The following is a 70,963-nucleotide window of genomic DNA, read 5'->3' as shown; positions in this document are numbered from 1 at the left end:
CAACTCCACAAGAGCTCTATATGCTATCACAATGAAACGAATGCGCGAGATCGATGTCTTGGTGCTTAGGAATGTTGTAGGAATGCTTGGTGTGCTCCTCCATGCGCCTAGGGGTCCCTTTTATAGCCCCAAGGCAGCTAGGAGCCGTTGAGAGCAATTCTGGAAGGCTGATCTTGCCTTCTGTCATCGGGCGCACCGGACAGTCCGGTGCACACCGGACACTGTCCGGTGCCCGATTTCTTTCCTTAAATGGCGCAGCCGACCGTTGCAGATCTGGGAGCCGTTGGCGCACCGGACAGTCCGGTGCACACCGGACAGTCCGGTGCCCCCTTCCGACCGTTGGCTCGGCCACGTGTCGCGCACGGATTCCGCGGCCGACCGTTGGCTCACCGGACAGTCCGGTGCACACCGGACAGTCCGGTGAATTTTAGCCGTACGCCGTCGGCGAATTCCCGAGAGCGACCACTTCGCTCGAGGCAGCCTGGCGCACCGGACACTGTCCGGTGCACCACCGGACAGTCTGGTGCTCCAGACCGAACAGCCTTTTGGCTGTACACAGCCAACTTTTCTCTGACTTGATTTCTCCTGTTTCAAGCACTTAGACACAATACATTAGTCTTCAAAACAATGTACTAAGGCTTAGAAACATACCTTTACTCTTGATTTGCACTTTGTCCATCCATGGGTATAGATTCACATTTAAGCACCTGTGTTGGCACTCAATCACCAAAATACTTAGAAATGGCCCAAGGGCACATTTCCCTTTCAATCTCCCCCTTTTTGGTGATTTATGCCAACACAACATAAAGCAACTAGAACAAGTGCAATATCACTTCAAATAAAAACTCAAATTTATTTTGATTCAATTTGGCATATATGGATCATTCCTTTGCCACCACTTGGTTTGTTTTTGCAAATCAACCTCAAAATCCTATCTCTAGTCAAATCCACTTGTAGAGACATCGAGAGAGGTTTTCCAAAGAAAATTGATTCAAGATTCCAAAATCTCCCCCTTTTTCCCATGATCAACACTTCTCCCCGCAAGAGGCCAACTTTTGACACAAGAGACAATGCAAGAGTTTTGACAAACCAAAAGCTTTATCCTACTGTTTTCAAAAGTCTCTCAAGTGGTAGCTGATCCATTTATTGCTTTGGCCTTTATTTTCTCCCCCTTTGGCATCAAGCACCAAAACGGGATCAATCTTGGCCCTTTAACCCCATTGCCTCACCAAAATCTTCAATTAAGAGCAAATAGGCAATGAGAGTCTAAAGATGAACTTGGAATAAGTTACCCTCTTATCGGAGTGCAGTGGAAGTCTTTCATGGTCCAAGTCCACCTTTTTTCCCTTTCAATCCATCTTCGAGACTAAATCATCAAACTCAAGCACATGGTTAGTCTTCAAAGGGTCAAGTTGTAACATATCTCCCCCTAAACATGTGCATCACTTTGCAACGGACTTGTGAGGTCAGGGAGTTTTTGTACAACTTGAGCACCATAATAAGCAACAAAATGCAAGAAGGAACATGATCAAAAGCATAAACACATGTATGCTACATTTCAATCCAAGTTCCGCGAATCTAAGATATTGAGCTCACTACGCAGCCTGAAAAAGGTCTTCTCATCTAGAGGCTTGGTAAAGATATCGGCTAGCTGGTTCTCGGTGCTAACATGAAACACTTCGATATCCCCCTTTTGCTGGTGGTCTCTCAAAAAGTGATGCCGGATGTCTATGTGCTTTGTGCGGCTGTGCTCAACAGGATTCTCCGCCATGCGGATAGCACTCTCATTATCACATAGGAGTGGGACTTTGCTCAGATTGTAGCCAAAGTCCCGGAGGGTTTGCCTCATCCAAAGTAGTTGTGCGCAACACTGTCCTGCGGCAACATACTCGGCCTCAGCGGTGGATAGGGCAACGGAGGTTTGTTTCTTAGAGTTCCACGACACCAGGGACCTTCCTAAGAATTGGCACGTCCCTGATGTACTCTTCCTGTCGACCTTACATCCAGCATAGTCGGAGTCTGAGTATCCAACCAAGTCAAAGGTAGACCCCTTTGGATACCAGAGCCCGAAGCAAGGCGTAGCAACCAAATATCTAAGAATTCGCTTCACCGCCACTAAGTGACACTCCTTAGGATCGGATTGAAATCTAGCACACATGCATACGCTAAGCATAATATCCGGTCTACTAGCACATAAATAAAGTAGAGACCCTATCATTGACCGGTATGCTTTTTGATCAACGGACTTACCTCCTTTGTTGAGGTCGGTGTGTCCGTCGGTCCCCATCGGAGTCTTTGCGGGCTTGGCGTCCTTCATCCCAAACCGCTTTAGCAGATCTTGCGTGTACTTCGTTTGGGAGATGAAAGTGCTGTCCTTGAGTTGCTTCACTTGGAACCCAAGGAAGTAGTTCAACTCGCCCATCATTGACATCTCGAATTTCTGCGTCATCACCCTGCTAAACTCTTCACAAGACTTTTGGTTAGTAGAACCAAATATTATGTCATCGACATAAATTTGGCACACAAACAAATCACCATCACATGTCTTTGTAAAAAGAGTTGGATCGGCTTTCCCAACCTTGAAAGCATTAACAATTAGAAAGTCTCTAAGGCATTCATACCATGCTCTTGGGGCTTGCTTAAGTCCATAGAGCGCCTTAGAGAGCTTACACACATGGTCAGGATACCGTTCATCCTCGAAACCAGGGGGTTGCTCCACGTACACCTCCTCCTTGATTGGCCCGTTGAGGAAAGCGCTCTTCACATCCATTTGGTACAACCTGAAAGAATGGTGAGCGGCATATGCTAGCAAGATCCGAATTGATTCTAGCCTAGCCACAGGAGCAAAAGTCTCCTCGAAATCCAAACCTGCGACTTGGGCATAACCTTTTGCCACAAGTCGAGCTTTGTTCCTCGTCACCACCCCGTGCTCGTCCTGTTTGTTGCGGAACACCCACTTGGTTCCCACAACATTTTGCTTCGGACGAGGCACCAGTGTCCAAACTTCATTGCGCTTGAAGTTGTTGAGCTCCTCCTGCATGGCCAACACCCAGTCCGGATCTACCAAGGCCTCCTCTACCCTGATAGGCTCAATAGAAGAGACAAAGGAGTAATGCTCACAAAAATTAACTAGTCGAGATCGAGTAGTTACTCCCTTGCTAATGTCACCCAGAATTTGGTCGACGGGATGATCCCTTTGGATCATCGCTCGAACTTGGGTTGGAGGTGCCGGTTGTGCTTCTTCCTCCATCACATGATCATCTTGTGCTCCCCCTTGATCACACGCCTCCTTTTGATGAACCTGTTCATCGTCTTGAGGTGGGGAAAGCACCGTTGTTGAGGAAGAAGGTTGATCTCGTACATCTTGTTCCTGTGGCCGCACTTCTCCAATTGCCATGGTTCGAATAGCGGCTGTCGGAACATCTTCTTCATCTACATCATCACAATCAACAACTTGCTCTCTTGAAGAGCCATTAGTCTCATCAAATACAACGTCGCTAGAGACTTCAACCAAACCCAATGATTTGTTGAAGACTCTATACGCCTTTGTATTTGAGTCATAACCTAACAAAAACCCTTCTACAGCTTTGGGAGCAAACTTAGAATTTCTACCCTTCTTTACTAGAATGTAGCACTTGCTCCCAAATACACGAAAGTAAGATACATTGGGTTTGTTACCGGTTAGTAGCTCATACGAAGTCTTCTTGAGGAGGCGATGAAGGTAGACCCTGTTGATGGCGTGGCAAGCTGTGTTTACGGCTTCCGACCAGAAACACTCGGGGGTATTGAATTCTCCAAGCATCGTCCTCGCCATATCGATTAGCGTCCTGTTCTTCCTCTCTACCACACCATTTTGCTGTGGTGTGTAGGGAGCGGAGAACTCATGCTTGATCCCTTCCTCCTCAAGGAACTCATCCACTTGAAGGTTCTTGAACTCGGACCCGTTGTCGCTCCTTATCTTCTTCACCTTGAGCTCAAACTCATTTTGAGCTCTCCTGAGGAAGCGCTTGAGGGTCCCTTGGGTTTCAGACTTATCCTGCAAAAAGAACACCCAAGTGAAGCGGGAAAAGTCATCAACAATAACTAGACCATACTTACTCCCTCCTATGCTCAGATAGGCGACGGGTCCGAAGAGGTCCATATGCAGCAGCTCCAGGGGTCTTGAAGTGGTCATCACATTCTTGCTGTGATACGCTCCTCCCACTTGTTTACCTGCTTGACAAGCTGCACAAGGTCTATCTTTTTTGAATTGCACGTTAGTCAAACCTATCACGTGTTCTCCCTTTAGAAGCTTGTGAAGGTTCTTCATCCCCACATGTGCTAAGCGGCGATGCCACAGCCAGCCCATGCTAGTCTTAGCTATTAAGCATGCATCTAGACCGGCCTCTTCTTTTGCAAAATCAACTAAATAAAGTTTGTCGTCTAATACACCCTTAAAAGCTAGTGAACCATCACTTCTTCTAAAGACAGACACATCTACATTTGTAAATAGACAGTTATACCCCATGTTGCATAATTGACTAACAGATAGCAGATTATATCCAAGAGACTCTACTAAAAACACATTGGATATGGAGTGCTCATTAGAAATTGCAATTTTACCTAACCCTTTTATCTTGCCTTGATTCCCATCACCGAAAATAATTGAATCTTGGGAATCCTTATTCTTGACGTAGGAGGTGAACATCTTCTTCTCCCCCGTCATATGGTTTGTGCATCCGCTGTCGATAATCCAGCTTGAACCCCCGGATGCATAAACCTGCAAGGCAAATTTAGGCTTGGGACTTAGGTACCCAACTCTTGTTGGGTCCTACAAGGTTAGTCACAATTGTCTTAGGGACCCAAATGCAAGTTTTATCACCCTTGCATTTTGCCCCTAATTTCCTAGCAATCACCTTTCTATCCTTTCTACAAATTGCAAAGGAAGCATTCAAAGCATGATATATTGTAGAAGGTTCATTTACTTTCCTAGGAACATTAACAACATTTCTCCTAGGCATATTATGAACAGCATTTCTCCTACCAACATTTCTATCATGCACACAAGAAGAGCTAGAAGCAAACATGGCATGAGAATCAAAGGCATTATATGCATTACAACTCCTATAAGCATTTCTAGGTTGTCTTCTATCATAGTACATAAAGGCATGGTTCTTTTGCACATTACTAGCCATAGGGGCCTTCCCTTTCTCCTTGGCGGAGATGGAAGCCTTATGGCTTGTCAAGTTCTTGGCTTCCCTTTTGTAGCCAAGTCCATCCTTAATTGAGGGGTGTCTACCGATCGTGTAGGCATCCCTTGCAAATTTTAGTTTATCAAATTCATTCTTGCTAGTCTTAAGTTGGGCATTAAGACTAGCCAATTCCTCAGTTAATTTGGAAATTGAAACTAAATGATCACTACAAGCATCTACATCGAAATCTTTACACCTAGTGCAAATCTCAACATGTTCTACACAAGAATTAGATTTACTAGCTACTTCTAGTTTAGCATTTAAGTCATCATTAACACTCTTTAAGGTAGCAATGGTTTCATGACAAGAAGATAATTCACTAGAAAGCACTTCATTTCTTTTAATTTCTAGAGCAAGAGAATTTTGTGCACTAACAAATTTATCATGCTCCTCATATAAAAGATCCTCTTGTTTTTCTAGTAATCTATTCTTATCATTCAAAGCATCAATCAACTCATTAATTTTATCTATCTTAGATCTATCTAAGCCCTTGAACAAGCATGAATAATCTATGTCATCATCATCACTAGACTCATTATCACTAGAAGAAGCATAAGTGGAGTCTTGAGTACTCACCTTCTTCTCCCTTGCCATAAGGCATGTGTGATGCTCATTGGGGAAGAGGGATGACTTGTTGAAGGCAGTGGCGGCGAGTCCTTCATTGTCGGAGTCGGAGGAGGAGCAATCCGAATCCCACTCCTTGCCTAGATGTGCCTCGCCCTTTGCCTTCTTGTATGCCTTCTTCTTCTCCCTCTTGCTCCCTTGTTCCTGGTCACTTTCATTATCGGGACAATTAGCAATAAAATGACCAAGCTTACCGCATTTGAAGCATGAGCGCTTCTCCTTTGTCTTGGTCTTGCTTGGCTGTCCCTTGCGACCTTTAAGCGCCGTCTTGAAGCGCTTAATGATGAGGGCCATCTCCTCATTATTTAGCCCGACCGCCTCAACTTGCGCCACCTTGCTTGGTAGCGCCTCCTTGCTCCTTGTTGCCTTGAGAGCAATGGGTTGAGGCTCATGGATTGGACCATTCAATGCGTCGTCCACGTATCTCGCCTCCTTGATCATCATTCTCCCGCTTACAAACTTCCCTAGAACTTCTTCGGGCGACATCTTGGTGTACCTAGGATTTTCACGAATATTGTTCACCAAATGAGGATCAAGAACGGTAAATGACCTTAGCATTAGGCGGACGACGTCGTGGTCCGTCCATCGCGTGCTTCCGTAGCTCCTTATTTTGTTGATAAGAGTCTTGAGCCGGTTGTATGTTTGAGTTGGCTCCTCGCCCCTTATCATTGCGAATCGTCCAAGCTCGCCCTCCACCAACTCCATCTTGGTGAGCAAGGTGACATCATTCCCCTCGTGAGAGATTTTGAGGGTGTCCCATATCTGCTTGGCGTTGTCCAAGCCGCTCACCTTATTGTACTCGTCCCTGCACAAAGAGGCTAGCAACACAGTAGTAGCTTGTGCATTTTTATGAATTTGTTCATTAATAAACATGGGACTATCCGTACTATCAAAGTGCATTCCACTTTCTACAATCTCCCATATGCTAGGATGGAGAGAGAACAAGTGACTACGCATTTTGTGACTCCAAAATCCGTAGTCCTCTCCATCAAAATGAGGAGGTTTACCAAGTGGAATAGATAATAAATGAGCATTAGTACTTTGAGGAATACGAGAGTAATCAAAAGAAAAGTTCGAATTGACCGGTTTCTTTCTCTCGTATTCGTTGTGGTCGTCGTCCTTTTGGGAGGAAGTAGACTCATCGCTGTCATAGTAGACGATCTCCTTGATGCGTCTTGTTTTCTTTTTCTTCCCATCTTTGCGTCTGTGGCCCGAGCCCGAGTCGTTGGACTTGTCATCCCTTGGCTCGTTGACGAAGGACTCCTTCTCCTTGTCGTTGATCACGATTCCCTTCCCCTTAGGATCCATCTCTTCGGGCGATTAGTCCCTTCTTGAAGAGAACGGCTCCGATACCAATTGAGAGCACCTAGAGGGGGGGTGAATAGGTGATCCTGTAAAAACTTAAACTTATAGCCACAAAAACTTGTTAAGTGTTAGCACAATGATTGCCAAGTGGCTAGAAAGGAGTCTCAACAAAACACAATACCACAAGAGATCAATCACAGAGATGACACAGTGGTTTATCCCGTGGTTCGGCCAAGACCAACGCTTGCCTACTCCACGTTGTGGCGTCCCAACGGACGAGGGTTGCAATCAACCCCTCTCAAGCGGTTCAAAGACCCACTTGAATACCACGGTGTTTTGCTTGCTTTTTCTCAATCCCGTTTGCGAGGAATCTCCACAACTTGGAGCCTCTCGCCCTTACAATTGAAGTTCACAAAGAAACACAGAGCAAGGGGGAATGAGCAACGCACACAAGACTTCAAAAGATCAGAGCAACAACATGCACACAAGTCGCAACAAGAGCTCGCAACACAACTCAAAGAGTTCACAACTCCACAAGAGCTCTATATGCTATCACAATGAAACGAATGCGCGAGATCGATGTCTTGGTGCTTAGGAATGTTGTAGGAATGCTTGGTGTGCTCCTCCATGCGCCTAGGGGTCCCTTTTATAGCCCCAAGGCAGCTAGGAGCCGTTGAGAGCAATTCTGGAAGGCTGATCTTGCCTTTTGTCATCGGGCGCACCGGACAGTCCGGTGCACACCGGACACTGTCCGGTGCCCGATTTCTTTCCTTAAATGGCGCAGCCGACCGTTGCAGATCTGGGAGCCGTTGGCGCACCGGACAGTCCGGTGCACACCGGACAGTCCGGTGCCCCCTTCCGACCGTTGGCTCGGCCACGTGTCGCGCACGGATTCCGCGGCCGACCGTTGGCCCGGCCGACCGTTGGCTCACCGGACAGTCCGGTGCACACCGGACAGTCCGGTGAATTTTAGCCGTACGCCGTCGGCGAATTCCCGAGAGCGACCACTTTGCTCGAGGCAGCCTGGCGCACCGGACACTGTCCGGTGCACCACCGGACAGTCCGGTGCTCCAGACCGAACAGCCTTTTGGCTGTACACAGCCAACTTTTCTCTGACTTGATTTCTCCTGTTTCAAGCATTTAGACACAATACATTAGTCTTCAAAACAATGTACTAAGGCTTAGAAACATACCTTTACTCTTGATTTGCACTTTGTCCATCCATGGGTATAGATTCACATTTAAGCACCTGTGTTGGCACTCAATCACCAAAATACTTAGAAATGGCCCAAGGGCACATTTCCCTTTCACTAGGTGATGATGGCCTTTGTGAAATGTGAATTCTACAAATTGGTGGCCCAATGGCCTTCTTGAATGAATTCTACAAAAAAGGGAAGCATCTGGTCCCTTCCCCGGAAACGTTCCAGTCAAATGACGATCGAGTAAAACCGCTGGAATCATCTATCGTCCCTTGTTGGATGAGGTCCCAGTCAGAGCAAATAAAATGGTTTTCGTTGCTCATTTGGTTGCCCATCCTTCTAACTCCCAATGTCAACGGAGTCGTACTGTGTTGTGGCCACGAGAGTGCCAGGACGGCACATGGCAATTGACAAACGGCAGTGGCCGGCTGGCCGCCAACCGAATCAGGCTCGTGCGCAAGCCTGCTTTGCATTCAGATTCCAGTCAGCTGCGAGCCGACTTGAACCCAGAACGCGAGCATCTCACAAGAATCATCCTTTGTTGTGATACCAGCGATGACCTCAGCACTGTCTGCTGCATCTCGTGGATATAATCAAGCATCGCCTAGGAATAGCTTCACACACAACAAAGTTCAATCCGAAACCAAATCATAAATAGGCGGCAGTCCAAGCATTATTCACAGAGCGTAAGGAAAATGGCAACTGACCACAGAACATTGTTGAATGATAACATCTCTACAAATCCACCAGTGCAAACAAAGACTAGACCATACATGTAGGCAAAAACGAAATACTTGTCGCAGCACAAGCCAGTTGCTACACCATTGTCAGTTTGTCACTAAACTTGGAACGACAAAGAAACTTAAGCAGACATTGTAGCCACTAACTCCATATTACCTTGCAGTGGCCTCGAACTAACGGTTGCCTTTGTAGCACCTAACAGAAACCAAAATAATAATAATATCAGTAAGTGGTTGCAAACACGAGAAAGAACTTTTCAAATAAAGGGGGTGGGATAAACGACCCCCATATAAATTATAACTGTGTAGCAAATTTGCAACAACAAAAAAAACACTAAAAAACCAACAACATATTCTCATTTACTATAAAATGAAACCATATAAACTTTTAGTATCAATTTATTATAATTCTAATTTCTAAACACGGAGCAAGAGAAATCTGCCCCCAGCTAAAGATTATCCTGGTTATCTGCCAATTCCAACCAGGACAAAAAAAAATTAACACAAAAGAACAAAACTATGCCAGTTCCATGATCAGGACAGGGAAGGCGGCTAAATGGCAAAACAGGTTTATGTTTCCAGTTGGCACTTGGCAGAATATTTGAACAAACCAGCAAGTTTAAATGGCAAGCCAATAGGTTAGAAGTTATACTTCAACTGATCAAAAATACAAGTCCATTAACGACAAGGTCTACAATGTGATCCTTTTGACTACCAATATCCATTATAAATTTAAAATATATTTTTCCTTACATAGAAAGGAGTTGTATGTTATGGTGGTGCGGGGGTGGTGGAGGTGGTGGTCTGGTACTCTGGTCCGATGGCGGTGGCGCGGTCGTGGCGATGGATAGTGACGTCGTGACGGTATTGGTTCACTCACTGCGCGTAGCACACTAGCACTGCGATATTGGGATCCGCTGGGTTGCTGGGGGCACGGGCGCACGACACCGAACTTCGCATGCCATTGTCCATTGGCCATTCCATCGGGTTCACGATGACTAGAGCGAATCACAAAATGACTAGAGATTCTCAAAATTTTAGATGGCTCGATCTGAATTTGCAAGACTGGAGACGACATATAAGGCTAGACTCTAGAGACATTTCTAATTTACAAGCGTGAAAAGACCACATCAAATGATACTCCCTCCTTCCAAAACTCCTCCCAAAATAGTATTTGTTTTATAGTGTTAATGAATGAAAGAGTGTTAATGAATCCATACAATATTTCATGTATGTGTATTATATGTGTCTAGATTCATTGTTATCCATTTCAATATGGACAAAAAAACTAAAACAAACTATATAATAAGACAGAGTGAGTATTGACGACAGACGCTATTTGTTGGGTTCTGATCCGCCGAACCACGTGATCAGTATGTTGACGACGTTATTGGTGTAGCACTCTATCTGATCCGCCGAACCACGTGATCCGCCGAACCATTGAGGCTCGTCAATTTATGTAAATTTATGTTTCGTTGCAATGCACGAGCACATACCTATAAGATATTAAGATCGAAGATAATATATATATTGTTTGTCTTCATGTATTACCTAACACTGTCTAGATGTACATAAATTACCATGATATTATATGTTCCCGTTGCAACGCACGGGCAGTCACCTAGTAAGATACTATAGAAGTCATAGTTATAGTCAGATTAAAGCCACGGTAAGCTGTAGCAAACAAGCTGCAAAGCCATATTTGAGGACATATATGGATCTTTTTTAGCTTTGTTTTTGAATAGGAAACAAAGTTCAAAGGGTGGCGCAGATTCTTCCACACAATGCACATATAGATCAATTTGAAGAACTATATTCTCAACTCTAGATTGTTGCAATCTAAAAATAAAGTTATATAGTCATATAGAGGTAGGTCAAACCTCCTCTCATACATAACTAAAGATTGTGTACACCCATATAGCACTCATATGCATGTTCTTGGAGGCCAACCAGGGTATAGAGATGGCAACGGGGATCCGATCCCCGATTCCTACGGAGAATTCTTCTAGAGAGATGGAGATGGGGAAGTTTCTCTCCCTATAGAGATGTAAACGGGAAATTATTTTCACGACGGGTAAACGGGGACGGGCATTCCCCATCCCATTTCCCGACCAAGATTTCCTCATTCTATCCCTAACCAGGGCCCAAGATGGAACCAACATGTATTCTTGGTAAGCTCAAGACTATCCTAGAATATGGTCTAAAAATACATTACTCTTCAACGTTTAGGCAAAAAAAAACAAATTTACACAACTAATAACCCAATTTGATGAACTAAATACATTATAAGACATTTTGGTTATTTTTTATGTACTGAATTAACAGATATTATATATATGTGGTATTGAATTATATATTACATGTTAAAAAAATTCCTCCATTACCCTAGATTTAAATCTTAGATCCGCCACTGGCTAGGGCAACTACTAAATTTAGCAAAGGTTATAAGCATAAGGGCCATGCATGTGGTTTATATTTCTCTAATATGTTGTTTTGGTTATAATTTGACAAGGTAAAATGCTAAACCCTAAATTAACAAACCCTAAAAGCTAAAATTGAATAGAAAGAGAGATTCAGTATACAAACCCTAAAGGGAGGGTATCCCTTTCAATCCACCTCTAAACCAACAAACCATCATCAGACTTTGTTTAGGTACTCTAGTATTAACCCCAATCCATATGTGTTGAGGTGGATTATGGTGTAAACTAGTTTAAGTTACACCACAATCCACCTCAATACAAATGAATTGAGATTAATACTAGAGTACCCAAACTAGATCTCACGAGGATTGGAGAATGGATGTATACAAAATAGCCCTAAAGGAGGGTATCACTAGTGTACGTAATGCCAAACTAGACCATCCAGCTTTGCCGTCTGCCGCTATGATGCCACATGGTTAATTACGCCGACTATACAAAAGAGATAAGATGATAAGAGCATTAGATTAGATGGAACGCACTGGGAAAAATGCATGCCGTACGTGTTAATTTCTGTGGCTGGCCTGCATTTATTTACTTCTTTTTTGGAAAAGGGATACTTAGTACCATCTTTTGTACGAAAAAGAACAAAAAGACAAACCGAGTGCAGTATGAATTAGAAATCACTGGGCTAGTTACAATCACATCAATCTTTGCGTGTATGTCGCTGTAATGCCTGCAACAGTTGGACAGTTGGACACTTTAGCAATTAGCACGCCACATACATCAGTCCGACCAAGCTGTTGATGCATGCAATAATGTACTCTACGTTTCCCTACGTTTTTCCATGTAGAATTAAATAAATTGATTCTCATAAATATATTAGTTCTTTTTAAAAAAAATCTTTATATTTCAAATGGCCTTAAGGTCGTGTTTGGTTTTGTTAGATGATAATATATAGTTAGCTACTCTTTTAAAAAAAATACTAGTCGGTTGCTCATGCGTTACGACGGTTACAACAATACTCATGTAAACTATCCACCAAAAAATTTCAAGATTTTTATTGATTGTCTCCGCTCTTCATATAGTATTTTTTGATTTGGCTAACTGATGTTATTGTTTACTCCATTCAATATGTCTTGGTACAACACGACTAATGAAGTGAGCGTTAGAAGAAAGTTCACAACGACTGACTGAACGAACATAGATTATAAAATGACATAATTTCACCATACATAGGCCAAATAAGAGAAAGTTTGTGAGCTCAAGTTTCTAAAATAAGTCACATGAACTCAAACTTATAAAAAGATGGATCAAAATATGGAGTTATTGCTAAAGTCAGGCATCAATAAAAACTGGATGCGCTCCATATAAATTATGCTACTTCGTAGCAATTACTAACGTTTAAAACCAACAAATAACCTTTCATTTTACTGTTAATGTGACAAATCATTGTTGCTCCATCCAATTCAGTAACCTCAAACACCATTGAGTCCATTGCGCCATGTGGTCTCAGAAACGACCTAATGCTTGCAAGAGCCAAGAACGTCGTGCCATGCTTGGGCTGTAGCCTCGGCCTATAGTGCTGGCCCGGCCCGACACGATTATATTTTTTTATTTTACAAAAAAACGTATATACATATATATAATTTATATTCAACATAAAAAACATCTGATCATGATGTTCTATTGGTTAGACAGCTTCACCCAGTGTCTCCCGCCATTCTTCCATCAAGGCATGGGTTCGAATCCCACCTCCTGCACTGAGTGGTTATTTGTAAAAAAATGACGCGGGACGGCCGTTGAAACTGGTGCTTTAAATATAGTATAGATAAGATATTTTGACTTATTAGATATATAGCTTTCACTATGGATATGATTTATATATGTGTCTAGATTTATCATCAAACATTTAAATGTATATAATAAAAATCAAAATCAAGAACTAAAACGACTACTATTTTGTGATCCAAATCGTGAGTAGTTTGTATTTTTATATATAAAGTAAATAGGCTCTTTTTTTTTACTCCATATGTAATAACCACATGTGTCTCTATCGCTTTCTGAATTGTAATATAGCCAAGTTGACTGAGCTAAAGCTGGCAGGCGTGCGATTAAAAAGCCTAATTGACCTCCACGATAAGAACAAGAACAACACGGAAGTTCCTGTCAAATAATCTCAAACAGCTAGCAGTATACCTGCAATGTTGGTGGGGAAGAGGGCATTATTATTACAATCATACATGATCATCAGATGCATCGAACAGTGCCAGTCGGTCGGGTACTACTGGGGGTTTGTTTATGATTGATCGCGAGCACCTGAATAATGACCTAACTCAAGAGCCTTTTCGCTTCCTACACCGCGCCACCGCTAATGGAGTCCGACATGTTTGCAGCACAACAGCAAAGATGAATCGAGTGCCTTCTCCATCGCGCAATTAACAACTCAAAGAATCAGCACTACTAGCTCAGCAGTAGGCGACTCCCAACCATGGAAATAAACAAATCAATGGTGGTGGCAGCTAGCCGGAGGTGGGAGAGACGACGACCGAGATCGATCGAATCCAGCCACCACCCACCGTAACCACGGAAAGCAGTAGAGGAGCGCGCGGCAGAGCACGCCGTACAGGATGTTTCCTGGCGGCGCGTGCGTGCATGCACTAATGAGTTTATCCTAAACAATCCGTAGCATTGGGTGCTTCAGTTAGAGAACAGCGACGAGTCTTTGGTCGAGAGCGAACGGCGGCCGCCGCCGCGCCGGGCGAGGTCCTCCCTGAGCAGTGTGATCTCGTGGCAGACGTCCGCCATGGTGGGCCGCAGCGCCGGCGAGTGCTGCGTGCACACGAGCCCGAGCTCGATCAGCTCGACCACGGCCACTTCGGCCGCCGCCGCCTCGAGCGCCCGCTCCCGCCACGGCGCGTGCGCGAGGACGGCGGCGACGTCGTGCGGGTAGTGCCGCCTCACCCAGTCGTGCAGCGTCAGCCCCTCGTGGAAGATCACGTCCGTTGGCCTCTTCCCTGTGATGAGCTCCAGAAGCATCACGCCGAAGCTGTACACGTCGCCCTGCGTCGAAGGATGCCTTCCTAATCCATACTCTGATTTAAAACAAAATAATTAGCAATGCATGATGTCAAAGTTGAAACTAATTAATTAATAAGCATGCTTGGGCCCAGTGTCATCGTATGCATGCATACACGTAACACGTAGTCTGGGCGAACGTGCGTACCAGGTGCGATGTACCCAACAGAGCCCTGCAACAGTCCGGTGATGGAGTTGCACGGGGCGGACTCGTCGCTGGTGCTGATGGCTTCTTCGCCGACGGCGACGAGCCGCGCGATGCCGAAGTCCGATATCACGGCGCGCATCTCCTCGTCGAGGAGGACGTTGCTTGGCTTGAGGTCGCAGTGCACGACCCGGACCGGCGCGTAGTGGTGCAGGTACGCCATCCCCTCGGCGACGTCGTTCACGATGCCCATGATCTGGCCAAAGTCCAGGCCGGCATTGTCCCCCTGCGGCCGCGGGTAGAGGAGGCCGTCGAGGCTGCCTCTCGGCATCAGCGGCAGCACGAGCGCGTTGAAGCTGGCCGTGCTGCAGGTGGTGATCACCCTGACGAGGTTCTTATGGCGTGTCCGCTTCAGCACCTCGCACTCCCTCTTGAAGCTGCCTGAGACCTCGCCGCCACCCTTCGGGTCCAGCACCTTCACGGCCACGCGCGCGCCGTCGCGGAGCGTCCCCTCGTAGACGCGCCCGAAGCGGCCGGCGCCGATCAGGCCCTCCTGGACGAAGCCACCGGTCGCCTCACAGAGCTCCCGGTGTGATATCCTTGGGTGTTCCCTCTCCGCCTGGTCCTCGACGTCGACGAGGCGGCGCCCCGATCGCTTCGCCCTCGCGGCCACCATGGACCGGCACCCGACCGCGCAAAGCATGAAGGACACGGCGGCGACGATGCCAGCGACGGCGGGTACCATCGGACGCCGGCGACGCGCACGCCGCAGCGGCTCGCACGTGGCGATGCCGGGAACGTAACCGCAAAGGCCGGGGTTGCCTCGGAACGCCTCCGCCGAGAGGTTCGCAAGCACGCCGGCGCGTGGCACCACTCCGGAGAAGTTGTTGTACGAGAAGTTGGCGTCCCGGAGCGACGTGGACACCAGCAGCGACGCGGGCAGGGGTCCGGACAGGGCGTTGCGCGAAACGTCGAGCACCTGCAGGAACGGCAGCGCCGCCACGGACGGCGGGAGCGCGCCGCGCAGCGTGTTGCCCGAGAGGTTGAGGTACTCGAGCGCGACGCAGCTGCCGAGCTGCGACGGGATCGTGCCGGCGAGCCTGTTCGCGGACAGATCGAGCGCCAGGATCATGTCCATCTTGCTGAGCTCGAGAGGGAGAGGCCCCTCGAGGCGGTTGTTCGACAGGTTCAGGTAGAGCTTGAGGCTGCTCAGGGCAGCGACGTACGCCGGGATCGGGCCTTGCAAGCCATTGTAGGAGAGGTCTAGGATCTCCAGGTTCAGGCAATCTCCGAGGCTGGGGGGGATGGCGCCGGAGAGCTGGTTGTGGTGCAGCATTAGCCGCCTGAGCTGCGTCAGGTTGGAGAGCGTGTCCGGGATCGCTCCAGCGAGGCGGTTGCCGGAGAAATCGACGAGGCCGAGGTGCGGTATCTCGCCGATGGATCTCGGGATCTCGCCGGAGAGGAGATTGTTCGACAGGTACAGCCGCTCGAGCAGGCGCATCTGCGACATCTCCGGCGGGATGGAGCCGTTGAGGAGGTTGTTAGAGAGGTTGAGGTACGTGAGGTTGACGAGGCCGGAGATGTTGCGCGGGATGGAGCCCGAGATAGCGTTGTCCTCGAGGTGGAGCTGCCGGAGTCCATGCGGGAGCCCACCGTCGAACGGCGGCAGCCGCCCGCCGAGGCCGTTCCCGGCGAGCTCGAGCTCCTGCAGGCGAGTGCAGTTGCTCAGGGAGCGGAAGAAGGGGTCGAGGTCGGTGTTGCCACCGTGGCTGGAGAGGTTGTTGTACGAGAGGTAGAGGTACTGGAGCCGCGGCAGCCTGCCGAACACCTGCGACGGCAGCTCCCCGGCCAGGTAGTTGGACTCCAAGTCGATCCACTCGAGCATGGAGGAGTTGGCCAGCGCCTGCGGGATCGCGCCGGACAGCTCGTTGGACCAGAGCAGGAGGTACCGGAGGCTGGGGAGGCGGCAGCCGGCGGCGTAGGGAATGCCGCCGGCGAGGGAGTTGTTGGCGAGGTCCAGGTACTGCAGCGCGGAGCAGTTGCAGAAGAGCGCGCCCGGGATGCCGCCGGAGAGACGGTTCCCGCTGAGGTCGAGGAAGTAGAGCTTGTCGAGTAGACCGAGCCCGGCGGGGACCGCGCCCTCGAGCAGGTTGTTCGCTAGGCTGAGCTGCGTCAGCGCCGACAGCGCGCCGACCTCCGGCGGGATCGCGCCGGCGAACGAGTTGCTGGAAAGATCGAGCACCGCGACGGAAGACAGCCGGCCCAGCGCCGGCGACACCGCTCCGCCGAGCTGCTTCCCGCTCAGCACCAGCTGCGTGACGCGCCGGCTCCGGCCACCGCCGCCGCACGTGACGCCCGTCCAGTTGCAGAACCCCGGTGAGCGGCCCCAGTCCGCGAGCACGCCGCCTGGGTCCGCCGACACGTCGGAGAGGAACGCGAGGAGCGCCGCCCGGTCGTCGGCGTCGGCCAATGCGTGCGGTCGTGCGGCGACAGCGATCGGCACGAGACCGACGACGTGAAAGGTGGTGATGATGATGATGATTGGGATGAGCAGTTTGGCCATGGTGGCGTGGCGGCCGAAAGCGCAGTGGTGGCGACGGGGCGGGTGTGGTGGTGGTGACCATATTGATAGCAACGTCTGCTACAATGCCGTGGGTTTTATGGTGAACAGGGGCCGATCAGGTGTAGTACGTACGTACGTAGCTGGAGCCTGGAGAAGATACGAGGAAGGGAAAGAAAGGCGGGAAGAAGGTGGCTGCCTAACTGCAGTAGTTGAAACTTGGAAGGCAGCGGATTATTAGCTAGCCCTTGGCGGCTTTGGCGCCAAATGGTTGACTTGGGTTTCGGTGATTCACCATCTCATCTGAGGTAGCTCGATCACCTGGAGATTTCACAGTCGTCCTACCATAGTTTTTTTTTTTGGGTATGAATAAAACCACCCTAATCAAGTCGGCGTCAGTGTCCTTTTCTTACCATGAAGGCGTTCAAGCGTACACACGCAATCATACATAAACTAGAAGTTGCACTAGTGTTAATAAAGCTAGCTAGCTAGTGTGCGCGTGCCATTATTTGGGTGACGATCGAGTCGGATTTGGGTGGGATCAAGCCCTAACACGCACGCGCGTGCCATTAGAAGCACTGGTTAGATTAATTAAACTATGATTCATTTGCATGGTAGCTGCGTCCACGAAACAAAGTCGGCCGGGTACCAGCATGCGGTACGTTTCCATCATCTCCTGTTATCGTGCTTTGCTACGTCATGTGGGCGAGTTACGTTGGTGCGTGTCGTGTTGTCGTGTCGTGTATGTGTGTGTAAAAGCTTTGCCGTGTGACGCGGCGACCCGTTGACACTGCACCTACCATCAAAGAGCAGCCGCCCACGGATGATTAATTGGTGGTCGGCCGGCCGGCCGGGGACCGCCGCCGGTCGGTCGGTGCGGTTGGGGAGAGGCCTCCGATGACGATGGCCGATGGGTGACCCGGACGGGCCGGGGCATGCAACCAAGCTCCACCCTGTACGTATTTACGTGTATACGTTCTGTCGTCGTCGTCCAGGAAATGGCCAACAACACACACACGCCAACAGTACACAGATCGTCAAAGAAGAACAGTCACACAGTACGTGATAATAACAACGTACTGCAGGTTTAGCTAGAGTACACAGATGCAACATGGTAACACAATATAATTTGCAAGTCAACACATACACTATGCTAGTTCTTAGAGTAGCTAGGTGTCCCCACAGTGCCGCGTTCGACGGCTAATAATGTCATCGGAGGGAGTGGTGATGAGTCGTCGATCGAGAGCCTGAACGATAGGCCAGAAAACGACCGATGAGAAATTACCTGAGTGGAAGGTGAAAAACTGTCATGGATACGTGGAGACCGATCCAAGTCCTTTTTCCCGCCTCAATTACGTATGCCATCTCATTAATTAAGAAGCCAAAATATAAAGAAAGGCCAGCTGGCAGCTCACATGGATAGATGCGTAGTATATATTGTTGTAATATTAGAGAAATAAGTGACATGTTTCCTTCATATTTAAATATATTAAATATACTAATTCCGAATAAAACAAGCATATCACTTAGATAAATGCCATATGTAATTATAACAGCAATGAACAGTAGCAATTCTAGAACATGAAAACATGTAATATAGCTACTCAAATCCATTTGCAAATTAAACATGGCTAGTAGATGAAGAAGGCAGATCAAACAAATAAACATGATTGTTTAAATTAAAATATTGCTCTCAAAATAGCGGGTTGCTGCAATAAACAGCCCTCCAACGCTAAAGGGTGATCAAAGATCCTCGACTAACGTGACAGTCCTATCTTACCAAATCAGGGTTTTAGATCAAATATTATGAGCCTAGAAATCAAGCATGAATATCAAGATCAAAACAGTGTGCACAAAAATTAAGGAATAATAGTGAACTTAAATAATCAGCCTGCACAATAGTAAAAGATGACTAGGCACAAATAATATCAATGCTGAAAATTAACAACACACTAAAACCCAGACTGTCTGAGAGCACCTAGAGGGGGGGTGAATAGGTGATCCTGTAAAACTTCAAAACTTAAGCCACAAAAAACTTTGTTAAGTGTTAGCACAATTATGGCCAAGTGGCTAGAGAGGAGTCAAAACACAATAACCACAAGAAATCAATCACAGAGATGACACGGTGGTTATCCCGTGGTTCGGCCAAGTACAAAACTTGCCTACTCCACGTTGTGGCGTCCCAACGGACGAGAGTTGCACTCAACTCCTCTCAAGTGATCCAATGATCAACTTGAATACCACGGTGTTCTTGCTTTTCTTTTCTCAATCCCGTTTGCGAGGAATCTCCACAACTTGGAGCCTCTCGCCCTTACAAAAGATGTTCACAGAGAATCACGGAGCAAGGGAGGGATTAGCAACTCACACACAACACAAAAATCACAGCGAATACGCACACACAAGACCCAGACTTGAGCTCAGAAGACTAGCACACTAGAACGGAGCTCAAATCACTAGAATGTCGAACAAGTGCGCAAGATTGATGTGTGAGTGATCAAGAGTGCTCAAGGAATGCTTGGTGTACTCCTCCATGCGCCTAGGGGTCCCTTTTATAGCCCCAAGGTAGCTAGGAGCCGTTGAGAACACATCTGGAAGGCTATCTTTGCCTTCTGTCGTCGGGCGCACCGGACAGTCCGGTGCACACCGGACACTGTCCGGTGCCCGATTTGATTCCATACAAAGCTCATCCGACCGTTGCTTTCTGATGCAGATCTGCGCACAGTTGGCGCACCGGACATGTCCGGTGCACACCGGACAGTCCGGTGTACCTTTCCGACCGTTGGCTCGGCCACGTGTCGCGCGCCGATCGCGCGGCCGACCGTTGGCTCACCGGACAGTCCGGTGCACACCGGACAGTCCGATGAATTTTAGCCGAAGTCGCCGGAGAAAAACCCGAGAGCGGCCTCTTCGGCCGAGGCGGCCAGGCGCACCGGACACTGTCCGGTGCACCACCGGACAGTCCGGTGCCCCAGATCGAAGCAGCCCCTTGGCTGCACACAGCCAAGTCTTCTCTTCTCTTCTTCTTTCTGTTTCTAACACTTAGACAAATATATTAGTACACAAAACCAATGTACTAAGACTTAGAAACATACCTTTGCTCTAGATTTGCACTTTGTTCATCCATTGCATAAATCCACATTTAAGCACTTGAGTTGGCACTCAATCACCAAAATACTTAGAAATGGCCCAAGGGCACATTTCCCTTTCAATCTCCCCCTTTTTGGTGATTTATGCCAACACAACATAAAGCAACTAGAACAAGTGCAAAATCACTTCAAATGAAAACTCAAATTGGTTTTGATTCAATTTTGGCATATATGGATCATCCTTTGCCACCACTTGGTTTGTTTTTGCAAATCAAACTCAAATCTCTATCTCTAAGTCAAACACACATGTTGAAGCATAAAGAGAGTCATTCCAAAGAAATTTGACCACGAATTTCAAAAACTCCCCCTTTTTCCCATAATCAACATTTCTCCCCACAAGTAGCCAATTTTTGACAGAGAGACAAAAAAAGCGTTTGACACAACAAAAACTCTATTCTACTATTTTCAAAATCTCTCAAGTGGTAGCTGATCCATTTATCACTTTGGCCTTTATTTTCTCCCCCTTTGGCATCAAGCACCAAAACGGGATCAATTGTGGCCCTTTAACCCCATTGCCTCACCAAAATCTTCAATTAAGAGTACAAAGGCAATAAGATCATGGAGATGAACTTGGAATAAGTTACCCTCTCATCGGAGTGCAGTGGAAGTCTTGCATGGACCAAGTTCACCTTTCCCCTTTCAATCCACCTTCGAGACTAAATCAATCAAACTCAAGCAAATGGTTAGTCTCAAAGGGTCAAGTTGTAACACATCTCCCCCTCAACATGTGCATCACTTTGCAACGGACTTGTGAGGTCCGGGGAGTGTTTGTACAACTTGAGCACCACAATAAGCAACAAAATGCAGAATGAACCTGATCAAATGCATAAACACATGTATGCTACAATTCAATCCAAGTTCCGCGAATCTAAGACATTTAGCTCACTACGCAACCTGCAAAAGGTCTTCTCATCTAGAGGCTTAGTGAAGATATCGGCTAGCTGGTTCTCGGTGCTAACATGAAACACTTCGATATCTCCCTTTTGCTGGTGGTCTCTCAAAAAGTGATGCCGGATGTCTATGTGCTTTGTGCGGCTGTGTTCAACAGGATTTTCCGCCATGCGGATAGCACTCTCATTGTCACATAGGAGTGGGACTTTGCTCAGATTGTAGCCAAAGTCCCGGAGGGTTTGCCTCATCCAAAGTAGTTGCGCGCAACACTGACCTGCGGCAACGTACTCGGCCTCAGCGGTGGATAGGGCAACGGAGGTTTGTTTCTTAGAGTTCCATGACACCAGGGACCTTCCTAAGAATTGGCACGTCCCTGATGTACTCTTCCTATCGACCTTACATCCAGCATAGTCGGAGTCTGAGTATCCAACCAAGTCAAAGGTAGACCCCTTTGGATACCAGAGCCCGAAGCAAGGCGTAGCAACCAAATATCTAAGAATTCGCTTCACCGCCACTAAGTGACACTCCTTAGGATCGGATTGAAATCTAGCACACATGCATACGCTAAGCATAATGTCCGGTCTACTAGCACATAAGTAAAGCAAAGAACCTATCATTGATCGGTATGCTTTTTGATCAACGGACTTACCTCCTTTGTTGAGGTCGGTGTGTCCGTCGGTCCCCATCGGAGTCTTGGCGGGCTTGGCGTCCTTCATCCCAAACCGCTTTAGCAGATCTTGCGTGTACTTCGTTTGGGAGATGAAGGTGCCGTCCTTGAGTTGCTTCACTTGGAACCCAAGGAAGTAGTTCAACTCGCCCATCATCGACATCTCGAATTTCTGCGTCATCACCCTGCTAAACTCTTCACAAGACTTTTGATTAGTAGAACCAAATATTATGTCATCGACATAAATTTGGCACACAAACAAATCACCATCACATGTCTTTGTAAAAAGAGTTGGATCGGCTTTCCCAACCTTGAAAGCATTAGCAATTAAAAAGTCTCTAAGGCATTCATACCATGCTCTTGGGGCTTGCTTAAGTCCATAGAGCGCCTTAGAGAGCTTACACACGTGGTCGGGGTGCCGTTCATCCTCGAAGCCAGGGGGTTGCTCCACGTACACCTCCTCCTTGATTGGCCCGTTGAGGAAGGCGCTCTTCACATCCATTTGGTACAACCTGAAAGAATGGTGAGCGGCATATGCTAGCAAGATACGAATGGACTCTAGCCTAGCCACAGGAGCAAAAGTCTCCTCGAAATCCAGACCTGCGACTTGGGCATAACCTTTTGCCACAAGTCGAGCCTTGTTTCTCGTCACCACCCCGTGCTTGTCCTGTTTGTTGCGGAATACCCACTTGGTTCCCACAACATTTTGCTTCGGACGAGGTACCAGCGTCCAAACTTCATTTCTCTTGAAGTTGTTGAGCTCCTCTTGCATGGCCAACACCCAGTCCGGATCTAGCAAGGCCTCTTCTACCCTGAAAGGCTCAATAGAAGAGACAAAGGAGTAATGCTCACAAAAATTAACTAATCGAGATCGAGTAGTTACTCCCTTGCTAATATCACCCAGAATTTGGTCGACGGGATGATCCCTTTGAATCATCGCTCGAACTTGGGTTGGAGGTGCCGGTTGCGCTTCTTCCTCCATCACATGATTATCTTGTGCTCCCCCTTGATCACACGCCTCCACTTGAGGTACCTGTTCATCACCTTTGGTTGGGGGATTCACCATGGTTGAGGAAGAAGGTTGATCACGTTCATCTTGTTCCTGTGGCCGCACTTCTCCAATCGCCATGGTTCGTATAGCGGCCGTCGGAACATCTTCTTCATCTACATCATCACAATCAACAACTTGCTCTCTTGGAGAGCCATTAGTCTCATCAAATACAACGTCGCTAGAGACTTCAACCAAACCCGATGATTTGTTGAAGACTCTATACGCCTTTGTATTTGAGTCATAACCTAACAAAAACCCTTCTACAGCTTTGGGAGCAAATTTAGAATTTCTACCCTTCTTCACTAGAATGTAGCACTTGCTCCCAAAAACACGAAAGTAGGATACATTGGGTTTGTTACCGGTTAGTAGCTCATACGACGTCTTCTTGAGGAGGCGATGAAGGTAGACCCTGTTGATGGCGTGGCAAGCCGTGTTTACGGCTTCCGTCCAAAAGTACTCGGGGGTCTTGAATTCTCCTAGCATCGTCCTCGCCATGTCGATGAGCGTCCTGTTCTTCCTCTCTACCACACCATTTTGCTGTGGTGTGTAGGGAGCGGAGAACTCATGCTTGATCCCTTCTTCTTCAAGGAATTCCTCCACTTGAAGATTCTTGAACTCGGACCCGTTGTCGCTCCTTATCTTCTTCACTTTGAGCTCAAACTCATTTTGAGCTCTCCTAAGGAAGCGCTTGAGGGTCCCTTGGGTTTCAGACTTATCCTGCAAAAAGAACACCCAAGTGAAGCGGGAAAAGTCATCAACAATAACCAGACCATACTTACTTCCTCCTATGCTTAGATAGGCGACGGGTCCGAAGAGATCCATATGCAACAGCTCCAGAGGTCTTGAAGTGGTCATCACATTCTTGCTGTGATGCGCTCCTCCCACCTGTTTACCTGCTTGACAAGCTGCACAAGGTCTATCTTTTTCGAATTGCACATTAGTTAGACCTATCACGTGTTCTCCCTTTAGAAGCTTGTGAAGGTTCTTCATCCCCACATGTGCTAAGCGGCGATGCCACAGCCAGCCCATGCTAGTCTTAGCTATTAAGCATGCATCTAGACCGGCCTCTTCTTTTGCAAAATCAACTAAATAAAGTTTGTCGTCTAATACACCCTTAAAAGCTAGTGAACCATCACTTCTTCTAAAGACAGACACATCTACATTCGTAAATAGACAGTTATACCCCATGTTGCATAATTGACTAACAGATAGCAAATTATAACCAAGAGACTCTACTAAAAACACATTAGAGATAGAGTGCTCATTAGAAATTGCAATTTTACCTAACCCTTTTACCTTGCCTTGATTCCCATCACCGAATATGATTGAATCTTGGGAATCCTTATTCTTGACGTAGGAGGTGAACATCTTCTTCTCCCCCGTCATATGGTTTGTGCATCCGCTGTCAATAATCCAGCTTGAACCCCCGGATGCATAAACCTGCAAGGCAAATTTAGGCTTGGGACTTAGGTACCCAACTCATGTTGGGTCCTACAAGGTTAGCACAAATATTCTTAGGGACCCAAATGCAAGTTTTGTCTCCCTTGCATTTTGCCCCTAACTTCCTAGCAACAATTTTCTTATCCTTTCTACAAATAGCAAAGGAAGCATTTAAAGCACAGTAAATTGTAGAAGGTTCATTCACTACATTCCTAGGAGCATTATGAACAACATTTCTCCTAAGCATATTTCTACCAGGCATAACATGAGAACTAGAAGCAGTCATAGCATAAGAGTCATAAGCATGTGAACCAAAAACATCATGACCTCTAAAAGCATTTCTAGAATATCTCCTATCATTATATAAAAAGGCATGGTTCCTTTTAGCACTAGTAGCCATAGGAGCCTTCCCTTTCTCCTTAGTGGGAATGGGAGCCTTATGGCTTGTTAAGTTCTTGACTTCCCTCTTGAAGCCAAGTCCATCCTTAATTGAGGGGTGTCTACCAACCGTGTAGGCATCCCTAGCAAATTTTATTTTATCAACTTCACTCTTGCTAGTCTTAAGTTGAGCATTAAGACTAGCCACTTCATCATTTAGTTTTGAAATTGAAACTAAGTGTTCACTACAAGCATTAACATCAAAATCCTTACACCTAGTGCAAATTGCAATATTTTCAACACAAGAGTTACTTGCTACTTCTAGTTTAGCATTTAGAACATTAATTTCACCTTTTAAAGAAGAAATGGTTTCATTACAAGTAGAAAGTTCACAAGAAAGTATTTCATTTCTTTTAACTTCTAGAGCAAGTGAATTTTGTGCACTAACAAATTTATCATGTTCTTCATATAAAAGGTCTTCTTGTTTCTCTAAGATTCTATCCTTTTCATTTAAGGCATCAATCAACTCATTAATCTTAGCTATCTTAGTTCTATCCAATCCCTTGAATAAACTAGAGTAATCAATTTCATCCTCACTAGATTCATCATCACTAGAAGAATCATAAGTATTAGCATTACGAGTGATTACCTTCTTTTCCCTTGCCATGAGGCAAGTGTGATGCTCGTTGGGGAAGAGGGTTGATTTGTTGAAGGCGGTGGCGGCGAGTCCTTCATTGTCGGAGTCGGAAGAGGAGCAATCCGAGTCCCACTCCTTGCCTAGATGCGCCTCGCCCTTTGCCTTCTTGTAATGCTTCTTCTTTTCCCTCTTGTTTCCCTTTTCCTGGTCACTATCATTATCGGGACAGTTAGCAATAAAATGACCAAGCTTACCGCATTTGAAGCATGATCTCTTTCCCTTGGTCTTGGCCTTGCTTGGCTGTCCCTTTCGACTTTTTAGCGTCGTCTTGAATCTTTTAATGATGAGGGCCATCTCTTCATCGTTAAGACCGGCAGCCTCAATTTGTGCCACCTTGCTGGGTAGCGACTCCTTACTCCTTGTTGCCTTTAGAGCAATGGGTTGAGGCTCGTGGAGTGGACCGTTCAACGCGTCGTCGACGTATCTTGCCTCCTTGATCATCATCCGCCCGCTCACGAATTTTCCAAGTACCTCTTCGGGCGTCATCTTCGTGTACCTGGGATTCTCACGAATATTGTTCACGAGATGAGGATCAAGAACGGTAAATGACCTGAGCAGTAGGCGGACGACGTCGTGATCCGTCCAACGCGTGCTTCCGTAGCTCCTTATTTTGTTGATAAGGGTCTTGAGCCGGTTGTATGTTTGAGTTGGCTCCTCGTCCCTTATCATCGCGAATCGTCCAAGCTCGCCCTCCACCAACTCCATTTTGGTGAGCAAGGTAGCGTCATTTCCCTCATGAGAGATCTTGAGGGTATCCCAGATTTGCTTGGCGTTATCCAAGCCACTCACCTTGTTATATTCATCCCTGCACAATGAAGCTAGAAGAACAGTAGTAGCTTGGGCATTCTTATGGATTTGCTCATTAATGAATATAGGACTATCCGAACTATTAAAGTGCATTCCACTATCTACAATCTCCCATATACTAGGATGGAGAGAGAATAGGTGACTACGCATTTTGTGGCTCCAAAATCCGTAGTCCTCCCCATCAAAGTGTGGGGGCTTGCCGAGTGGAATGGAAAGCAAATGTGAATTTGAACTTTGCGGAATGCGAGAGTAGTCAAAGGAAAAGTTAGAATTGACCGGTTTCCTTTGCTCGTAGTCGTTGTGGTCGTCGTCCTTTTGGGAAGAAGTAGACTCATCACTGTCGTCGTAGTAGACGATCTCCTTGATGCGCCTTGTTTTCTTCTTCTTTCCTTCCTTCCGTCTATGACCCGAGCCAGAGTCGTTAGGCTTGTCATCTTTGGGCTCGTTGACGAAGGACTCCTTCTCCTTATCGTTGATCACGATTCCCTTCCCCTTAGGATCCATCTCTTCGGGCGATTAGTCCCTTTCTTGAAGAGAACGGCTCCGATACCAATTGAGAGCACCTAGAGGGGGGGTGAATAGGTGATCCTGTAAAACTTCAAAACTTAAGCCACAAAAAACTTTGTTAAGTGTTAGCACAATTATGGCCAAGTGGCTAGAGAGGAGTCAAAACACAATAACCACAAGAAATCAATCACAGAGATGACACGGTGGTTATCCCGTGGTTCGGCCAAGTACAAAACTTGCCTACTCCACGTTGTGGCGTCCCAACGGACGAGAGTTGCACTCAACTCCTCTCAAGTGATCCAATGATCAACTTGAATACCACGGTGTTCTTGCTTTTCTTTTCTCAATCCCGTTTGCGAGGAATCTCCACAACTTGGAGCCTCTCGCCCTTACAAAAGATGTTCACAGAGAATCACGGAGCAAGGGAGGGATTAGCAACTCACACACAACACAAAAATCATAGCGAATACGCACACACAAGACCCAGACTTGAGCTCAGAAGACTAGCACACTAGAACGGAGCTCAAATCACTAGAATGTCGAACAAGTGCGCAAGATTGATGTGTGAGTGATCAAGAGTGCTCAAGGAATGCTTGGTGTACTCCTCCATGCGCCTAGGGGTCCCTTTTATAGCCCCAAGGCAGCTAGGAGCCGTTGAGAACACATCTGGAAGGCTATCTTTGCCTTCTGTCGTCGGGCGCACCGGACAGTCCGGTGCACACCGGACACTGTCCGGTGCCCGATTTGATTCCATACAAAGCTCATCCGACCGTTGCTTTCTGATGCAGATCTGCGCACAGTTGGCGCACCGGACATGTCCGGTGCACACCGGACAGTCCGGTGTACCTTTCCGACCGTTGGCTCGGCCACGTGTCGCGCGCCGATCGCGCGGCCGACCGTTGGCTCACCGGACAGTCCGGTGCACACCGGACAGTCCGGTGAATTTTAGCCGAAGTCGCCGGAGAAAAACCCGAGAGCGGCCTCTTCGGCCGAGGCGGCCAGGCGCACCGGACACTGTCCGGTGCACCACCGGACAGTCCGGTGCCCCAGATCGAAGCAGCCCCTTGGCTGCACACAGCCAAGTCTTCTCTTCTCTTCTTCTTTCTGTTTCTAACACTTAGACAAATATATTAGTACACAAAACCAATGTACTAAGACTTAGAAACATACCTTTGCTCTAGATTTGCACTTTGTTCATCCATTGCATAAATCCACATTTAAGCACTTGAGTTGGCACTCAATCACCAAAATACTTAGAAATGGCCCAAGGGCACATTTCCCTTTCACTGTCACGTTGTCTCACTACACCGCTATCATCATCGAGCATTTAATCCGCCCACAAATTGTGCAATCACACCCAAATAAATAATACTAGCAGATTGCACAAAATTACTCAATAAATAAAGTGAGGCAACGGGTAACTTACAGCACGTAGATTGTCTACGTGGGAAGACCAGCTCAGCGAACACGAAGTTCTGTCCCAGAAAACCAATTCCGCCGCCCACGTCCGGGCCTGCACGGCGGGAGGTTGACGGAGATACTAGAGCCGCTGCCGGAGCCGAGGGAGACGTCCACGGCACCAGCCCGAGAAGACGAACACCGCGCAGCAGGGAGCCCAAGCACCAGGCCACGGTGGACAACAATCAGAGCATACGGAGCACCACACAGGCGCACTGGAACTGCACAGCAACACACTAATGCCGCACAGCACGTGCACAGCACCACCTCCACTCTCTTCCACCAACAAGACGAATACCAGAACACCAAGAATCGAAGGGATCGATTTGCACCGAGACTGGAATCGTGAGGAGGAAGAGAAACAGGGAACTGCGTTTTTATTTTTTACCGAGAGAGAATGGCCAGGGGCTTGTCTCCATACTTAAGGAGCATAGGAGAGGAGGATAACAACCGGATCCGCATGAGCCTTGGCCGAACCAGCCGTAGAGAACGGAGCAGCCGTTGAAACCACCGTCGCCGCCATTCACTCGGCTGCTGCCGAGTCGCCCATCTCTCTCTGGCTCTGGCCATCGGCCGTTCGGCCACCTCTTCCTGGCCGCTCGATCCCTGGCTGCTCTCCCACGCCAGCCGGCTGGGCTGCTCGGCCCATGGCCCTTGAAGTGGCCCAGCTCGGCTGGCCTTTCCTTCCTTTTTTTTTTAAAGTTCATTTCTTCTATTTTCCATAAAGAAAATAAAGGGAAAATTCCCTTAAATGAACAACAATCCCCACCATTTTCACTCTTATTTTCTGATCAATGTCATTGAGCTCCCGTACTGTTTATATACTACTTTTCGGCAGAGGTACTTGTTAGGTTTGAACCAAAGCCTATCCCAGTGTGTTCCAACCCTGCACGAGTAAGCGGAGGACTACGCCTTGATCCACAAACCCTAGTGTGAGAGTCTTCGCACAAAAGGCACATAGTACTAGGCAGATTATCTCCTTCTCTTACGGGGCAGGGCGTTACGGTCATGCCCTTTGATATCTATTCATGAGCTCACTAGAGAGATAACCCCATTCTCTCCCGGACTGCGACCCCACAGTCAGCTCATATAGGTGAAATCATTAAGGAAATTCTGTAGGACAATTTCCCTACTTATAGCATTGACTTCATTAAGAGCATATTGCTCAACCTGCCATACAGAAAGAGCACAGCAGCTCATGAGACTCTTTGTTTTGTTGTGCTCTTGGTTTCACAGTGCTTCGTTTCCTGGAGCCTGGATCTCGGGACCTCCGGTCACACAGGACAGTTATCCGCAGTTGAAACCGCTAACAGGGTACGAGTCCCATTCCCATACACGCTGCTTGGATTGGCTTTTGAGCCAGCCCTTTGGTGAAAGGATCAGCAAGGTTCCTTTCAGACTTGATGTAATCTACGGTTATTACACCCGTCTCTCTAGCATGCCGACATGAATCAAGTCGTCTTCTGATATGCCTCGAGGATTTTTGGTTGTCCTTTCTACTGTTCACTTTCAGCAACACAGAAGTGTTGTCACAGTATACTAGGACAGCCAGTATCGGCTTTGCTAGCATTGGAAGGTCTGACAATAGGTCTCTCAACCATTCAGCCTCCAATGCTGCTGAATCAAGTGCAACTAATTCAGCCTCCTTAGTGGAACGTGTCGACACTGATTGTTTAGACGATCTCCATGACACGGCCCCACCAGCTAAAGTGAACACATAGCCACTTGTAGACTTCATTTGATCCGAGTCAGAGATCCAGTTTGCATCACTGAATCCTTCAAGTACTGACGGAAATCCGGTATATTTAATACCAAGATTCATCGCTCCCTTCAAATACCGAAGCACTCTGTACAACGCTACCCAGTGTCTATCTCCTGGACTGGCCGAATAACGAGCCAGTCTGCATACTGCATATGAGATATCTGGTCTAGTTGCACTGCTCAGGTACATGAGAGATCCGATGATCTACGAATATAGTAGCTGGTTCACAGGCTCGCCTTCATATTTACTGAGCGTGTAGGATGGATCATAGGGCGTGGTGACTGGTTTACAGTCCATATGTCCAAAGCGAGTCAGGACCTTTTCCACATAATGGGATTGTGACAAAGTAATCCCATCCTCACCCTTTATCAGCTTGATGTTCAGTATAACATCAGCTTCACCCAAGTCCTTCATATCAAAGTTCTTGGAGAGGAATAATTTTGTCTCCATGATAGCCTCCAAATCGGTCCCAAATATCAATATGTCATCAACGTATAAACACATGATGACACCTTTGCCCCCAGAGAAGCGATAATACACACACTTGTCGGCTTCGTTTACACAAAACCCGGCAGTGGTCAGAGTATTATTAAACTTCTCATGCCATTGTCTGGGAGCTTGCTTAAGACCGTATAAGGATTTAATCAAGCAACACACTTTGCTCTCTTGTCCTTTAACCACAAATCCTTCTGGTTGCTGCATATAAATTTCCTCTTCCAGCTCTCCATTTAGGAATGCTGTCTTTACGTCCATTTGATGAACAAGAAGTTTATACGCAGCTGCCAGCGCTATAAGCACACGGATTGTGGGCAATCGAGCCACCGGAGAATAAGTATCAAAATAATCCTCCTCTTTCTTTTGAGTAAAACCCTTAGCCACAAGACGGGCCTTGTACTTTTCAATAGTACCATCAGGTCTCCTCTTCCTCCTAAAGATCCATTTGCAGCCCACAGGCTTGCAACCAGCTGGGAGATCAGTTATCTCCCAAGTTCCGTTCGAGATGATTGAATCCATCTCGCTACGGACAGCCTCCCTCCAGTACTCTGCATCCGGAGATGTATATGCCTCTGTGAGGGAGCGTGGTTCTTCATCCACTAGATAAATAATATAATCATCACCCAGAGACTTTTCAGTCCTTTGTCTCTTACTCCTCCTTAACTCCAAATCTGGAGTCTGGTCATGGACACTCGAGGGCAGAGAATATGTCCGAGATGGACCATCTGGGGCTACTACTTCCTTATCCCGCATAGGGAAGATGCTCTCAAAGAATGTCACATCCCGAGACTCCATTATTACATTTACAGCGATTTCGCTTGTCTCGGAATGGACCACTAGAAATCTATAAGCTGCACTGTTATGTGCATAACCCAGGAAGACACAGTCTACGGTCTTAGGGCCTAGCTTTCTCTTCTTCGGCAACGGCACATTCACCTTTGCAAGGCAGCCCCAAGTCCGAAGATGCGAAAGATCTGGCTTCCTTCCTTTAAATCCTTTATAGGGCGTGGCCTCACGGTTGCGAGGCGGCACCCTGTTCAGGACATAGCACACTGTGAGTACTGCCTCGCCCCACCAGATGTCAGGCATCCCCGAACTTTGTAACAAAGCATTAGCTAAGTCACACACTGTTCGGTTCTTCCTTTCAGCTACCCCATTTGACTGAGGTGAATATGGAGCGGTGGTTTCATGAATGATTCCACACTCTTTGCAGTACTCATCAAAAAGGTTGGAAAGGTATTCACCTCCTCTATCAGACCGTAACCTTTTAATTTTCTTGTCTAGCTGGTTTTCAACTTCAGTCTTATAGATCTTAAAGTGTTCTAGTGCCTCATCTTTAGTTCTGAGTAAGTAAATATAACAGAACCTGGTAGCATCATCTATCAAGGTAAGAAAGTATCTTTTACCGCCTTTTGTGATTATACCATTCATCTCACAGATATCTGAGTGAATTAGTTCTAAAGGAGTGGTACTTCTGCCTTCAACCGTATGAAACGGTTTTCTAGGCTGCTTGGCTTGCACACAAATACCACATTTTACACCTTTAACATGTTTATATTCAGGAATTAAAGACATGTCACTTAATCTCTTAATGGCCTCAAAATTCACATGACACAAACGGGAATGCCATATATTATTAATGGAATCGTTATTACAGACCACATTAACATGGTAAGAAGAATGATTGTTCAAAACAGAAAGACGGAACAAACCGCCTGACTCATATGACTTTCCAACAAAAGTACCAAACTTAGACAGGACCACTTTATTAGACTCAAACACTAATTTGAGACCCTGTCGACATAGCAGCGACACTGAAATGAGGTTCCGGCTCATCGATGGCACATAGAGTACGTCCTTCAGCACGAGCGTCTTTCCTGAAGTTAACTTCAGGTAGACCTGTCCAGTACCTCGAACTGCTGCCGGAACACCATTTCCCATCAAGACTGGTGCGCTGTTGAATCCCTGGAATGAAGAGAACATGGATCGATCAGCACAAATATGAACAGTAGCACCGGAATCCATCCACGAGTCATCTGATGGACTTGCCATAAAGGCCTGAGGTGCATACCCTGGGGTGGAGTTAACCACCACGTTCCCTTCTTTGCGCTGAGGTGGAGGACCTTTTCCCTTCCTAAGTTTGCATCTCCGAGCTGTATGCCCCGAGACTCCACAAACGTAGCAGATAAAGTCCTCCTTTTTCTTCTTCATCTTTTTGGACTTAGGTTGGTTCATATTCTTCTGTGGAGAGTTCTTCTTCTTCTGGAATTTTCTATCTCCACCCTTCTCAACAACGTGAGCCTGGAGTTGCTGGGATGGCTTGTTACTGGACCTTGCACGCTCTTCCACATTAATCGCAGCTGACAACTCAGTGAGAGTCAATTGCTTCTTCATGTGGCGGCGTGAAGTCACAAAGTCTCGCCAAGAAGGCGGGAGCTTTGCCAGTATTGCATTCACCTGAAAACTGTCTGGTAGGACGCAACCATATTGGACCAAGTCCCTAACAAGGAGTTGAATCTCCTGTAGCTGCTCCATAACAGACCTTCCCTCAACCATTTTATAGTTGAGGTAGTTTTCCGTTGTGAATGACTCATTGCCATTGTCAACTTCAGAGAACTCGTTCTCAAGTTCAGTCCATAGACCCTTGGCGGAGGTGAAACGAGAGTACACATCAAATAAGCGGTTCGACAAGACGTTCAGCAGACGAGACAAGCATGCCTCATTGGCTTCGTCCCACTTGGCCTTCTCCGCTAGTGCGGCGGCCTTCGCTGCATCATCAGCATCATCTGATGCAGCCTGGGGAACAGCCGACGTCACTACCCAAAATAATTTTAGGTCAGTGAGCCACATGCGAGTCTTAATCTGCCAGCGTTTAAAGCTTGCGCCGTCGAACGCTTCAGGCTTAATGACATCAGAACTGGAGGCCATAATAGGAATTGGTTTTCTGGATTGTTGTAATATTAGAGAAATAAGTGACATGTTTCCTTCATATTTGAATATATTAAATATACTAATTCCGAATAAAACAAGCATATCACTCAGATAAATGCCATATGTAATTATAACAGCAATGAACAGTAGCAATTCTAGAACATGAAAACATGTAATATAGCTACTCAAATCCATTTGCAAATTAAACATGGCTAGTAGATGAAGAAGGCAGATCAAACAAATAAACATGATTGTTTAAATTAAAATATTGCTCTCAAAATAGCGGGTTGCTGCAATAAACAGCCCTCCAACGCTAAAGGGTGATCAAAGATCCTCGACTAACGTGACAGTCCTATCTTACCAAATCAGGGTTTTAGATCAAATATTATGAGCCTAGAAATCAAGCATGAATATCAAGATCAAAACAGTGTGCACAAAAATTAAGGAATAATAGTGAACTTAAATAATCAGCCTGCACAATAGTAAAAGATGACTAGGCACAAATAATATCAATGCTGAAAATTAACAACACACTAAAACCCAGACTGTCACGTTGTCTCACTACACCGCTATCATCATCGAGCATTTAATCCGCCCACAAATTGTGCAATCACACCCAAATAAATAATACTAGCAGATTGCACAAAATTACTCAATAAATAAAGTGAGGCAACGGGTAACTTACAGCACGTAGATTGTCTACGTGGGAAGACCAGCTCAGCGAACACGAAGTTCTGTCCCAGAAAACCAATTCCGCCGCCCACGTCCGGGCCTGCACGGCGGGAGGTTGACGGAGATACTAGAGCCGCTGCCGGAGCCGAGGGAGACGTCCACGGCACCAGCCCGAGAAGACGAACACCGCGCAGCAGGGAGCCCAAGCACCAGGCCACGGTGGACAACAATCAGAGCATACAGAGCACCACACAGGCGCACTGGAACTGCACAGCAACACACTAATGCCGCACAGCACGTGCACAGCACCACCTCCACTCTCTTCCACCAACAAGACGAATACCAGAACACCAAGAATCGAAGGGATCGATTTGCACCGAGACTGGAATCGTGAGGAGGAAGAGAAACAGGGAACTGCGTTTTTATTTTTTACCGAGAGAGAATGGCCAGGGGCTTGTCTCCATACTTAAGGAGCATAGGAGAGGAGGATAACAACCGGATCCGCATGAGCCTTGGCCGAACCAGCCGTAGAGAACGGAGCAGCCGTTGAAACCACCGCCGCCGCCATTCACTCGGCTGCTGCCGAGTCGCCCATCTCTCTCTGGCTCTGGCCATCGGCCGTTCGGCCACCTCTTCCTGGCCGCTCGATCCCTGGCTGCTCTCCCACGCCAGCCGGCTGGGCTGCTCGGCCCATGGCCCTTGAAGTGGCCCAGCTCGGCTGACCTTTCCTTCCTTTTTTTTAAGTTCATTTCTTCTATTTTCCATAAAGAAAATAAAGGGAAAATTCCCTTAAATGAACAACATATATATACCTGAAATTGATTAGAAAACTTGACCTCCACCACCCTCTCCATTTCTTAACCTTTGTCAAGGATAAGTGATCTCATAAGTACCAAATTCTACTCTTATACAAAACCACTTAAATACCACACGCGCTAACTGTTTAAAGTCACTTAAATATCTTTTAAGAGCTAGCGGTAGGGTTTCTCTAGAATCATCCGGTTTCTAAGAAACTGGTTTATAAAAATTATAGTGCTTGCAAACATGTCGGTTCATTAGGAACTGGATTCCCGGTTTCTAAGAGGGCGAGACTAATATGCAAGCATGCACGTGCAAATAGATATTTTACTCCGTTGATACGAAGCCCTCTTGGAGTGCCAATAATAAAGATCGCACTGATGAGATGCAATGCAATGCAACACAGCAGTATTTCATTTTTACCCCCCAAGTCCAGATCATTTATTGCAGACATCAGAAACCACACCTTTGTCATAGAAAGGACTATGGTACGATGTTTAAGATTACAGTGCTGTCACGTCAATGCAAACAAAAACTATTCCGCAGTTTCTGTCCCCTGCCTTAGGGGATAACTGGTACTGCAACAAGCACCAACAGGGCCGACAAAAGCACGGCTGCTGCGGTAACCGGCACCGGTAGCTCTGATACATAAACAACTACAGCAAGTTGCAGAACAAGCCGGGTTGGACAACTGGCTGACTTGGGTGCTTCGGGATGTTCATTCATCTCGTGAATCAGTTGCAACAACACGGATTACATGTTGCTGTGTGTGCTGGATTGCACAGGCATTGGGCTCCCAGTCAAGAACGATTTGATTAGCGTGAGGGCCTGTTTGGGTCGATGAAGAGGGACTTCGTGACCTGCTCCCCTCACGGTCACAAAATTGAGTCCCCTGTACCCTTGGGTCCATCCACCGACCTGTTTAAACACGTAATGATCAGAAATTAGGAATAGATGATGGGTACTCCAAAGAAGAACATGTTTTTTTTCTTCTTTTGGAGCAAGAATCAATTAAACGGTAGTAAGGAGTTCTGTACAGCAAAGACCAGTAAATATACAGTGGGTCCCAACTGAAAAGGAAAACATGACAGGTAGCATGTGTCCAACATTTGGGAAATTCCCATCTGAAGTAGGTTAGGTGGTTAAGCAGGGTATGTACGGACTTCTGCAGGTCCAAGACCATGCTTAGAAGATGGCAATGGGTACCCGAAACCCGAAACCCGATGGGTTTTTACCCCATTAGGGTACGGGTTTGGGTCAATTTTCATACCCATGGGTTTGTTAATGGGCATAAATGTATACCCGACGGGTTCATGGGTACGGGTTTGTTCCTATAGTACCCAAACCCGTGAACCCGTGGGTTTTTTAAACCCGACCAAACCTAGTGTATATTGTCATTTTATTTTATAAACGAACAACAAACTTTTTATCTACCTATTTACTTCCTATTTTTTATCAAATAGTGAATGTATAAGTAGTTGGTGAGAGTGTTGCTTGCTTGCTATTATAGTTATTACTAGCGTTATATATGTGGTGGATGTATAACTTAGTGCAAGGTAACTTGATTATACAACTTATTATTTGTATTTAATTCTCTCTACTAATATTTTTTATACCAAATCATGAACTCGTTGTTCATTACATAAATTTTGGACCATGATCTCATTAATCATTACGATACTTATTGATTATAGAAAGAATAAGTATATTGGAGATAAAACCCGCGGGTAACCCGTGGGTACCCGCTAACCCGATGGGTACGGGTTTGGGCAAAATTTCAAACCCGTCACGGGTACGGGTTTTTTAATGGGTGTAAATATTTTTCACGGGTACGGGTTTGGGATAGCAAAACCCGGCGGGTTTGTACCCGTTGCCATCTCTAACCATGCTTATGCATAACAGATTCAATGAAAGGTTAGCACACCCTGTGATATGTCTGAAACAAAGTAGACGGGGGCACGGGGCATCCTGTGAGTTAAAACGGATTAGGACTGCCGAATGTAGATTGTGGGACTTCTTTCACAAGGAACTAGAGTCCTATGTCCTGTGGTTCCCTTCCCTAGCATTAGTTTCCTCAAAGTCTCAAGCTTTGAGTACCATTCAATGGACAAAATATAGAACTGTCTGTAGTGAATTGAGCACAGTGCGTGCTGCTACGGATATGTTTATTTAAAAGCTAAAACTTGTAACATTGACAAACGTAAGTTAAGCAACCAAAACAGATTTTAGTCTCAGATATAGATATGGTTCATAAAAATGAATTGCACCGGAAGAGGTGCCGTAGCTGCAGGTGTACAAATGTAAAACAACAGTATCCGATTGATTATATAATTATTGTTTCCTTGTCTTTTAGCAAGAATGGACAACATAACTCTGACGACATGGATTGGTGGCATTAATTTGTTCAGCTTTAATGGTAACAGAGATACTGAGGGCAAAGAATGCAGAAACACACCACAAATTAAACGTGCGCAGCTGCTAGTACTATTGAAGACCTATGAGCTTAGGTGAGAAAGGACCTACCTCACCGTCATCGTCGTACCAAGCATGCCATGGAGTTATTGTTGGAAGCTTGAGAGCATCGATGCTGTATCTAGTTGAAGTCACTGGAATCACTGCATCTGTATCTCCACTGCAAAAGTTTTTGGGGCGGGTAAGAACGAGAAAAATTCATATCTTTTATCGATGTAATACTTTTGTTTACAGTTTTATGCATATATAAACTAGTTATCTACAACAAATTTATACGCAATTTTCTGGACGAGTTAAGAAATCAAACCAATTCTTTTCTTTAGAACGAGCCAAACTGATTCTTAAAACTCAGTAAAAGACATATAAGAACTATGTTTGGGTTGGGTGGGATAGCCACTTGTCCTTCAAAACCCAGTATTAGGAATCACCTGAACACCCATATACGGAGGCCATACTGTATAAGTTCATGATAGATATGCAGCACAGATCTTTCGCAATCCCCCCAATGAGTATTAACAGCTTCACTGTAGAGATTGACAGTGCCAAAATATAGTATTAAAAAGAGTAGATAACAAATGGAAAAAGTTTATGGATGACAAAATATTATTATCAGTGTTTTGTGTCATTGATATTCATTAATACAATTTAATTAGTATGAATTATGAAATAACCTTGAGAAATGAAAAGCTCAATCCAAGAAATATCTATTCATATTGAAAAGCATAAACATACAACAGTAGAATTGCTTCTATAATCACCCTGATCCAAAGTTATTACTGTGGTAGTAATAATCAATAGCCGAAGAGCAGGCCTAGTGCAGTGGTGAGAGCTATCTCACTGAGTCATTAGGTCGCGAGTTCAAAGCAGCCTCTCCGTATTTGCGGAGAAGGCTTGTTTCGGTTTATCCCTTTCCTAGACCCTACTCATATGGAAGCCTCTGGTACTAAGTCTGTAATTTTTTTATAATAAGATCAAGAGCCATACATCATGCAGTGGATTAGTGGAAAGTAGAATAGGTAATCTTTTTGTTGCTAAAATGAACAGTGCAATTACAAATAAAAAAACAAGAAATGTCAGCAAAGGAGAAAATTTATAAGATGAATCACTTGTTAGTTCATCAAGAATTCATGATCCAACATATCAGGGTAATAACAGCATCAGATGTCTAAAATACAATCATAAAAGTTACCTGCAAGTCTCCCATTTTGATTTTCCAATGACTGTATTAACATGAAGTGCCTTCTGAACCTCAGCTAGATTGAAGTATACAGTTGAATGCTTCTCAGTGCATGGATCATACTGTTCTCCCATTTTTCCAGCAGACTATTAAAAGGAATCATGTCAGAAGATATGTGGAACTGTTGGTTAAAGAACAATGACAGTAAATGTCAGATGTTTCCATTTGCAATATGACACACAGAATCAACTTTATAGATCTGGGTTCATAATTGAAGTTAAAACTGCACATCCAGGCCAGAACTAGATGCCGCCAGATTGTGGTGCACCTCCGATTTGTCCTTTTAAATTTTGTATCTTGCTTTAAAAATTCTGCCTCATCTAACATTAGTAGGGGTGATAACGAACGGAAACAGTTTGTAAACACAAAAACATTTTTGTTTTCATATATTTCCTCGGATACGAGATCAAAAACGGTAACTTCGGAAACGAAAACGACATCGGTAATCCGGAAACAAAAGTTAGATATGAAAATTACGCCGGCTATAATCGGAATCCAAAATACGATCGATAAAAATTATAACATGTACCCTCAATTGACTTCAAAAATTCACGCAAGTCATATATTCATACAAAATTAGTAATAATATATAAGATAGGAGGTCACAATAAATATATAAGGTAAGAATTCATACAATAATAAAATCATTATTATGTATGTAAATAAAGTAGAATCAAGATGTGTATAATGATATGACACTTACATTCTAATTGTACTCCTACTACTTGGCATAGTCAATATAATTAGTGTCTTCTTGGTCTTTCTTAAGTTCTCGTGCAAATTATGAATATACGTATCAAGAGTAATAGCAGGTAAGAAAACATAAATAGATTTATAAAAGTTTCAAATGATTCCAATTTCTAAACTATATACCATTAGATAGATCTTGATTTTAGGAAAAATAATAAAATTTGTTTCATATTTTTCTAAGCTAAAATGAATTTATAAAGATCGGTTCAGATTTAATATTTTTCTGAAAAATACAGAATTTATTATCGACGGTAAAATACCAAATAAAAATGGTAATTTTCGGAAACGGTCGGAAGAGATCCAAACCGTTTCCGATTCCGTTTCCGTATTTTCGGTAACCGTTTTCGTTTAGACCTAAATTTCGGTAAAACTTCGAAAACAGTTCCTGGTATCCGAAAATTACCATTTCCGTTTTCACCCCTAAACGTTAGTAGTGTTCTACGCAATCCATTTAAAACAATATACATGTAGCCCAAATTCCTGGTTTGGTCAGGTGGTTTCTGGACCCCGATCTGAGATACCAGAATTAGGATGAGATTGTAAACTAGACTGTAGCCCAAATGGAACTCCTTTGAGAATTTTTAAGTACAAAAAAAGACTAACAGTGAATCTAAAACTGCAATATTCCTTTTTATTTTTGGGAGAAAGCAACAGTCATGTAACTTACACATATATATGCAGCAGAGTCAAAATGTAGTGATATATCTTCAGTCTTTACTATTATAACAAATAGGGTAGGTGGTAGCCTGGTAGTTTCTGCTACTTTCACCTTATATTAATTTATGTGCCTCTATTGGTGTTTGCATGCATGTTGGTGTGGCATTAGGATCAACAATAGAGAATTCACATAATCGATTATATTAACCATTACTTTTTATTATATAAATTTACAAAATCAAATGTCCACATGTGTATGATGAATTTGAACACGAGCATTTAGGACATGATAACTCTGTTAGATTTTCATTGCTACTCATGTACTCCAGAAACTACGTACTATCGCTTGAGTTTTGGATTCAAAACTTACATGTAGCCTTTTCATCACTTTGTTCTTTGAAGAGGCAAAAGATGCATGACATGTAGGTGTGAAGATGCTATATGAATCAATGTTTCCAGCTTCAGTGCTAGCAATATCCATAATCTTATCACACTGTGGAGACGAATGCACGAAGGACTCGTAGTCACAGAAAACATTCAGCAGCTTGTATGTTTGATCAGAGATCAGGCCAGTAGTCCACATGAATTGAAATATTCCATAGTGGTCATGGAAATCATCAGTGAGAGCATTCCCTACCTGCATAGAATGACTTAAATATAACGAAACAACACTATAATTCTGGTTGATATAGTTCAAAATACATCTCAATACAGATTGGAGCCAACTATCAAATACGATCCTTTGATAATCAATAAAGCAAAACCAATGAGGAAACATAACAATACTAATTAGGATAACATATATAAGTGGGTAGCAGACAAAGGTCAGTCAACCATTGCATTAGCCCAACATACTAATTAGGATAACAATACACTTGATTTGCAAATCAAAAGTTCAAGGTTCTTTTATGACAAGGACATAGGACACAAGGGACAACAAAAAACTTCAAAGTAAATTATAAATATAACAAGAAATATCTAATTTAGTTGGTGGTATTGGAGAAGTAAAGGCAAAATTACCAAAAACATACCATATAGCCCTTTAGATTAATTGATTTGTCACCAGTAGCCTCATGGTGCCTTTTTATGGCTTGAGCCAGTTGAGGAACATAGTGACCTAACCAAATTGGAGTTCCATCAAAGTTTTGCCATGTTTTTAGAAAGAAAAAAATAGTTGTTAATACACAGAGAATTTCATAGAAGGTACACACCAGCATAACTCTCCCCTGTCAAATAAAATTCGCGTTCCTTGTATTGAGGAAAGCGTTCAAGCCACTTCAGTAAGAATGCCAATGAATCCGTGGCTGTAAAATATTGAGAGAACCAGTGAGAAAATTCTAATAAAATTTCTTTCAGGGCCAGGAATACAATAGTGCAGGGACTACAGTACCAGTTCTTGCATCCCCATTTTTTAAAGCATCATCAGAGGTGTTTGAATATGAGTAACCAACACCAACAGGTGAATCAAGGAACAGTAAATTTGCAACTGCAAAACGAAAGACGTTATTAACAGATCTGTCCTTGAAGTAATGAAGTATAAAGGTGGGTTAAACAGTGTATAAGAACTGATACGCTACTCTTTTTCTTGTATCAAATGTCACACGGCTATCCTGACTTGTTCGATAGAAGAAGAAGAAAAAAAGACCATGTAAGCTTAGCTATAGAAAAATCTTAACAGTTTTGCTAAAAAGGAAAGTTCTAAAAAGAATGGAACAAGAGTTTTATCCAATATGGTTATCAGAACTTAGAAAAGGTTCATGAATCAATGGTCAAGTTGCACTTTGCATCTAACAGAACTGAAATCAACTCCACGACTAAAGGCAAGAATTTGTGCTAATAAGGTTGAGCTTAAGGAAAGATTAAAATCCAGGGAAAAAATTAGTTGGCAGGCATACTCGAAAAACCGTTCTTTCTTCTTTTTTTCATGTTCATCTTTTCACAGTTGTGATCCTTCCCAGATTGTATATACAAGCCTACCAGTTTGCTTCACAAAAAAGCAAAGGCTAAGAATGCTAAGCTACTGCGAAATGTAGTAAACTGCTGCCTAACTGAGGTTAGTTGTATAATAGAAAAAAAATACAATTTACTGACAGTATCAACAATCCAACAATCCGTGGAGATCGGAAACAAAAGTGCAAAGAAAAAACACATAACAACACATGCAGAAATTAAAAACGGAAAACAGTAGTATTGTTTGTGAACATATTTGTTTAATTGGATGGTACCTTTGTTCCAAGAATAAGGATTGACATGGACCCCCTTCCCATCTGCGTTAACATGGAAAGGTCCTACTTCTTCTCCAAGTCCAAAAGCAATGGACGAGCATCCAGGCCCTGAAAGATTTACATGAAGTAATTTAACTGATATATTGTGCTACCGTACAACAGATGAACTTCAGTAAAGAGAAACATATCATGGACCGGATAAGTCTACCAATAACCCAATGGTAACCTGTTGCCTACTAGTTCTACTTATATATGGTGGAGCAGCTCTGTCGATCTAGGTGATGGTCCTCGCAAGATTGGTTTCAATTCGCTGGTGATCCTTGGAGCTTGGGATATTTGGCAACACCGCAACGATTGCGTCTTCAAGGGGATCTCTCCTAATTTGTATAGTGTGTTAGGGTTGGCCGACGACGACCACACTCTGTGGTGTATGGCTGGGGCCAAGGGCCTTTCCATGTTGTTAGCTTTCGGGTGTGTGGGCTGTGGACCTGTCCTTTTTCTTTCTGTTTTCTTCTATTTATGAAATGATAAGCAGGTCTCCTGCGTGTTTGAGAAAAAAAAAGTTCTACTTATATATAGCTTAAATCTAATGCTCACGACCACCAACTCATGTAGCTTTATTAAAAAACGACAAATTAGATCACGATCTAGAGATCCAACTTGCTTGCATGCTTGCACAGTCGTCATTCAGAGAGAGAGTTGGGTGAAAATTAAAAGAGCTATCCAGACAATGGATACCCCTTTACTAAAGTTTAGTTAGTATCACATAGGATGTTTAAATGTAGTCTAATTACACAAATGAACATATGATAAGTAAATGTTTATTGTAGCATCACATGAGTGAATCATGGACTAATTAGTTTTAACAGATTTGTCTTGTCGTTTAATCCTCGTCTCTCTCTTTTTCTATTAAAGTTTAATCTTGATCGATGTAATTAGTTTTGTAATTAGAGTATATTTAATACTTGATCTAAACTTACGGCCCCCAAGCTAAATCCTAGTCCTGGCAAGAATGAGGGTACCACAAGCATCTGTGCATGTACACACAGCGCACGCAAGGCATCACTCTCGGCTCCCCTGTTAAAAAACAAGCTGGAGACCACAGGTCACCTACACCGAAGTCCGAAAATCCTTGGTTGCCCGATCCCCCGCAACCTCAATCAGATGATTAGTCCACAGATCTCCCCCAAGTACCCATCAGACCCAAACAGTCATCACAGTACGAAACGGATCGCGAAGCGAAGCACGCAGCAGGCGGGCGGGTGATAAGGTATGGGTACGTAGGTAGGTAGCGCACGCACCTCCGTTGAGCCAGAGCACGAGGGGCTTGGACCCCGGGTCCTTCTCGGCCTCAAAGAACCAGTAGAAGAGCGCAGCGCCGCGCTGCTCGCTGACGGTCACGTACCCGGCGTACTGCGCGAAGCTGGTGTTGAAGGCCTGCCCCGGCACCCGCGGCACCCGGTCCCGCGCCTGCTCCTCCCGCCACCTCCCGTCCCCGGCGGCGGCGGAGGCCACGACGACGGCGACGGCCAGTAGGAGGGCGGGCAAGAGCACTGCGGATCGGTAGGCCATCGTGGGCGACGACTCCGGCGCGAGGTTAGCGGGTAGCAGAGGAGCAGTGGCCTAGCTGGTAGTACTAGTAGCGGCCAATCAACGGCGCTCGTGCTCTGAATTCGTATTCATTCATTCATAATAAAAACTCCGCACGGGAACCGTTGCGGTTAAGGTTGGGTGAAGCGCAAGCGAAGTCTGCGAAGCGAAACTGAAAGAGAGGAAAGTGTGCGGCTAGCTGGCGGGACACGCGAGCCGCCGCCCGTGAGGCTATCCTCAGTGCCATATCTTTGATCTATAATCCTTTAGTCGTCAAGATTCCTTACTTTATATTATAATTTTCCACACTACCGCTATATATATATTCCTTCTATATCAACTATTAATACATATTTTATTCATTCTAATTCCACTATTATATTTTTTCCTTTATATAACACACGATTTCTTGCTATGGTCAATACTAGTATCATAACGATTTGCACGCGCTATAAATATAATTGATGAAATACTGTAGCTACGCAACTATGCCGCGAAATATATAGCGTATACAACACTGCGATCTGGTCCCGTGAGCGGGGTGACAGACTTGCAGTTGCAGGTGAGGAACTAGCATGATGATGTGTTTGGTCTTGGGTGCGGATCGTGTGATTATGTTGGGTGGAGCGCGGCACGGCCCGGCACGCCAACGCCATCAGCCCATCACGTGCACACCAAGCCACGGTCTATTTTGGTTTGACATGATTATAGTCGCGTAAAAATTAAAAGCCAACCTAACAGACCCAAAACTAAAAACGGGACCGAGTGTTTGAGTTATGGCACAAAATTAACAACGAAACTGAGTGGTTATGAGTTATGACAGATGAAAACATTACATTCACGTCAATCTGGAACATGTCAATCTGAAAACCTTACGTTCATGACAGATCGAAACAACCTTTATATACACGTCAATCAGGAACATACAGGGTACCAGTGGAGGTGCCGCCTGAAAATTAAGCTCAGAAGTTTTGCGTGGGACACGATTGAGTTAAAAGAACCAACGAACATCTCAATTTTTCCACTACCCATTTCAGTCGCGAAACACACAGCTGGGGCAACCTACCGAGTGTCACATTTACAGGGCGGGGAACTGGTGCACCAGAATACAACCTACCGGATTTCTTATTGCTTGGGTACAATCTTTACAGCATAAGGGCGCGAGGTCTTGACTTCCAGCTTCAGTTCTCTGTACCCTCTGGTATCTTGAAGAGGAACTGTGGTAGCGAGGCAATGCGGGGGAGGTTAGTCAGCAGCTCCCCAAACGAATCCTTTCTTGACATGGCTGGTAGATTGGTGGCATCTGTAGGTTTCCCAGTTGGTGCAGAGCTGAATTCTTCGTCGGAACCATCCGAGGCTTCAACACCGATGCTGTCGCTGTCATTTGGCTCAGGTTTTGGTTTGGTAACCGGCACTGTGTCTTTCTGAATCAAACAGCAGAGGGAGTCCACCCTGGCCATCAGTGATCTCTCGTCTGAAGCAGAAACCGGTGGGCCTTGTGTGTCACCAAGAAGGTACTGAGCAATCCCCTCAAGTGTTTCTTTGGTCGGCACCTCGTTGTTGGCCAACGCCGGATTGCCTGAAGTGATCTGCTCTGAGATGCAGTTGCCTAGGTGGTTCACAAAATCATCCACAGACATCGATGGTCTAAGCCCAGGCACCTTCAATTGACTCCACCAGTGGGGAATAGTGAATTCTGGTGCTGCACCATTCACATTTCTGCCAACAGCTTGTACACCTACAGCACCAACTCCTGTAAAAATGCCTGTGGGGTTAGAAAGAGTAATTAAAATATTTGCAGATGTATCTTGTGATCATGTGAAACACCTTGAAATTTTGATTCGACGACAGGAGAGGATTAGAGAATGTGCAGGCTAGCACATCAGCCATATATTCAATCTTAGATATGCATCTAACGAAAGAACTAAAGCAAATCATGTACATGGTTGCCTCACATACAGATAGGGGGCACTTATACTTTAAGGTGCTGATAAGCAGAGCAGTAAGGCAGCGCAACTCGCAACGTGCTGCGAGAGCGGAAAGGAATGAAGAAGATGCCATCACAGGATTTAAATTACCTGTTCCTACTGTCTGAGAAAGATATTCAGCTGTCATTCCAATGGAATCATTGTTTTCATTCTTAGCAGATATGGAGGAACCAGCACATGGTGACACCGGGCCTGAATAGCCAGGTAGAGCCTCATGTTCATCTTTCAAATTAGTAAACCCAGCACATTTTGATTCAACCGGATCCTCAAATATTGAGCTCCTAGGTTCAAACAACGCAGAGTCTAATGTGATTTCCGGTTGTTGACTCAATTGATATAGCCGCTGATCACACTGAATAAGCTTCTCAAAATTCTTGCTCAACAAGGTTGAAGGGCACTGCAGAAAATGCCGCCTGCAAACTTTTGAATAATCAGAATACTGAACAAAGGAGTAGAGGCTCAACTAGTATAAATGGTGCTCTGTTATAAACCAATGTTCTGAGTAGTAGACGATACCACTCTGTTATAAACTTATAATCAAAGTTCAGTGTCATAGATAATACCATGGACCATATCTTTACTAAATAGGTACCTGGTTCCGAAAAGCTACATTTGAATGCATGCCAACATACCTTTTCCCTTCCCCTTATGCGGTGTGAAAGTCTATATGGATTATTTTAGAGCCCAGAGAAGAAGGACAATCTAACAAGGCTGTCTCCAGCAGCCTCTCTATCCCACTGTCTATTTAAAACTCCACTTTGTAAACAGTGCGGTCTACAGTGCAAAACAGTACTTTGCACGCCCATATACACAAACCTGCTGGAGATAGCCTATTTTTTGCCATCTTTACGAGGTGGATGGCAAACAAAATGCCATGTCAGTGACTGGTTATTTAGTGTCATCCGTAAAGATGGCAAATAGTTAAATGTCCTGAGGAAGACTGGATGAGGTCCTATGATGCACATAAGTGCATCAGTAACTGTACATAGTACGTGGCCATATAATCAGTGACAAAACATAAAGGATAGAAAGACAAAATCTTTCTTTTTTTTTACTTGAAACAGTGATAATGTCTCCTTATGTTAATAGATTTATAAGTGGCTCCTAAGCAGATTGGATCTAGATATGATACAACTCAAGTCAAAGTGATCCACAACTAAAGAATTTATCCCTTAGCAATACAACTAAAACAAACAATTTTAAAATGTGTCCTACAGTACCTAACTGCTCCCAAAAGGGGCAATCTGTTCTAATAACAAACATGAGCCAGAAACTTAGTGCTACAGAATCCCAGGTAAGCATCATAAATATCTTCGGAATGCAACCAGAGCCAACAAAAATGGAGCGATAAAGCAAAAAACATGCCGCGCTAGTACTACAGAACCCCAGATAAACATAGTAAATATCTTGAATGCCACCAGAACATCTAAATGTAAAGCAGATAAGCTATGCTTTATACTCCAACAGTACTATGTGTATGAGGTACTGCCAGATATATAGGAGCAATCTTCTCATATGAGATCCATTTCAATTACGAGCCCTCAACGATTATAGTACCTGTGCACACTCGCTTGACCACCAGTGAAATCTGAGGTAGCCTGCCACAGTGTGTGTTTTCTTGGCTGCGGATCTGTCTCTTTAAAGAAAAGAGGTGGTCTGGCCAACTTCAGGAAAAGGAGAACGCCTCAGAATCGAAACAGAGGTAGCGAACTAAAAAGAAAAAAGAAACAAACATCTCCAGATAAACGTACCGCCACGTCCAAGGTTCCTTGGCCATTTTCGGGGCAAGTTGCCTTCAAAGCAGTAATATCTGACCATTGAATCTCTATCTTACTCTTAAGGCCACCTTCCAGAACTTCCCACACAAGTTTATGCTTTGCAAAGTAACACTTTGCCACCAAATCACCTTCGTACCGTGACACATACTGCACAAGAACAGAGAGAACTTTAATTAAGACATTTAAGGGCAAATTTCGTCCTGGTGAACTATTATATGAATTACTGGATGTACTGGCATGCACAGAGTTTTGCTCTTAAACAATTGTTGCAACAAAAGATACATAAAAGATTGGATAACAAAGAAGATGCATCGGTGTTGCACACTTGCACTAACAGTTCATACTACAGCAGAGTATCAGTATTATAATTGCATGAATATTAGCTTCAAGTTGCATAGACTACAGACAAAAGTACAAAACAGCTACGGTAGGGGTTTACTAATTACTGCATAAGAGTATTTAATTTAACGCATTCGCTACGTCACAATAAAGCATCATAATTCACTGATGTTGCGTCTTTCATGTGAAGTGTGAATGTGGTGTGGTGTGTGTGTGGGTGGGTGGGTGGGGGGACATACACCTAATGCATAATGAGGTTGTATCAGAGGATCAGAGCTGATAAAAGAACACTAGAACAGAAAAAATCAAACCCACCCACCTCCCATGAACCAATCTTCAATATACTTGCAGGAAAATTCGAAGCTTTTAGTCGTTCGCCTGCTGCAGAAGCACCAGATTTATTGTCTTTCTTCTTGGAAGGCTCAGAACCGCTGTTGTCCATGGATGACTCGCCAGCATTGGATGCTTGAGAAAGTCTCATCTGAATCAAATCCAAGAGTGATGGACTTTTTTTCAGCCGCAGACCCAATGGGCTAGGTTCATCGAGTACATTGTGGTACATATCCTGAAAGAGTCCAACAACATAACAACAATAAATCTCAAAGCTGAAAATTCTGCAATTATATATGCATACAACTACCTAGGGATAAATAGCCAGTTCAGATTATTTTCTCAACAAAGTTATTCATATTTTCCGTTCATTCCTGACATATATTTTGAACAGACAGCAAGTGTTGTCCAGATAAAGTATGAACGCATATATATTGGCCATATAATGGACTGGAATCCTCTAAACAAAACCTTACCTAGTGCACAGAGTACATACATGTACACTAGTACAGTACAGTGCTATCCTCTGTGAATGCACCAAGCCCACAACATGTTACTGGCATCTGTGCTTATGTGTCTAGATGATAGTAGCAAATTCCAACCATAGATTTGTACCATGACAGGGCTTACTAATTGGACAGCATGGTAGAATATGGCGTCACGAGCATGATTAAACTATTGTTTCTTTTTCCCTGCTTGTTTTAGAGCATCAGAATGCACAGATAGGGAAAGTAAGTGTGGACTATAAAATGTCAACCTGTCTTTTGCACCTAGACAGAGGAGATTTGCATTGCAAGAGTAGCATACATAACACACGTGGGAAATTTGTCTGCACGAAATAAGCTGTACGAGAATCACTCTTCGTTGCAGCTTCCTCTAGTCCTCGAGTACGAGGGTAATTTGGATCGAACGCCTGGATTTCACAGCTGAGCTCGCCTACTTTTCCCAAAAATACCACGCTAAACTCGCCACCAAAGATCCTAACACAACTCCCCCGATTGGTATCAAACATGGCCAGAGCAAGTCGCTAACCAGCCCACTGCCAATCGAGCACACCAAAACTCCGGAAGAGAAAAAAAAACGACTCCGGATCTACCTGCTGCGGCTGCGGAGGCGTCGGGGGCATCGGCAGAGCTGCCTTGGCGCGCTTGCTGAGCGGGCAGCGCTCGTCGGCCCCGAGCTCCTCCACCTCTAGCTTGACCGTCGCCGCGCGCCGCGCCGGAGCCATGGCCGGCTCCGCGTGCCGCTTCCCCGAGCTCGGCAGCTGCACCATAGGTATGGGGATCGCCGGAACCCTAACCCTAGCGCCGGCTCCGATCACCCTGACGGCCAAATCGAATCGGGCGGGCGAGACGAGGCGGGCCGAATCGAATGATTCGCGGGAGGGGGAAGCGAGCGATGGGACGGGAGCCGGCTTGGCCTTTCGGGGATGAGAGGGGTCTGGAAATAGCCGCCGCCGCGCTCACAAGAGGCGGCGCTGTTGTATGACATGTGGGGTCGGATTCCCTAGGCCCCATGCGTCGGCGAGAGGTGGTGGTGCACCCACCCCGAGTGGATAAAGTGGCGGGGTCGTTGGGTGCAGGCGCGCTGCTGTCAGCAGCAGCGCGGCGCGGTGACATGCGGGCCCACGCGGTGGGGTTTACAGGGGGATGGTCGGATGGATGCGGATGCCGAGACCCGAGACTTTCGACCATTTTAGCGAAAATAAAAATATCTTCAAATGTATGCGATTAGCATATAAAAAATAAATAGATATATTTATATTTTTAAATATATTTTTATCTAGTTTTTGCATATGTATTTAATGACTATAAAATATCTGATATTATACGTATCTATAAAGTATACATTATTTTTGAAACCATCTAACTCGTATAATTATTACTTAATTAACTATACAAATGAAAATAATTTCAATACAACATATAATTTGTATCGTCAATTCGTCACGGTATGATATTGGAATTCTACGCTTATCTAAAAAGGGGCAATTGTAAAATGATCCTCGTTTTTGCAAGCCAATTCTTAAAAAATCTCTTTCCTAGACTTAAAAAAATGGCATATTTTTCGAAATCGACGATGTTGTGTGCCCCTATTTCTAACTATGTTAGATTGAGTTCAAATTTTTGGAGAAAAAAGAATAATTCTAAAGAAATTGGAAAGGTGGCTCTTTTGCACTTCTACCTCAATCGATCTAATCCTTCCATATGTTCGTGACAGACCAACGACGACTAACCTAGCACGATTGGTGGTGGCTTAGCGTGAGGGTGTAGTGGGCGACTGTTGGAACTTGCTCTCCTGGGTAAGTTGATTCAACGGAGGAATGAAAGCAACGTAAACAAGGTTTTGACTCGAGGTGGCAATAGCTCTGTCAATCCAGCCTCTCAAAGGCACTGTACGGAGGTATTTATAGGTGCCTGAGTGTCCAACGTCTCAATGTAAGGACGCATGTACCCTCAGGCACCTGATCTATCCCCGGAATATTCCTATAAAGGAGGGTTACAGACTGTCATTACAGAAAAGTTATTACAAATCAGGCCCGTAACACGCCTCTCCGTGCGGGGCCTGTTACAATGGGCCGAATCCCACGTGGGCCTCAAGGTCGAGTGGGGACGTGGGACGGGGCGACGTCGTCGTAGGCCTTCGTCTTGTAATATATAAGACGAAGGGTGGACCTCACCGGCCGTTCTGCTTCCTGTCGGCGCAGCGAGATAGACGAAGGCTGGAGCGAAGGGTAGCGTCTTCGTCTTCGCCCCAACATTTGCCCTCCGAGGGACCAGTTCGACTAAGTCATCTGGTGCCGAAGACGTCGCTAGACGGTGGAGACGCTACCCTCGCTCGAAATAGTTCTGCGGGGTTTTTTGATGTGACCGTTGACGGACGCGGTACTGTTGGACTGCGGGTTTCCCGAAGCGTCGTGTCCCGTGTATAAAAAGGGGGGCGAGGCGGCGCGGTTCAGGTTCACTTTCTGCGCGCCGCAAAACCCTAGCCTCCTTTTGAAACCGCTCGTCCGCTCGCCTGCCCTCCTTGCTCCTGCTCGTCGGAGATCTGGCCCGCGTGAAGCAGACTGCCCGCCGCCGCCGACGGTACGTAGTCATGTCGTCCTCTTCCTCGTCTGTTGCAAGTACACCGCCGGCCGGCGCATCGTCCGAGGACACTTTGAGCAACTTGGCGGCGGAGGAGCTACATCCTGGTGATACAGTGGAGTTTGGCGTGTCACGGATTTCCTCGGTCCGCGTTCAGGATATGCAGCAACTTGGATATTTTGGCAGCGGAGTGGGGCGTGTCCCGGGGGCAGAGGAGGTCCCCGAGCCGGAGGGCGAGCTGGTCATGTTTGAGGCGTTTTTCACCGTTGGCCTTCGTCTGCCTGCACATCGATTCGTGGCGGAGGTCCTGCGGAGATTCGAGGTCCAGGTCCACCAGCTGACGCCGAATGTCGTGGTGGCCCTTGAGAGCACCTAGAGGGGGGGTGAATAGGTGATCCTGTGAAACTTGAAAACTTAAGCCACAAAACTTGGTTAATCGTTAGCACAATAATTGCCAAGTGGCTAGATAGGAATCCTCAACAAAATACAATAACCAACAAAGATCAATCACAGAGATGACACGGTGGTTATCCCGTGGTTCGGCCAAGACCAACGCTTGCCTACTCCACGTTGTGGCGTCCCAACGGACGAGGGTTGCAATCAACCCCTCTCAAGCGGTCCACAGACCCACTTGAATACCACGGTGTTTTGCTTTGCTTATCTTTATCCCACTTGCGAGGAATCTCCACAAATTGGAGTCTCTCGCCCTTACACTTAAAGTTCACAAAGAAGCACGGAGTAAGGGAGGGAAGCAACACACACAAATCCACAGCAAAATGCGCACACACACGGCCAAGAATCGAGCTCAAAAGACTATCTCAAAGTTCTCACTAGAACGGAGCTCGAATCACTGAGAATGACAAACGAGTGCGCAAAGACTGAGTGTGGATGATCAAGAATGCTCTAAGGTTGCTTGGTGTACTCCTTCATGCGCCTAGGGGTCCCTTTTATAGCCCCAAGGCAGCTAGGAGCCGTTGAGAGCAATTCTGGAAGGCTGATCTTGCCTTCTGTCATCGGGCGCACCGGACAGTCCGGTGCACACCGGACACTGTCCGGTGCCCGATTTCCTTCCTTAAATGGCGAAGCCGACCGTTGCAGATGCGGGAGCCGTTGGCGCACCGGACATGTCCGGTGCACACCGGACATGTCCGGTGCACACCGGACAGTCCGGTGCCCCCTTTCGACCGTTGACTCGGCCACGTGTCCCGCGCAGATCGCGCGGCCGACCGTTGGCCCGGCCGACCGTTGGCTCACCGGACAGTCCGGTGCACACCGGACAGTCCGGTGCACACCGGACAGTCCGGTGAATTTTAGCCGTACGCCGTCGGCAAATTCCCGAGAGCGGCCACTTCACGCCGAGTCAGCCTGGCGCACCGGACACTGTCCGGTGCACCACCGGACAGTCCGGTGCCCCAGACCGAAACAGCCTCTTGGCTGTACTCAGCCAACTCTTCTCTTCTCTTCTTCTTTCTGTTTCTGATACTTAGACAAGTATATTAGTACACAAAACCAATGTACTAAGACTTAGAAACATACCTTTGCTCTTGATTTGCACTTTGTTCATCCATGGGCATAGATTCACATTTAAGCACTTGTGTTAGCACTCAATCACCAAAATACTTAGAAATGGCCCAAGGGCACATTTCCCTTTCAATCTCCCCCTTTTTGGTGATTTATGCCAACACAACATCAAGCAACTAGAACAAGTGCAATATCACTTCAAAATAAAAACTCAAATTTATTTTGATTCAATTTGGCATATATGGATCATCCTTTGCCACCACTTGGTTTGTTTTTGCAAATCAAACACAAAATCCTATCTCTAAGTCAAATCCACTTGTAGAGACATAAAGAGAGGTTTTCCAAAGAAAATTGATTCAAGATTCCAAAAACTCCCCCTTTTCCCATAATCAACACTTCTCCCCACAAGAGGCCAACTTTTGACAAAAGAGACAATGCAAGAGTTTTGACAAACCAAAAACTCTATCCTACTGTTTTCAAAGTTTCTCAAGTGGTAGCTGATCCATTTATTGCTTTGGCCTTTATTTTCTCCCCCTTTGGCATCAAGCACCAAAACGGGATCAATCTTGGCCCTTTAACCCCATTGCCTCACCAAATTCTTCAATTAAGAGCAAATAGGCAATAAGAGTTTAAAAGATGAACTTGGAAAAGTTACTCTTTTCATTGGAGTGCAGTGGAAGTCTTGCATGGTCCAAGTCCACTTGTTCCCTTTTAATCCTCCTTCGAGACTAAATCATCAAACTCAAGCACATGGTTAGTCTCCAAGGGTCAAGTTGTAACACATCTCCCCCTAAACATGTGCATCACTTTGCAACGGACTTGTGAGGTCCAGGGAGTGTTTGTACAACTTGAGCACCATAATAAGCAACAAAATGCAAAAAGGAACATGATCAAAAGCATAAATACATGTATGCTACAATTCAATCCAAGTTCCGCGAATCTAAGACATTTAGCTCACTACGCAGCCTGCAAAAGGTCTTCTCATCTAGAGGCTTGGTAAAGATATCGGCTAGCTGGTTCTCGGTGCTAACATGAAACACTTCGATATCTCCCTTTTGCTGGTGGTCTCTCAAAAAGTGATGCCGGATGTCTATGTGCTTTGTGCGGCTGTGCTCAACAGGATTTTCCGCCATGCGGATAGCACTCTCATTATCACATAGGAGTGGGACTTTGCTCAGATTGTAGCCAAAGTCCCTGAGGGTTTGCCTCATCCAAAGTAGTTGCGCGCAACACTGTCCTGCGGCAACATACTCGGCCTCAGCGGTGGATAGGGCAACGGAGGTTTGTTTCTTAGAGTTCCACGACACCAGGGACCTTCCTAAGAATTGGCACGTCCCTGATGTACTCTTCCTATTGACCTTACATCCAGCATAGTCGGAGTCTGAGTATCCAACCAAGTCAAAGGTAGACCCCTTTGGATACCAGAGCCCGAAGCAAGGCGTAGCAACCAAATATCTAAGAATTCGCTTCACCGCCACTAAGTGACACTCCTTAGGATCGGATTGAAATCTAGCACACATGCATACACTAAGCATAATATCCGGTCTACTAGCACATAAATAAAGCAAAGAACCTATCATTGACCGGTATGCGTTTTGATCAACGGACTTACCTCCTTTGTTGAGGTCAGTGTGTCCGTCGGTCCCCATCGGAGTCTTTGCGGGCTTGGCGTCCTTCATCCCAAACCGCTTCAGCAAGTCTTGCGTGTACTTTGTTTGGGAGATGAAGGTGCCGTCCTTGAGTTGCTTCACTTGGAACCCAAGGAAGTAGTTCAACTCGCCCATCATCGACATCTCGAATTTCTGCATCATCACCCTGCTAAACTCTTCACAAGACTTTTGGTTCGTAGAACCAAATATTATGTCATCGACATAAATTTGGCACACAAACAAATCACCATCACATGTCTTCGTAAAAAGAGTTGGATCGGCTTTCCCAACCTTGAAAGCATTAACAATTAGAAAGTCTCTAAGGCATTCATACCATGCTCTTGGGGCTTGCTTAAGTCCATAGAGCGCCTTAGAGAGCTTACACACGTGGTCGGGGTACCGTTCATCCTCGAAGCCAGGGGGTTGCTCCACGTACACCTCCTCCTTGATTGGCCCGTTGAGGAAAGCGCTCTTCACATCCATTTGGAACAACCTGAAAGAATGGTGAGCGGCATATGCTAGCAAGATACGAATTGATTCTAGCCTAGCCACAGGAGCAAACGTCTCCTCAAAGTCCAAACCTGCGACTTGGGCATAACCTTTTGCCACAAGTCGAGCCTTGTTCCTCGTCACCACCCCGTGCTCGTCCTGTTTGTTGCGGAACACCCACTTGGTTCCCACAACGTTTTGCTTGGGACGAGGCACCAGTGTCCAAACTTCATTGCGCTTGAAGTTGTTGAGTTCCTCCTGCATGGCCAATACCCAATCTGGATCTAGCAAGGCCTCCTCTACCCTGAAAGGCTCAATAGAAGAGACAAAGGAGTAATGCTCACAAAAATTAACTAATCGAGATCGAGTAGTTACTCCCTTGCTAATGTCACCCAAAATTTGGTCGACGGGATGATCCCTTTGAATCATCGCTCGAACTTGGGTTGGAGGTGTCGGTTGTGCTTCTTCCTCCATCACATGATCATCTTGTGCTCCCCCTTGATCACACTCCTCTTGATGAACCTGTTCATCGTTTTGAGTTGGGGGATGCATCATTGTTGAGGAAGAAGGTTGATCTTGCTCCAATTGTTCCTGTGGTCGCACATCACCAATCGCCATGGTGCGCATAGCGGCCGTTGGAACGTCTTCTTCATCTACATCATCAAGATCAACAACTTGCTCTCTTGGAGAGCCATTAGTCTCATCAAATACAACGTCGCTAGAGACTTCAACCAAACCCGATGATTTGTTGAAGACTCTATACGCCTTTGTATTTGAGTCATAACCTAACAAAAACCCTTCTACAACTTTGGGAGCAAACTTAGAATTTCTACCCTTCTTTACTAGAATGTAGCACTTGCTCCCAAATACACGAAAGTAAGATACATTGGGTTTGTTACCGGTTAGTAGCTCATACGAAGTCTTCTTGAGGAGGCGATGAAGGTAGACCCTGTTGATGGCGTGGCAAGCCGTGTTCACGGCTTCCGACCAGAAACACTCGGGGGTCTTGAATTCTCCAAGCATCGTCCTCGCCATATCGATTAGCGTCCTGTTCTTCCTCTCTACCACACCATTTTGCTGTGGTGTGTAGGGAGCGGAGAACTCGTGCTTGATCCCTTCCTCCTCAAGGAACTCCTCCACTTGAAGGTTCTTGAACTCGGACCCGTTGTCGCTCCTTATCTTCTTCACCTTGAGCTCAAACTCATTTTGAGCTCTCCTGAGGAAGCGCTTGAGGGTCCCTTGGGTTTCAGACTTATCCTGCAAAAAGAACACCCAAGTGAAGCGGGAAAAGTCATCAACAATAACTAGACCATACTTACTCCCTCCTATGCTCAGATAGGCGACAGGTCCGAAGAGGTCCATATGCAGCAGCTCCAGGGGTCTTGAAGTGGTCATCACATTCTTGCTGTGATGCGCTCCTCCCACTTGTTTACCTGCTTGACAAGCTGCACAAGGTCTATCTTTTTCGAATTGCACGTTAGTCAAACCTATCACGTGTTCTCCCTTTAGAAGCTTGTGAAGGTTCTTCATCCCCACATGTGCTAAGCGGCGATGCCACAGCCAGCCCATGCTAGTCTTAGCTATTAAGCATGCATCTAGACCGGCCTCTTCTTTTGCAAAATCAACTAAATAAAGTTTGCCGTCTAATACGCCCTTAAAAGCTAGTGAACCATCACTTCTTCTAAAGACAGACACATCTACATTTGTAAATAGACAGTTATACCCCATGTTGCATAATTGACTAACAGATAGCAAATTATATCCAAGAGACTCTACTAAAAACACATTAGATATGGAGTGCTCATTAGAAATTGCAATTTTACCTAACCCTTTTACCTTGCCTTGATTCCCATCACCGAATATAATTGAATCTTGGGAATCCTTATTCTTGACGTAGGAGGTGAACATCTTCTTCTCCCCTGTCATATGGTTTGTGCATCCGCTATCAATAATCCAGCTTGAACCCCCGGATGCATAAACCTGCAAGGCAAATTTAGGCTTGGGACTTAGGTACCCAACTCTTGTTGGGTCCTACAAGGTTAGTCACAATTTCCTTAGGGACCCAAATGCAAGTTTTATCACCCTTGCATTTTGCCCCTAACTTTCTAGCAATTACCTTTCTATCCTTTCTACAAATTGTAAAGGAAGCATTCAAAGCATGATATATTGTAGAAGGCTCATTAACTTTCCTAGGAATATTAACAACATCTCTTCTAGGCATATTATGAACAACATTCCTTCTACCAACATTTCTATCATGCACATATGAAGAACTAGAAGCAAACATAGCATGAGAAAAATCATCGTAAGCATTATAACTCCTATAAGCATTTCTAGTTTGTCTCCTATCATGATACAAAAAGGCATGGTTCTTTTTAGCACTAGTAGCCATAGGGGCCTTCCCTTTCTCCTTAGCGGGAATGGGAGCCTTATGGCTTGTTAAGTTTTTGGCTTCCCTCTTGAAGCCAAGTCCATCCTTAATTGAGGGGTGTCTACCGATCGTGTAGGCATCCCTTGCAAATTTTAGTTTATCAAATTCATTCTTGCTAGTCTTAGGTTGGGCATTAAGACTAGCCAATTCCTCAGTTAATTTGGAAATTGAAACTAAATGATCACTACAAGCATCAACATCGAAATCTTTACACCTAGTGCAAATCTCAACATGTTCTACACAAGAATTAGATTTACTAGCTACTTCTAGTTTAGCATTTAAGTCATCATTAACACTCTTTAAAGTAGCAATGGTTTCATGACACGAAGATAGTTCACTAGAAAGCACTTCATTTCTTTTAACTTCTAAAGCATAAGATTTTTGAGCTTCTACAAATTTATCATGTTCTTCATACAACAAATCCTCTTGCTTTTCTAAAAGTATATTCCTATCATTCAAGGCATCAATCAATTCATTAATTTTGTCTATCTTGGTTCTATCTAATCCCTTGAATAAGCATGAGTAATCTATCTCATCATCATCACTAGACTCATCCTCACTTGAAGAAGCATAAGTACTAGTATTATGAGTGCTTACTTTCTTCTCCCTTGCCATGAGGCAAGTGTGACGCTCGTTGGGGAAGAGGGATGACTTGTTGAAGGCGGTGGCGGCGAGTCCTTCATTGTCGGAGTCGGATGAAGAGCAGTCCGAATCCCACTCCTTGCCCAGATGAGCCTCGCCCTTTGCCTTCTTATAGTTCTTCTTTTTCTCCCTCTTGTTCCCTTGATCCTGATCACTATCATTGTCGGGACAGTTAGCAATAAAATGACCAAGCTTACCGCATTTGAAGCATGAGCGCTTCCCCTTGGCTTTGGTCTTGCTTGGCTGTCCCTTGCGACCTTTAAGCACCATCTTGAATCTTTTGATGATGAGAGCCATGTCTTCATCATTAAGTCCGGTCGCCTCAAACTGTGCCACCTTGCTAGGTAGCGCCTCCTTGCTTCGTGTTGCTTTGAGAGCAAGGGGTTGCGGCTCGTTGATCGGACCATTCAAGGCGTCGTCCACGTACCTTGCCTCCTTAATCATCATTCGCCCACTAACGAATTTCCCAAGAACTTCTTCGGGCGACATCTTGGTGTACCTGGGATTTTCACGTATATTGTTCACCAAATGAGGATCAAGAACGGTAAATGACCTTAGCATTAGGCGGACGACGTCGTGGTCCGTCCATCGCGTGCTCCCGTAGCTCCTTATTTTGTTGATAAGGGTCTTGAGCCGGTTGTATGTTTGTGTCGGCTCCTCCCCCCTTATCATCGCGAACCGTCCAAGTTCGCCTTCCACCAACTCCATTTTGGTGAGCAAGGTGACGTCGTTTCCCTCATGAGAGATCTTGAGGGTGTCCCAGATCTGCTTGGCATTGTCCAAGCCGCTCACCTTGTGATACTCGTCCCTGCACAAAGAGGCTAGCAATACAGTAGTAGCTTGTGCATTTCTATGAATCTGTTCATTAATAAACATAGGGCTATCCGAGCTATCAAATTTCATTCCACTTTCCACAATCTCCCAAATGCTTGGATGGAGAGAAAACAGGTGAGTACACATTTTGTGGCTCCAAAATCCGTAATCCTCTCCATCAAAGTGAGGGGGCTTGCCAAGTGGAATGGGAAGCAATTGAGCATTTGAACTATGTGGGATGCGCGAATAATCGAAAGAAAAGTTTGAGTTAACCGTCTTTCGTTTATCGTAGTCGTCGTCGTCCTTTTGGGAGGCGGAAGATTCGTCGCTGTCGTAGTAGACAATTTCCTTGATGCGCCTTGCCTTCTTCTTTCTCCCGTCTTTTCTTTTGTGGCCCGAGCCTGAGTCGGTGAGCTTGTCATCATTGGGCTCGTTGACGAAGGACTCCTTTTCCTTGTCGTTGATCACCATCCCCTTGCCTTTAGGATCCATCTCTTCGGGCGGTTAGTCCCTTTCTTGAAGAGAACGGCTCTGATACCAATTGAGAGCACCTAGAGGGGGGGGGGTGAATAGGTGATCCTGTGAAACTTGAAAACTTAAGCCACAAAACTTGGTTAATCGTTAGCACAATAATTGCCAAGTGGCTAGATAGGAATCCTCAACAAAATACAATAACCAACAAAGATCAATCACAGAGATGACATGGTGGTTATCCCGTGGTTCGGCCAAGACCAACGCTTGCCTACTCCACGTTGTGGCGTCCCAACGGACGAGGGTTGCAATCAACCCCTCTCAAGCGGTCCACAGACCCACTTGAATACCACGGTGTTTTGCTTTGCTTATCTTTATCCCACTTGCGAGGAATCTCCACAAATTGGAGTCTCTCGCCCTTACACTTAAAGTTCACAAAGAAGCACGGAGTAAGTGAGGGAAGCAACACACACAAATCCACAGCAAAATGCGCACACACACGGCCAAGAATCGAGCTCAAAAGACTATCTCAAAGTTCTCACTAGAACGGAGCTCGAATCACTGAGAATGACAAACGAATGCGCAAAGACTGAGTGTGGATGATCAAGAATGCTCTAAGGTTGCTTGGTGTACTCCTTCATGCGCCTAGGGGTCCCTTTTATAGCCCCAAGGCAGCTAGGAGCCGTTGAGAGCAATTCTGGAAGGCTGATCTTGCCTTCTGTCATCGGGCGCACCGGACAGTCCGGTGCACACCGGACACTGTCCGGTGCCCGATTTCCTTCCTTAAATGGCGAAGCCGACCGTTGCAGATGCGGGAGCCATTGGCGCACCGGACATGTCCGGTGCACACCGGACAGTCCGGTGCCCCCTTTCGACCGTTGGCTCGGCCACGTGTCCCGCGCAGATCGCGCGGCCGACCGTTGGCCCGGCAGACCGTTGGCTCACCGGACAGTCCGGTGCACACCGGACAGTCCGGTGAATTTTAGCCGTACGCCGTCGGCAAATTCCCGAGAGCGGCCACTTCACGCCGAGTCAGCCTGGCGCACCGGACACTGTCCGGTGCACCACCGGACAGTCCGGTGCCCCAGACCGAAACAGCCTCTTGGCTGTACTCAGCCAACTCTTCTCTTCTCTTCTTCTTTCTGTTTCTGATACTTAGACAAGTATATTAGTACACAAAACCAATGTACTGAGACTTAGAAACATACCTTTGCTCTTGATTTGCACTTTGTTCATCCATGGGCATAGATTCACATTTAAGCACTTGTGTTAGCACTCAATCACCAAAATACTTAGAAATGACCCAAGGGCACATTTCCCTTTCAGCCCTGGCGAAGTATGTCTGGGCGGCGACTTCGTATGGCAGTCAGCCCTCTGTGGAGGTCTTCGCAAAACATTACTGTCTGCATTGGCAAAAGAGGAAAATTGGACATGAGATTGCACAATTTGGATCGTGCACATTTACGCCGAGGACCGGCAAGACTTCGATGGAAATCGTGGAGTTGGTTCCCTGCGCCCGCAATAAGTGGGGCAACTGGTGGGATATCTGGTTTTACGTTTCCGAAGGCACAGTCGAAGACCACCTAGGGCTCCCCGTGGCCGTCATGTGCTCCCATTATTACGTAGCGTACCCGCAGTTTGAGGTGGCGGAGGATGATGAAGACAAAGGGGCCCTTCGGTGCGCTGCCCGCATGAGTAGCGGGCGCGATTTGAGGAATTTGTCGGGTATGGGGTATGGCCCTTGGCACATGGCTAGGCACTGGGTGAAGTATGCCCTCGCGAGATGCCCTCCCGGGGTGGGCAGTGGGTGCGAAGTCCTGCCTTCGTGTTGGATCTGCATGGCCGGGATTGTCGGTGTTTTGGGTCCGACCGCACACCCGGGGTTACCCCTCAAGGTGTTTTTAGGAGTAGGACGGTGTCAACGACTGTAGCAAAATGGTTCGTGCCTGATTGCACGAGGGACAGTGGACAAGATTTGCAGGTTCGGGCCGCTTAGAGATGCGTAACACCCTACGTCCTGGTGAGTATTCGAGTGTGGTTACAAGAAGGCTCTCAGGATTGAAGGCACAGAGAGTTTTCGTGAGTGGCTTGGTCAAAAATAGGGTCGATCGTTCTGAAGGGGTGCCCCCTAGGCCTTATATACTCGACCGTGGGGCAGTACACGTGGATATGATAACAACAAGTAGCTGAAAGGTAGTGAATCTCTTGAGTTTATCCCTACGTAACCCTCGCCGACTTATCCTCGCATGGCTCCATTGCATGGGGGCTTCAGCGCGGGAAAGTCGGGTCTCCGTTGGGATTTACTTGTTCGACGTTGTGGGCCGTCCGGGTTTGCTCCAGTCCAGCCTTACGTCTTCTCTGCTTTGTTGATCGTCTTTCCCCAGGCCCACGAAAGAACGATCTTACGATTTATTGGACCCTTGGGCCTTTCGGGAGATCTTTTATTTCTTTAGTGGACCCGGGGGATATCTATCCCCCACAAGCCCCCGATCTTTGGGTCGATTTAGAGGTAATCAACCCAAAGATCCAAGGTTCAAAAAATGACTTCCTGCTGTCTTCTCTTGCTCCGATCACTCGTTCGACCAAAGTTTAGTTCTGTGCTTGTGCCTTAGAGGTCGGCATTTTGACTCGTAGGATTCTGAATTTCATTGGGTGCACCGGAGGTGCACCCAATGGGTGTAGCCCCCGACCTTTGAGTAGATTTTAGAAGATAATCTACTCGAAGGTCTTCCCCAGAAATTATCTCCATGTGCGCTCCTGTACCTCGGTTGAGGATTGGTCTTTTCAATCTTGTCCCACGCCTTAGAAGTCGGCGCTATATCGGTTTAGAATGATAATCCGTGGGGTGCACCGGAGGTGCACCCAATGGGTGTAGCCCCCGACCTTCAAATGGATTTTTTAAGGATAATCCATTCGAAGGTCTTCCTTTTGCTTGTAAAAATTGGCATGAAGCTATTCACATTATGCTTTGGAGGTCAGCATTATGTCATCAAAATTTTGCTGCAGAGGTCAGCATATATTTTGTCTTTAGCAGCCGAGTTTGCAATCCATCCATATCTTGCTAGGTAATGCAATTTATTTGCTTCTACGACTTGATTGGACGTTTGATGGACGTTCTCTGTCTAGTCCTCACATCGCTTCTGTCGGCCATATCTTGTACTTTGCTGGCTATATTTGGCTTTCCTCTGATCCTTACTGATATCTCATTTTTGTCTTGAGGTATTTACTGCGTGGCCTGCACAGATGTGACCGTTTTGAAAAATATACTGATAATTCCTGGGCGTCCCCCCCAATGGGTGTGGGCAAGGGACGGCTTGGTACGCTGAGTGTTTTAGCCGGCTGCTTCTGAGTAGTAATGTGATGGGACGGCTAGTGTAATCATATCCTTTGCGCTGTTGACTAGAGTCCCAATGGGTGTAGTGTTGCATGAAACGGCGTCTGCCGTCTGACGTGTCTTCAGATGGGTGGGAGTGCTTATTGAATGCTTTGCGACTGTTCAGTGACCGCGGTTGGAAGTGAGCGGTTGCCTTTCCTTTCTATAAATAACGCCCTTACTCCTCTGGTTTTTTCACATCTCTTCGCTGTTCTTTACTGCGTCCTTCTTCTCCCCTCTGTCTGCTCCCACCATGGGCAAGGGTACCAAGCGCAAGCGCGAGCCGACTCCTCCATCGGAGGATTTCGGTGACTCGGAATACTCGGAGGAGGAGTTCTCCTCCGAGTCCGAGGGATCTCCGGCTCCCGTCTCTCCCCCAGCGTCGTCTGATGATTCAGACGACTCCCAGGGGATTGCCGCGGAGGTCTAGACGTACATCCGGGCCGTCGAGCGCTCCGGGCTCGAGGGCTCGGATGAGTCTGAGTTCTCCTCGGACGAGGAGGACTCGGACAGCGGTGAGGACGAAGATGACGACAACGACGACGGCGACGACGACGACGGTGGCGATGGCGACGGTGACGGCAGCGGCGGCAAGGGCAGCACCAGAGGCGGCAGCAGTACGGGAAGCACCAGAGGCGGCAGCAGCAAGGGCAGCACCAGGGGCGGCGGCGGCAAGGGCAGCAGCAGCAAGGCCAGTGGCTAAACGCCACTGGTCTTTAGATATTAGTATAGTGTAGTTAGAATAATGTAGTAGCAATGTAAAGTAGAAGTAGGGAAGCACCAACTCGCGAAGAGTTGGTTTGTAAACTTATTAACTTCCCCTTAATGAAGAACTGTCGTTGGCCCCTTCTCGATGACTCGCTTTCTCTGATTGTCGAACTGATTCTTTTGATATAGTAGATGAATAACTTGCGCATCACATTGACGCTTCCAGAAGTAGCTGCCGAGTAATATTGTAGTCGGTGTCGGCGTTTTAGAAGCAACGCCGAGCGATTGAAGGTTGACATCAGCGTTTTAGAAGTAACACCAAGCATTCGAACACGAGACCAGTGTTTTAGAGGCAACGCCGAGTCAGTGAAGGTCGACATCAGCATTTTAGAAGTAACACCGAGCAATCGAACACGAGACCAGCGTTTTAGAGGCAACGTCGAGTCAGTGAAGGTCGACATCAGCATTTTAGAAGTAATGTCGAGCGATAGAATACGAGTTCAGCGTTTTGGAGGTAACGCCGAGCGATTGATCACGCGTTCGGCGTTTTAGAGGCCACGCCGAGTGACTGAAGGTCGGCGTCGGCATTTTAGAAGTAATGCCGAGCGATAGAATACGAGTTCAGCGTTTTGGAGGTAACGCCGAGTGATTGAAGGTCGGCGTCGGCATTTTAGAAGTAATGCCGAGCGATAGAATACGAGTTCAGCGTTTTAGAGGCAACGCCGAGTGATAGAAGGTCGGCGTCGGCATTTTAGAAGTAATGCCGAGCGATAGAACACGAGACCAGCGTTTTAGAGGCAACGCCAAGTGACTGAAGGTCGGCGTCGGCATTTTTAGAAGTAATGCCGAGCGATTGAATACGAGGTCAGCGTTTTAGAGGCAACGCCGAGGGATAGAAGGCCACGCGAGTTATTTTGAGGATAATAACCGAGTGATGAAGTGGCACGTCGGCTTTTTCGGAAATAACTGCCAGATGTCCACGTGGCATGCTGAGGTTTCAGAAATAACTGCCGGGTGATGATTGGGCACTTTTTGAAGCGGTATTTGGCTCAAGAATATCCCATAAGAGTTTTGCTTTTAGCCGCCTTTGCTTTCCGTGCCCTAGTTCTTGCATTTCCGCATCTGAATCTTCTCTGCCACTCGCCTCCTACTCTGTTCGCCAGTGAGAAGCAAGATGGCGCCCAAGAGGAAAACTGCGAACTCGTCTGTTGCGGTGATCCCCGCAATCGACCCCAACAGTCAGTTACCCTTCGCAGGTAACCATATGTCCGTTATTTCCGAAGCTGAGTTTCTCCGTCTCGTCTCCATCGGGGTTCTTCCTCCACGGGAACTCTGTTCTTGGCGGATTTGCCACGGGACTACTGTCCCAACAGAGGATACCCACGAGTCTGTAGTTTACGCTCCTTTTCTTCTCCACGGCCTCGGTCTTCCCATCTCTCCTTTTTTCCGCGGCCTCCTTGATTTCTATCATATCAACTTGACTCATTTGAACCCTAATTCCATTCTGCAAATCTCCATTTTCGTTCACCTATGCGAAGCCTATCTCGGTGTGCTGCCGCATTTCGGTTTATGGAAGTATCTGTATCATTGTCGCCCTGAGATGGCCGGAGGACAACACCAGCTGGTCGGAGGTGCCAGTTTAGAGATGCGCCGTGGGCGGAAGACCGAGTATCTTGAGATTCCCCTCAAAGATAGCATTAAGGGGTGGCGTCTGGAGTGGTTTATAGTTGATAATTATGGAAATTCTCTCCCCTCCCGGTCGGGAAGACAGCCAGACGTCCGCACTCTGAGTTGGACTGAGTCTCCCACAGATCAGGAAGTAGCCGAGGCAGGTGTGTTGCTAACTGAAGTCGGATTACTTAAAGAGAGAGGTCTGACTGCCGAAGCTGTGGTCACTGATTTTGTTTTCAAGAACATTCAGCCACTGAAAGACAGGGCCTATCCGGCATATCTGTATCGAGGGCTGGCCGACTCAACTCGGGTTACCGATAGGAGAATTCCTTCTGTTGACTTGAAATGATTCTCAGGGGTAAAGTTTCAAATGTTGGTGCTCCAGTAGCATACTCGGCTTGGAACCTACCTCCTCCCAAAGCTTTCACCCTCTTTGTGTCAAATCCGCCTGTGACTGATAGCAATTTGGGCCTTAGAGTGCGACCCTCTGCTGAAGAAGTCAGTACTTTGGTTGCTTCGCTCGGGGCGATTCCTGATGATGAACGGCAGGTTTATTTTGAAGTGCCTCTGAACCCTAGTGATGCCGACATAAATGACATGCTTGATCTGTTAGCTGAGGATTCATCCGATGCTATTCCTGATGGTACGTTGGCGGTGGTGCCCCTTCCAGAGGTTGATACGACTTTGGATGTCCCGAAACCTATCAGTACTCGCCCGAGGCGCCCTAGCCGAACCAGTCAGCCCGAGCCTTCTGTTGATGAGCAAAAGAAGAAGAGAAGACGCCTCCGGCGAGTATCCAGCTTTGATGAGGACGCCGGTACCCTAGCTCCTGCTGCTGAAGAAGTGCCTGCAACTGGCCTTACTGACACTGATCCCAATGGGTGTGCTGCTTGCGTCGCCGCTGTGGAGGATGAAGGGGAAGAAGATGAAGCTCCTTTAACTCGGAAAAACAGTCGGTAGTTCATCGCCAGCGGTGGAAGTAGTGGAGTTCCTTCTCCTGCTTTGTCTGCCCTTATTGGTCTGCAAGAACTGTCCATGGCCAACTTTGATCAAACTCTAGAGGATATGGTCCCAGAGGACTTGCTATCAGAACCTGTGGATGATGACGCAACAGAGACTTGTGCTGCCGTGCCAGATGCTGGATTGAGGTCATCCCGTGCCTCGTCGACCTTAGAGCACGATCTCGAGGGTCGGGATGCTGACTTGGATTGTTCTGGTCCCATGGAAGTAGCTGAAGGCCCGTCAACCTTAGAGGTGGTTACGGCAGAGAGCTTGGACCCCTTGAATAGTGCTGACACGTGCCCAGCCCCCGAGGATGTCGCCGGGGAAGACTTAGCTCGGGTGAAGAGTATAAGCCACTGCCCAGCCCCCGAGGGTGTTGCCGGGGATGATCCGGCTCAAGTGGGCATTGCCAACTGTGACCCAGCCCCCGAGGGTGTCCGAGCAAGGTCTCCTTCCTGCACTTCCATGGATGTTCATGCGGGTTCACCTCCACACTCTGGCGGTATGGTGGTGGCCCAAACTCTGGATCAGGGAGTCGCTTTAGAGGGCAGCATCCCCGCTGGTCTGGCATTAGGCTCTGTTGAATGTACTGAGCTCGTTCCTGCTGGTCTGTTGCAAACTGCTTCGGGTGGTGGTCTGGCACCTGGTTATCAGCTGATTTCTCCTGACTTGGGGATCCCTTCGTTATTTTCCAACCTCCAGGTACTGTGCTGTACTTTAGCTTGATCTTTACGTTGCATGAATTTTTGTCATTATGTTCATCCGCTCTTCTCATCAGGCTTTGGTGGATGGGATGGCCAGCCAGCTGAGATCGCAGGGTGCTTCCATCCCAGAAGTGGCTTCATCTCTTGAGCGTTGGAATCCGGTGTCGCTTCATCGTCGTGTATCCGAGTTGGAGGCAACTAATGCTGGTTAGTGCCCTTCTTCTTCTTCCTTGCCTTTATTCGTAGATTGTTTTACCTTCTGACCTCCTTTCGTTTGATTACCTCTTGATAGGAATGACTCGGCAGATTGCAGTTCTTGAGGAAAAACATTCCCGAGATCGAGCTGAAATGGCTCAACGATGTGCTGACTTCGAGGAGAAGTATTCTCAGAGCCAGACTGAACTGAATCAGGTCTCCGCTGCTTTGGATGACGCCAACGCTCTGAGTTCTTCTCTTCATGCTCGGCTTGACTCTGAAAAGGTAACTTACAAAATCGTGCCTCGTCTTGCTATGCTCTTATTACTTGCTTGGATTCTGAAGGAGTCGATTTTTGCTTGTAGGAAGAAAAACGTATCCTTGCTGCTTCTCGCGACAATCTGGACAGATTGTATCGAGATTCTAACAACTCGCTGACCATCTTAGAGAGGAGTCACCGCTTCACAATGGAGGAACTGGACAATCAGCGTTGTAGGTTGCAAGAATCCGTGGATGAAGTGACCAGCCTTAGGCGATTGCTATCAGCGAAGGATGCCACCATCAAAGAACTCCGAGCTTCCAAGAAAACCATTGCCTAGGAGTTAGAAGCTGCTCAGCTGGCTGCTAAAATTGCCGAAGAGACTGCTGCTACTCTCAAAGCCCAGCGTGATAAAGCCATGGACAAGGCTATTCGGGCGGGACAAATCTTGATGAGGAGACCCGGCGTGGTTGTCCCTGAAGACATAAAAGCCGATGTGAATGCTGCCCCCGATTCTTTGAATCGCCCTTCTTCGTCAATCGTTCCTGAGAAGGACATTGGAAAATAGAGAAACATTTTGTGTGCTATGAGCGCGCGGTTAGTATGATCAAGTACTCGTTTAGAGGATATCAGCCTATCATTCGAATGACATGATCACTCTCTTATCGCATCAGAATTTATTAATTCGCAAGTTTGTGGTAACGCTGCATGATGATTATGAAGTTTGTTTGCGGGACATGGAGGTCATCCCCTGAATTGCGTAAGCGCGAGTAAGCTGCTCCGGCTTAAGCCACCATTGACTTTAGCCGATAGCTCCGTTAGTAGGGTATAGTGGTCACCCTGGGTTAAGTAAGCGTGAGCATGTTGCACCGCCTTAAGTCGTTGCCGACTTAAGTCGATTGCTCCGTTTGTAGGGCATAGTGGTCACCCCGAGTTAAGTAAGCGTGAGCATGTTGCACCGCCTTAAGTCGTCGCCGACTTAAGTCGATTGCTCCTGAAAGGGAAATGTGCCCTTGGGCCATTTCTAAGTATTTTGGTGATTGAGTGCCAACTCAAGTGCTTAAATGTGAATTTAAGCAATGGATGAATAAAGTGCAAATCTAGAGCAAAGGTACGTTTCTAAGTCTTAGTACATTGGTTTTGTGTACTAATATACTTGTCTAAGTATTGGAAACAGGAAGAAAAAGAAAAAGGAAAGAGGTGGCTGTGTACAGCCAAGGGGCTGTTTCGGTCTGGGGCACCGGACTGTCCGGTGGTGCACCGGACAGTGTCCGGTGCGCCAGGCTGCCTCGGCCGAAGTGGCCGCTCTCGGGAATTCGCCGACGGCGTACGGCTAAAATTCACCGGACTGTCCGGTGTGCACTGGACTGTCCGGTGAGCCAACGGTCGGCTAGGGCCAACGGTCGGCCGCGGATTCTGCGCGCGACACGTGGCCAAGCCAACGGTCGGAAGGGGGCACCGGACTGTCCGGTGTGCACCGGACATGTCCGGTGCGCCAATGGCTCCCAGATCTGCAACGGTCGACTGCGCTGTTTAAGGAAGGAAATCGGGCACCGGACAGTGTCCGGTGTGCACCGGACTGTCCGGTGCGCCCGACGACAAAAGGCAAGATCAGCCTTCCAGATTTGCTCTCAACGGCTCCTAGCTGCCTTGGGGCTATAAAAGGGACCCCTAGGCGCATGGAGGAGTACACCTAGCAACCTAAGAGCATTCTTGATCATCCACACTCATTCTTTGCGCATTCGTTTGTCATTCTAAGTGATTCGAGCTCCGTTCTAGTGAGAACTTTGAGATAGTCTTTTGAGCTCGTTTCTTGGCCGTGTGTGTGCGCATTTTGCTGTGGATTTGTGTGTGTTGCTTCCCTCCCTTACTCCGTATTTCTTTGTGAATCTCAAGTGTAAGGGTGAGAGACTCCAAGTTGTGGAGATTCCTCACAAACGGGATATTGAAAGGAAAAGCATAACACTGTGGTATTCAAGTTGATCACTGGATCACTTGAGAGGAGTTGAGTGCAACTCTCGTCCGTTGGGACGCCACAACGTGGAGTAGGCAAGTTTTGTACTTGGCCGAACCACGGGATAAATCACTGTGTCTTCTCTGTGTTGAACTCTTTGTGATTATCATATTGTGCAAGATCTTCTCTCTAGCCACTTGGCATTAACTGTGATAACACTTAATCAAAGTTTTGTGGCTTAAGTTTTAAAGTTTACAGGATCACCTATTCACCCCCCCTCTAGGTGCTCTCAATTGGTATCAGAGCCGTTCTCTTCAAGAAAGGGACTAATCGCCCGAAGAGATGGATCCTAAGGGGAAGGGAATCGTGATCAACGATAAGGAAAAGGAGTCTTTCGTCAACGAGCCAAAAGATGACAAATCCAACGACTCTGGCTCGGGCCACAGACGTAAAGATGGGAAGAAGAAGAAGACAAGACGTATCAAGGAGATCGTCTACTACGACAGCGACGAGTCTACTTCTTCCCACAAGGACGACGACTACGACAAACAAAAGACGGTCAATTCGAACTTTTCATTTGATTATTCTCGTATTCCACAAAGTTCGAATTCGCATTTGCTTTCCATTCCTCTTGGCAAACCTCCACACTTTGATGGGGAGGACTACGGATTTTGGAGCCACAAAATGCGTAGTCATTTATTCTCTCTCCATCCAAGCATATGGGAGATCGTAGAGAATGGAATGAAATTTGATAGCTCGGATAGCCCTATGTTTATTAATGAACAAATTCATAAAAATGCACAAGCTACTACTGTGTTGCTAGCCTCTTTGTGCAGGGACGAGTACAATAAGGTGAGCGGCTTGGACAATGCAAAGCAGATATGGGACACCCTCAAGATTTCTCACGAGGGGAACGACATCACCATGCTCACTAAAATGGAATTGGTGGAGGGCGAGCTTGGAAGGTTTGCAATGATAAGGGGCGAGGAGCCAACCCAAACATACAACCGGCTCAAGACCCTTATCAACAAAATAAGGAGTTATGGAAGCACGCGATGGACGGACCATGACGTCGTCCGACTATTACTAAGGTCATTTACCGTTCTTGATCCTCATCTCGTGAACAATATTCGTGAGAATCCCAGGTACACGAAGATGACGCCCGAGGAGGTACTCGGAAAATTCGTAAGCGGGCGGATGATGATCAAGGAGGCAAGATACATGGACGACGCCTTGAATGGACCGATCAACGAGCATCAACCCCTTGCTCTCAAGGCAACAAGAAGCAAGGAGGTGCTACCTAGCAAGGTGGCACAAATTGAGGCGGCCGGACTTAATAATGAAGAAATGGCTCTCATCATCAAACGCTTCAAGATGGTGCTAAAAGGTCACAAGGGGCAACCAAGCAAGACCAAGACAGAGGGGAAGCGCTCATGCTTCAAGTGCGGTAAGATTGGTCATTTTATCGCTAACTGCCCCGATAACGATAGTGACCAGGAACAGGGGAACAAGAGGGAAAAGAAGAAGAATTACAAGAAGGCCAAGGGCGAGGCACACATCGGAAAGGAGTGGGACTCGGATTGTTCCTCCGACTCCGACAATGAAGGACTTGCCGCCACCGCCTTCAACA

At 46.2% G+C, this 70,963-nt stretch overlaps 4 protein-coding genes across 4 annotated transcripts; all 4 read right to left on the bottom strand.

The window, feature by feature from the left end:
• Nucleotides 1–13,690: 13,690 nt before the first annotated feature.
• LOC103639735 (putative leucine-rich repeat receptor-like serine/threonine-protein kinase At2g24130) lies at nt 13,691–17,614 on the bottom strand. Its single transcript, XM_008662459.2, has 2 exons — nt 14,743–17,614; nt 13,691–14,611 (listed from the first exon to the last, which is right to left on the bottom strand). The coding sequence occupies exons 1-2, from the start codon at nt 17,300–17,302 to the stop codon at nt 14,217–14,219; spliced, it is 2,955 nt and encodes a 984-aa protein (XP_008660681.1). The 5' UTR covers nt 17,303–17,614; the 3' UTR covers nt 13,691–14,216.
• A 14,587-nt stretch (nt 17,615–32,201) lies between these two features.
• LOC118473273 (uncharacterized) lies at nt 32,202–33,536 on the bottom strand. Its single transcript, XM_035962453.1, has 2 exons — nt 32,670–33,536; nt 32,202–32,563 (listed from the first exon to the last, which is right to left on the bottom strand). Exons 1-2 carry the CDS (start codon nt 33,524–33,526, stop codon nt 32,539–32,541), a joined length of 882 nt encoding a protein of 293 aa, XP_035818346.1. The 5' UTR covers nt 33,527–33,536; the 3' UTR covers nt 32,202–32,538.
• Nucleotides 33,537–35,415: 1,879 nt separating this feature from the next.
• On the bottom strand, nt 35,416–44,060 carry LOC100279978 (Serine carboxypeptidase K10B2.2). Its single transcript, NM_001152926.1, has 10 exons — nt 43,642–44,060; nt 42,341–42,448; nt 41,506–41,601; nt 41,327–41,419; nt 41,147–41,232; nt 40,486–40,752; nt 38,661–38,794; nt 37,900–37,995; nt 37,523–37,631; nt 35,416–35,917 (listed from the first exon to the last, which is right to left on the bottom strand). The coding sequence occupies exons 1-10, from the start codon at nt 43,910–43,912 to the stop codon at nt 35,753–35,755; spliced, it is 1,425 nt and encodes a 474-aa protein (NP_001146398.1). The 5' UTR covers nt 43,913–44,060; the 3' UTR covers nt 35,416–35,752.
• A 686-nt stretch (nt 44,061–44,746) lies between these two features.
• Nucleotides 44,747–49,792, bottom strand: LOC100275680 (uncharacterized). The gene is made up of 6 exons (NM_001149708.2): nt 49,462–49,792; nt 48,355–48,600; nt 47,670–47,843; nt 47,476–47,582; nt 46,009–46,331; nt 44,747–45,683 (listed from the first exon to the last, which is right to left on the bottom strand). The coding sequence occupies exons 1-6, from the start codon at nt 49,636–49,638 to the stop codon at nt 45,112–45,114; spliced, it is 1,599 nt and encodes a 532-aa protein (NP_001143180.2). The 5' UTR covers nt 49,639–49,792; the 3' UTR covers nt 44,747–45,111.
• Nucleotides 49,793–70,963: the final 21,171 nt, after the last annotated feature.

Source organism: Zea mays, chromosome 9 (assembly GCF_902167145.1).
Source record: "Zea mays cultivar B73 chromosome 9, Zm-B73-REFERENCE-NAM-5.0, whole genome shotgun sequence".
Lineage (NCBI taxonomy): Eukaryota > Viridiplantae > Streptophyta > Magnoliopsida > Poales > Poaceae > Zea > Zea mays.
Note: the sequence above shows the minus strand (reverse complement) of the source record. Positions and strands in the feature narration are given on the sequence as shown.

Bases quoted from the DNA above. Each gene is read 5' to 3' on its own strand.
- LOC100279978 (NM_001152926.1), bottom strand. From the start codon at position 43,912: ATGGCCTACCGATCCGCAGTGCTCTTGCCCGCCCTCCTACTGGCCGTC. The intron at 41,233-41,326 runs GTGTGTACCTTC...CAATTTGGTTAG, and splicing joins GACAGGGGAGAGTTATGCTG to GTCACTATGTTCCTCAACTG. The intron at 38,795-40,485 runs GTAAGTTTTGAA...TCCTTTTAATAG, and splicing joins AAGTGATGAAAAGGCTACAT to TCTGCTGGAAAAATGGGAGA.
- LOC103639735 (XM_008662459.2), bottom strand. From the start codon at position 17,302: ATGGCCAAACTGCTCATCCCAATCATCATCATCATCACCACCTTTCAC. The intron at 14,612-14,742 runs GTACGCACGTTC...GTTTTAAATCAG, and splicing joins TGTTGGGTACATCGCACCTG to AGTATGGATTAGGAAGGCAT.
- LOC118473273 (XM_035962453.1), bottom strand. From the start codon at position 33,526: ATGGCCTCCAGTTCTGATGTCATTAAGCCTGAAGCGTTCGACGGCGCA. The intron at 32,564-32,669 runs GTATGCACCTCA...TCTTCATTCCAG, and splicing joins GTGGTTAACTCCACCCCAGG to GGATTCAACAGCGCACCAGT.
- LOC100275680 (NM_001149708.2), bottom strand. From the start codon at position 49,638: ATGGTGCAGCTGCCGAGCTCGGGGAAGCGGCACGCGGAGCCGGCCATG. The intron at 48,601-49,461 runs GTAGATCCGGAG...GGACTCTTTCAG, and splicing joins CGCCTCCGCAGCCGCAGCAG to GATATGTACCACAATGTACT. The intron at 45,684-46,008 runs GTAATTTAAATC...GCATTTTTACAG, and splicing joins TTCTCAGACAGTAGGAACAG to GAGTTGGTGCTGTAGGTGTA.